The sequence below is a fragment of the Budorcas taxicolor genome, chromosome 16, assembly GCF_023091745.1.
Source record: "Budorcas taxicolor isolate Tak-1 chromosome 16, Takin1.1, whole genome shotgun sequence".
Taxonomy (NCBI): Eukaryota; Metazoa; Chordata; class Mammalia; order Artiodactyla; family Bovidae; genus Budorcas; species Budorcas taxicolor.
This window is the reverse complement of record NC_068925.1, coordinates 72,688,901-72,760,530: the sequence shown is the minus strand read 5'-3', so window position 1 is coordinate 72,760,530 and position 71,630 is coordinate 72,688,901. Positions and strand designations below refer to the sequence as shown.

Genomic DNA, 71,630 nt, shown 5'->3' with positions numbered 1-71,630 from the left:
CCGCCAGCCAGCCCCAGGGGCCACTAGACTGATGTGGGGCCTGCAGTAGGGGCGACTGAGGGGCCAAGGTTGGGGGGCCGCTAGACTGATGTGGGGCCTGCAGTAGGGGCGACTGAGGGGCCAAGGTTGGGGGGCCGCTAGACTGATGTGGGGCCTGCAGTAGGGGTGACTGAGGGGCCAAGGTTGGGGGGGGGCGGCTCCAAGTTGTCTCAGGGTCAAGGCAGCCATAGCCAGGGACTTCCCAGCCTCCCCGTGGTTAAAACTCTGCACTTCTGCAGCAGGGGGCATGGGATTGATCCCTGGCGGGGATACAAAGATCCCACATACCTCTCAGTGCAGCCAAAAGCAAAAAGAAAAGGATATGTGGCCGTAGCCTTCCCCCAACTCCCGACCTGGCTGGTGGTCAGCAGAGTAAAGCAGGCTGCCTAGTCACGCTTTCCTGTTCCTCCTCCTGTGGAATTCCCCTCAGTGGGGGTAAACCAGATGCATCTGTGTGCCTCCGTCTCAGGGTCCATGGGGGCCACGATCCTGCAAGGGAGACAGCTAGCCAGGAGGAGGACCTGGGAGCCAGGGAAAGCCGATGGGCGGGTGCACGGTGACCTCACAGACAGGCAGAGTGCAGCCCTTGCCAGAACTCAGGGCTCCTGTGGCTAAAGCCCCGCACATTGGCATGGGATGTGGCTTGGTGCCAGCCAGAGCGGGAGAAAGGATGTGGCAGTCTTCCGGGATGCCCATCCTGGGAGGGAGGCTCAGCCTCCTCGCTCCCCAAAGGCCCTGGAGCTGGGGCACCAGGAGGTATGAAGCACGCAGAGATCTCAGCATGGGATGCGAAGGGTTCAGAGAGGACCATCCCACCCCCACACTCCCCAGGAAGGGCTCTGTCCTGGGTGCTCAGAGGGAGCCAAGATGAGTAAATGGAGTCTGGAGAATTGGGTAGTTTCAAAATAACACTGGAATGTGAGGAAAGAGGTGAGTGAGCTTTATGGATAGGCTTCTGGTTTCATCTCCCTTCCAATTCCCTTCCAAACTGCCTCCCAAGGGAAATGAAAGCAAATGTCTATGTACCAAAGCCCACAGCCACATCATTCATAAAAACCGAAAGGGGGAAGCAATCCGTGTACATCCATGGATAAACAAAGTATGGTAAACGTACACAGTGGAAATAATGATCCAACCATAAAAAGGAAGAAAGTACTGACATATGTCACAACGTGGATGGGCCTTGAAAACATTATGCTGGGTGAAAGCAGCGGTCACGAAAGCCTACACATTACATGGCTCCATTTTTACAAAATGTCCAGACTAGACATGTGCTTAGAGACTGTGGTTGCCTGGGGAAGAGTGGAGGGGGGACTGACAGCTACAAGTTTCCTTGGGGAGCATGCTGAAAATGTTTTAAAATTGGATTATGGTGATGGTTGCACAGTTCTGTGAATGTATCAGAAGCCCCTGAACTGAGCACTGTAAGTGGGAGCTGAATCTCAATAAAGCTATGTTTCTACAGCAACGTGGATGGACTTAGAGATTATCATATTACGTGAAGGAAGTCAGACAGAGAAAGACAAACACCATGTGATGCCACTTATATGTGGAATCTAAAATATGACACAAATGAGCTTGTTTAGGAGCCAGAAATAGACTCACAGATACAGCAAGCAAACTTAGGGTTATCAGAGGGGAGAGGAGGTGGGGAAGGCGTAGATCAGGAGTCTGGGATTAGCACATGAAAACTATTATATAGAGACAACAAGGTCTTATTGTATAGCACAGGGGACTGTATTCAATATCTTGCAATAACCTATTATGGGAAAGAATCTAAAAACGTATGTGTGTGTGTGTGTGTGTGTGTGTGCGTGCACGCACGCTTGTGTGCTAAGTTGCTTCAGTCATGTCTGACTCTTTGTAATCCTATGGATTGTAGCCCAACAGGTTCTTCTGTCCATGGGATTCTCCAAGGAAGAATACTGGACTGGGTTGCCATCCCTCCCTCCAGGGGATCTTGCTGACCCAGGGATCAAACCCGTGTCTCTTATGTCTCCTGCTTTGGCAGGCAGGTTCTTTACCACTAGTGCCACCTGGAAATCCCCATATATCAATAAAAAAAACTTTTTTTATCAAAGTATAGTTGATATACAATGTTGATTGTTTTCAGGCATATAGCAAAGTGATTCAGATATAGGTATGCTGTTGCTGCTGCTAAGTCGCGTCAGTCGTGTCCGACTCTGTGCGACCCCATAGACAGCAGCCCACCAGGCTCCCCCGTCCCTGGGATGCTCCAGGCAAGAACACTGGAGTGGGTTGCCATTTCCTTCTCCAATGCATCAAAGTGAAAAGGGAAAGTGAAGTCGCTCAGTCATGTCTGACTCTGTATGACCCCATAGATGGCAGCCCACTTGGCTCCTCTGTCCATGGGATTCTCCAGGCAAGAGTATTGGAGTGGGGTGCCATTACCTTCTCCGAGATATATGTATATATTCATGTAAATATAAAAATAAAGCTGTTTTTAAAAAAAAGTCTCTCAGTTGGCTATACTCCCAGTCTCCAGGCCCTCTCCCACTCTCCCCTGACCCCAGTCTAGTCAGGCTTTTGCTCACTGCTGACAGGAGCTACCATCAGGATCATCATAAGCTTCCATGGAGCCCAGGGCAGCGGTCAGGTCTTACCCTTGTCTTCCCCATCAGCAGCATTTGACGAGTTGCTCCCTCCCGCCTCCCGGGAGGGCTTCCCTTCCTTGCTCCTTGGTCTCCTAGGCCTGTGCCTGCCTCTCCTGAGACCCATCCCCACCCCATCCCCCTCCCCACCCCCCCCCCCACCCCCCCGCCGCCTCTCATTTTCCTTGCCCGGTTCCTCCTCATTTTGCCAACCTGTGGCTGTTGGGGCCACACCCAGTCCTTAGTGCCATCTCGCAGTGTCAGAACCTTACCCACCATCCCTACAAGGAAAGATGGCCTTAGAGTCTCCAGCCCAGCCTCTCCCTGAAGTCCACACGGGCTCAACACCACCAACTGGACATCCGATGGGCACCTCACACTGACCTGCCCAAGGATGTGGAGAAATCAGAATCCTCACCCCCTGCTGGTGGGAATGTAAGCCAGTACCGTACGGCCCACCAATGGCACTCCTAGACATACCCAAGACAGGAAAACAGAGGTCCACACAAAAATGTGTGCTTGAGGGTGTTACCAAAAATACAGTATCGACGTTCATGAATTATTTACTTTTAAAAATCAGTCCAAGTAAAATCAAGGTTATGCTTCAAGCAGCACCACCCGTCTGGCATTCCAGTATGCATGGGTGACGAGAGCTTGTCTCACGCTTGGTCTGGAAATTGCTCAGGGTCATGGGTTTGCTATGGGGGCAAGCAGGTGAGACCCACAGATCAAGATAGCAAGAAGGTGTGGTAGGCAAATGGATGGGGGTTGGGGGAGAGGGCTAAGAAAGGACTCCTGAATTTTGTCTGAATTTTGCTTCTCTCTGGACGCACCCTACCTCCCTCATTAGCTCAGAGTTTGCTCTAGGGGTCTTCTTGGAGATGGTGTGCCTCCCCACTCAGGTTAGGAGCCTCTCTGGGGTAAAAACATAAGTCTGTGCATCATGCCGGGAGTCTGCTGAGGACAGAGCTAGAAGTCCTTTTCCTCACTATCCACTGTCACGCCTTCCCCTCTCACCAGCATTCCCTTCACAGGGCTGCCAGCAGCATAGACACCTGCTTCAGGGGTTATGGACAAACAGACAGAAGAGCTAATGGCCATCAGAAGGTGCTGCCAGGGAGGTCTTATGCCAGCCTAGGTACTGGCACCCAAGGTACTCCCAGGCCACACCCTGTGTGGGAGGGAATGTGGGTTTTGCCACCCTGAGCTGAGTCTTCTGTGGTTTCCCCCGAAGAAACCACAGGCTGTGTTACTGGCCTGAGATTTTCCCCTCCTGCTACATAATCTTGGGTCGGGGTGGGGCTCCCTTGAAACCCCCCTATCCCACCCCTGTAGTTAGAACCACACATCCTGTTCCCTGAGGAAGAGAGTGAGGGATGGCAGTCTTCATGGACTGGGATTAAGGGAGCATCTTTCCAGGCGGGAGAGCAGGAAGATCCCTGCTGGCAGCTTACTCAGCCCCAACAGCTCCTCTCTGCCCACACGGGAAAGCAGCCAGGGCCGTGGGCCCGGCCAAGGAGCACTCAGGGCTGGCAGCAAGCTCGTTAAGTTCTGGTTGTTCCCTTCCCTCCATGTTATGACAGTTCCAGGGGAAAATGAATCCAAGGGAGCCGCACCCCAGACTAAGTGGCTATCACACAAAAATGGCTTCTTTACTGATGCTGAAGCTGAAACTCCAATACTTTGGCCACCTGATGCGAAGAACTGACTCACTCACTGGAAAACACCCTGATGATAGGAAAGACTGAAGGCAGGAGGAGAAGGGGACGACACAGGATGAGATGGTTGGATGACATCACGACTCGATGGATCTGAGTTTGAGCAAGCTCTGGGAGTTGGTGATGGATAGGGAAGCCTGGCGTGCTGCAGTCCATGGGGTCACAAAGAGTTGGACACGACTGAGCGACTGAGCTGGACAGAACATGGAGTTCTTGTCCCAGCTCTGCCACGTCCTGTGCGTGACCTCGCACAAGCCAACCTGACTTTGTGGTCTGTGAGTTGAGGCTAAAAGAATGTCTGCTTGTGAGGACTGGGGGCTTTCCAGGTGGCTCCGTGGTAAAAGATCTGCCTGCCAGTACGGGAGATGCAGGTTTGGTCCCTGGGTTGGGAAGATCACCTGGAGGAGGAAACGGCAACCCACTCCAGTATTCTTGCAGGGAGAATCCCATGGACAGAGGAGCCTGGCAGCTACAGTCCATAGTGTCGCAGAGTCAGACAGGACTGAGCGACTGAGCATGGCAGGCTCTCATGAGGATTAACTAAGATGATGCCGATAAAGCAGCTCTGGTTCTGCAGGACTCCACGAGGCACTCCCTACATGTTATTTTAATATTGTTACTGCTTCTACTATCCCCTCCCACTGTCCTTCTGGAAGCTTCTGGTGAGCTGGGTACCACACAAGCATAAAGGATCTGTGCAAACAGGGGTTATGTGTGAGGCCTGCTTTATCAGAAAGGAGAAGAATGGCGTCCCAAGGACATCCTCCTAGGCCCCAAAGGGAAGGAGCTGGCAGCTGGGAGTGTCCTCGCCGTGATCCAGCCACACAGCCTTCCCCGTGGGCAGCACCCTGCTTAGCTCTGTTCGGGTGACGGGGAGTATTAACCGGCACAAGCCCTGAGAATTCCAGAGAGAGCGCTCCCCACTTCTCAGACCCCAGAGGGGCAAGTTTCCCTAAGAACCCAGACTCTTGGCTTGGAAAGATGAAGTGCCGGGTCTGCCTTTATGTTCTTCAAGGCACTCGAGGATTTGAAATGACATATCTTATTTGCTCTAGTGACAGGCTCAGTGGTTTAGAACCTTCAGTTCAGTTCAGTCGCTCAGTCGTGTCCAACTCTTTGCGACCCCATGAATCGCAGCACGCCAGGCCTCCCTGTCCATCACCAACTCCCGGAGTTCACTCAGATTCATGTCCATCAAGTCAGTGATGCCATCCCGCCATCTCATCCTCTGTCGTCCCCTTCTCCTCCTGCCCACAATCCCTCCCAGCATCAAAGTCTTTTCCAATGAGTCAACTCTTCACATGAGGTGGCCAGAGTACTGGAGTTTCAGCTTCAGCATCATTCCCTCCAAAGAAATCCCAGGGCTGATCTCCTTCAGAATGGACTGGTTGGATTTCCTTGCAGTCCAAGGGATTCTCAAGAGTCTTCTCCAACATCACAGTTCAAAAGCATCAATTCTTCTCGCTCAGGCTTCTTCACAGTCCAACTCTCAGTCCAACTCTTCACAGTCCAACTCTTCACAGTCCAACTCTCAGTCTCAACATCCATACATGACCACAGGAAAAATCATAGCCTTGACTAGACAGACCTTAGTCGGCAAAGTAATGTCTCTGCTTTTGAATATGCTATCTAGGTTGGTCATAACTTTTCTTCCAAGGAGTAAGCATCTTTTAATTTCATGGCTGCAATCACTATCTGCAGGGATTTTGGAGCCCCAAAAATAAAGTCTGACACTGTTTCCACTGTTTCCCCATCTATTTCCCATGAAGTGATGGGACCAGATGCCATGATCTTCATTTTCTGAATGTTGAGCTTTAAGCCAACTTTTTCACTCTCCTCTTTCACCTTCATCAAGAGGCTCTTTAGTTCCTCTTCTCTTTCTGCCATAAAGGTTTAGAACCTTAATGCTGTGCAATAGAATTTTCTGTGATAATGAAAATTTCCTATGTGTGCACTGCCCAGCAGGGTAACCGCTGTCCATGTGTGGTTAGTGGGCAGTTGAGATGTCCCAGTGTGGTTAGTGCGCTCAAAGCACTGAACTTTTCTTTTTCCTTAATTGTAATTCCTTTCAATGTCAGTAGCCACGTGGAGCACAGGCGGGGCAGAGGCCCCGGTCTGCACTGAGCAGGTCTGAGGCAGGCTGGGTGAGATGTTCACCTTTCCAGAGCTTTTCTCTCTTCTGTGTCATGGAGATCATGATGGCACCTGGTTCACAGGACTGACTTGAGGATTTTAAAAAGCAGTGGAAATAAAACTCTGACTACAATAAGAATTCAACAAAGACCAGCTATCATCATTACTTTTGACAACGTCTAGGCTTCAGAGGTCTTATTCCTTCAGTCACCAAATAGCTAAACAGGATGCGCCAGACATGATTCTAGGCACTGGGATGCAAAAATGAGCCTTTGAGATCCTGCTGTTTTCAGGAATCTCTAACTGAGGGAAACTAGGGTAATCAAGGGCTGCCATGCAGTGATGGTAGTCACTGTTGTGGGATCCCAGAGGAGACCTGCCAAATAGTCTCAGATGGAAAAGAGGGTCAGGAAAGGCTTCCTGGAGGAAGCCGTGTTACTTTCTCTACGCTTATTGGCTTGGTAACAACTTGATGTTGCAGCTCCAAACTCACGCCACATGACCCTGTCTCTGTAACTTTTTGTATTAGTTTCCTTTGCAGCTGTAACAAATTACCACAAGCTTAGCGGGTTAAAACAACACATTATTAGTGTCTTATAGCTCTGGAGATCAGAAGTCTGAAATGGCTTAATCTGGGCTAAAATCAAGGTGTCCACAGAGCAGCATTCTTTCTGGAGGGTCTAGGGGATAATTTGTTTCCTTGTCTTTTCCAGTTTCTAGAAGTGACCTTCACTCCTGGCTCATGGTCTCTTGCCCCCATCTTCAAAGCCATAGCATCTTCAGATCTCTCCTCCCTGTGTCTCTTTCTGTCTTGCTTCTCTCCTTTAAGGACACTTGTGATTTCATTAAGCCCACTCAGAAAATCCAAGACAATCTCTTCATCTCAAGATCCTTAATTCAATCCCCTCTGCATAAGGTAACATATTCACAAGTTCTGAAGATTATGACATGGACATCGTTTCTGTTAATTCTTTTAACAGCTTGAGTGACATATAAATCACATACCATACAATTTACCCATTTAAAGTGCACAACTCAGTGGTTTTTAGTATATTCACAGATAAGTGCAATCATTACCACAGGCAATTTTAGAACATTTTCATCACCTCAAGAAAAAACCCTATTCACTTCAACTCTCACCCACCTTCTCTTCTCCACCCTAGCCCACAATCTTAAGCAACCGCTAACATACTGTTGGTCCTTATAGATTTCCCTATTCTGGACTTTCATACGGATGGAATCACACAATATATGATATTCAATGTCTAATTTTTACTTAGCATGATGGTTTTTAGATTTATCCATGTTGTAGCATATTAATACTCTGTTGTATGGATATACCACATTTTGTTTATCCATTCATCAGTTAATGGGCATTGGGGCTGTTCTCATCTTTTGGCTATGGCGAATGACACGCTACAAACGTTCATGTACAGGTTTCTATGTGGACACCTGTCTCCATTTCTAGCAGATATATTTCTAGTAGTAAAATTACTGGGTAGGACACAGACATCTTGCAGGGTGGGAGTGGGGTGGTGTTGGTGGATTTGTCTGTCTACCATGTTCAAAGTCTTCAAAGAATCTGACAGCTGAGCCCTGCCTGTAAATTCATTCACTTGGGTCAGGCCTGCAACTCCTGCTGCGTGTGGAGGCAAATTCATAGGCATGCACAGGGCAGTGCGTGGCAGGGAGCAGTGCCAACCAGAGCAGAGATCAGTCACTGTGAGTCTGCACACTCCGCCCTTCTCAGATGTTCGCAAGTTGTTCGGCTGTGCCTCGTTTTTCCCTTGGAGCCGCTGCAATGAATCCTTTCTACAAACCTCTCCTCCTGCTGGAGCTGGTCTGAGTAGGTTCCTGTTCCCTATATGAGACATGAATATCACTGACGAGGTGGCCTTGAGAATTTGGTGAAGGCTCAGTGAGAAAACTCATGAACGTGGTGGAGACAGGTGCTCAGCAAATACAGGTCAATCTAAATCTGTTCTCCTAACTATGTTCTCTTAACATGTTCTCTTAACTACTTCAGAAATAAAGGTTTGAGTTAGGAGGAGACCCAGGTTGAGCTCAAGTTCTGCTGGAGATGAATGCACACGTTGGGTGGTCAGCAAGACCTCTGACAATCGCACGCTCAGCAGAAGCAGATGCTTCCAAGCCCATCAGGAAGTGACAGGAGCTGCTCGGGGGAAAGCCCTGGAGGGTACAGCCGTGCAGATGGGACTTGTCAGGGACACAGACGAGGCACCCCTGGGACCTTCGGGGATAATCATGGGAAGTTCTCAGAAAGCCAGGGGCCCAACCAGGCAGGAGTGCAGGAGGCCAAGTGACAGGAAGAGTTACTTTGCAGGCTCTCATGTTCCATGAAGCTCTTCTGCACACTGCCACTCAGATTTCCCACCAAGGAGAGCAGAGTGCCCGACAGGCTGCCTCCTGGAAACCACCAGAGGGGGGACCTATGGCATCTCCTTCTCTGGATGAGGCTCAGGGTCACTGCATGGACAGTGTCTTTCATTTCTGCTTCCTTGGGACAGCTGACACCCAAAGTCTCTCTCTGGGAGCTACCTTACATTAAGGGCTTGGATTTAAGAGAGTTAATATATTTATTTATTTATTTATGTATGTATGTATGTATTTGCAAGGAGGACAAAGGTTGGGTCAAATCGGTCAGCCTAGTCCAAGTCACAGGGTAGGGGAACTCAGCAGAGGCCAGGAAGGAGATTATCTGGGCACAGGCAGCTAAACAACCCTTATCACTAAACAGGCTACCGGGAGGAAGGGAGGGTGCATGGGGAGGGACGAGGGGAGGGAGGTCAACTCAGACAGGTCAGGAGGGCAGAGGTGGAGATGAGAAGGAGATGTAGCAGGCATCCCGAGGAGCAAGGGACGGCGCAGAGGGACAGGAAGTGAGGCAGGCCTGGGAGATCACTCACCACCCTCGTCACTCATTCATTCATTTAACAAGAGCCTACTGAGGGCCTGCTGTGTGCCAGGCCATCTGGCAGGCTCAGGACAACAAGGAGGAGGAAGGCCTGGACCTGCTGCTACAGCTGAGGCTGTGTACGTCCATGAGGCCCCCAGGAGGCAGGCGGCTCACTCTTCCGACTTCTTTTCCCCACTGACACCTGGTCTTACCTCCAGGGGAGTCTTCTATCTTTGGGACCAGTAAATGGAGAATTATTTCACTGAAAAACTCTGATGGTCCCCAACCTCTTGGGTGTCAATGTTTATTCCTAGAGGCAGCCCCAAAGGCAGGGCAAAAGTGAGAAACGTGAATGCAGGGCCACAGCCTGTGAGCTGACACGTGTCCTGGGAACCCCTTGTCTCTGCGCTGAGAGCCCCCACACTCCTCCAGGATGCCCCCATCAACCAGCAACATGCACAGGATCATAGACTGGCTGGCAGAGGAAGGAAACCCCCAGAGACACGGCAGGAGAAAGTGTCCAGGGCCTGGAACAAGGGCAGCAAGGAATAGCAGGGCAAGCTCCAGAGACTAAGACAGGCTCTGGGTGCAAATCTGGACCCTGCGGCTCACGAGCTGTGTGACAGGGTCCGGGGCTGTGAGCCCTCTGAGCCTCTTTGCTTCCCCTCTCAGAGGAGGCGTGTCCCCCTGGGGCAGACATAGAAGCTTAAACCGGACAGCATGTGTGAACGTGACCAGCCTCAGGGTCAGGACCCACCTGTTCAGGAGGCAACCGGGGCTGGGTGCCCATCTCCTCCTTGGGAAACACGTGATCGGGGGCTGTTGCGGGCATCTGGCAGCTGGGTTTCCACAGTAGTCTAAAGGGCAGGCCTGGCTGTTCTAGAGATTACTGCCCCGCCTTTGGGCAGCTGAACTTCGCACAGAAGATGGGTTCACTGGTTTCCCCCCGGAACCTTAAATCTGCCTAGTGCTTCTCAGTGTCATTACCAACCTTGTTAGGCGAATAGGAAAGATAATAAGAAGCCCATTTTACAGATGAAGAAAGAGAGGCCCGGAGAAGTCCGATTTCTCAGAGTTAAATTCAGCAGAGAAAGATGTCTCAGTGGCTAATGAATTCAGGGCATTTTCCACCAAATAATAGTGCCACTGTCTAGGGAAGACCTCCAAGCCCCAGCCCTTCAGCTTCTTCTGCAGTTGAGGCAGATGGAGACGTGAGAGCCCTGAGCAGGCTCCTAATCCTATTCCCTTGTTCTAAATCTGTAAATATTATTCTGAATAATACGGAGTTTATTTAGCCAGCATGGCTCAGATGGTAAAGAACTGGTCTGCAATGGAGGTGATCCATGTTCGATCCCTGGGTCAGAATGATCCCTTGGAGAAGGGAATGGCAACCCACTCCACTATTCTTGCCTGGAGAATCCCATGGACAGAGGAGCTTGGTGGGCTACACAGTGCATGGGGTTGCAAAGAGTCAGACAAAGCTGAGCAACTAATTCTAGTCTAAGAAAAACCTCAATTTTCTCTCTCAATACAAGTCTTTAGGGACTTTCCTTTTGGTCCTGTGGTTAAGAAGCCACCTTGCAATGCCAGAAATGTAGGTTTGATCCCTGGTCAGGGAACTGAAATCCCACAGCCACAAAGCAAATAAACCCGCCTGCCACACGCAGCTAAAGAGCTCACACGCTGTAATGCAAGATTCCACATGCCGTACCCAAGACCCAGCGCAGCCAAATAAATAAAAAATAATAATTTTTAAAAGATTAATAATTAAAAAAAAAGTATTTCTTTAAATGTCAAAATCTGGGATTTGTGACACGCACTGGATATAACCAAACATTTTAACCTAATCAAATTTGTCTCTTCAGTTTTTCCATCATGCATAGCATTAGTCATTCCCACTCATCAGGCGAGAAGTAACTAGCATAGATACAGTTACAAAATCTTCCTTAAATGTGCTTGAACGCTTTTTCCCGGCATTCTTGTCAACAAAACATTTCCCACTTGTCTGCGGTTCTGCTTCTTTTCTGTTTTGTTTTTTTTTTTTTTTTTTTTTGCAAATCTGAAACGAGGCAACTTCTTGACAGATGCACCAGTTACATGGTTTATAGCTAAAAGAAACCTAAACTTTGGGAATTCCGTGGTGGTCCAGTGGTTGAAACTCCTGGTTTTCACTGCTGAAGGGAGCACAGCTTCAGTCCCCGGTCTGGAAGTTGGATCCGGCAAGTCCTGGGATTCAATCAATTCAATCAGAAGACATTCATTGCTGCACAGAGCTGACCGTCCAGAGACAGGGCAGCCCTTGGGATCAGCCTGGGCCAGTAGTTCAGCCCAATCCCAGGAATTCCTTTATCTGTGCTTTCTTCCAATCCAAGCCTTGGCTTCACGCACAAGCTGGCTCATGTCCTAGCAGCAAAATGGCCGAGTCCATGACCAAAAGGTGGAAACAACTCAGTGTCCACTCACAGATGAATGGACAATGGTCTATATGTACAACAGAATACTAGTCCCCTTATGCAAGAAGGAGGTTCTCACAGCTGCTACGGCAGGTGTGAGACATGAGTGACATAAGCCAGTCACCAAAGGACACGCACAGCACAATTCCAGTTACATGAGGCATCTAGGGGAGTCAAATCCAGACACGGAAAGTAGAAAGATGGCTGCCAGCGGCTGCAGAGAGAGGGGGATTGGGATGTTACTATTCAGGGATGTAGCGACTCCATCTGAAAGACTGAAAAGTTCTGAAGACGGGTGGTGAGGATGCTTGCTGATGTCACTGAGCGGTCACCTCCTCGGCCACCTCCTCCTCCTCCTCCACCCCCTCTTCCTGCATCACCCCCTCCTCCTCCACCTCCTCCTCCTCCTCCTCCTCCTCCACCCCCTCCTCCACCACCACCACCTCCTCCTCGGCCACCTCCTTCTCCTCCTCCACCCCCTCTTCCAGCATCACCTCCTCCTCCACCACCCCCTCCTCCTCCTCCACCTCCTCCTCCACCACCACCTCCTCCATCCCCTCCTCCACCACCACCACCTCCTCCTCCTCCACCCCCTCTTCCTCCACCACCACCTCCTCCATCCCCTCCTCCACCACCACCATCTCCTTCACCTCCTTCTCCTCCTCCACCTCCTCCTCCTGTTCCACCTCCTCCTCCTCCTTCACCACTTCCTCCTCCACCACCATCACTATCACCATCTGCTCCGTCTCCACCACCTCCTTCTCCACCACCTTCTCCTCCTCCTCCACCTCCTCCTTTTCCTCCTCCTTCACCTGCTCCTCCTCCACCACCACCATCACCACCATCTCCTCCACCTCCATCTCCTCCTGCTCCTCCACCACATCCTCCACCACCAGCAACACCTCTCCTCCTCCACCCCCTCCACCCTCTCCTCCTCCTCCTCCACCTCCTCCTCATCCTCCAAAACCTCCTCCTCCTCCACCTCCTCCTCCTCCACCTCCTCCTCCTCCACCACCTCCTCCTCTTCCTCCTCCACCTCCTCCACCACCTCCTCCTCCTCTTCCATCTCCTCCTCCACCTCCTCCTCCACCTCCTCCTCTTCCTCCTCCACCTCCTCCTCCACCTCCTCCTCCTCTTCCTCCTCCACCTCCACCTCCTCTTCCTCCTCCTCTTCCTCCACTACCTCCTCCTCCTCCACCTCCACCTCCACCTCCTCTTCCTCCTCCACCTCCTCCTCCTCTTCCACCTCCTCCTCTTCCTTCACCACTTCCTCCTCCACCACCATCACTATCACCATCTGCTCCATCTCCACCACCTCCTTCTCCACCACCTTCTCCTCCTCCTCCACCTCCTCCTTTTCCTCCTCCTTCACCTGCTCCTCCTCCACCACCACCATCACCACCATCTCCTCCACCTCCATCTCCTCCTGCTCCTCCACCACATCCTCCACCACCAGCAACACCTCTCCTCCTCCACCCCCTCCACCCTCTCCTCCTCCTCCTCCACCTCCTCCTCCTCCACCTCCTCCTCCTCTTCCTCCTCTTCCTCCTCCACTACCTCCTCCTCCTCCTCTTCCTCCTCCTCCACCTCCTCTTCCTCCTCCACCTCCTCCACCTCCACCTCCTCTTCCTCCTCCACCTCCTCCTCCTCCACCTCCTCTTCCTCCTCCACCACCACCACCACCACCGTCTGTTCCACCTGCACCACCTCCTCCTCCTCCACCACCTCCTCTTCCTCCTCTTCCACCTCCTCCACCTCCTCCACCACTACCACTGTCTGTGCCACCTCCTCTTCCTCCTCCTCCTCCACCTCCTCTTCCTCCACCACCTCCTCCTCTGCCTCCTCGTTCTCTTCCTCCATCTCCTCTTCCTCCTCCTCCACCACCACCACCACCACCATCTGTCCCACCTGCACCACCTCCTTCTCCTCCACCACCTCCTCTTCCTCCTCTTCCACCTCCTCCACCTCCTCCACCACCTTCTCCTCCACCACCACCACCACCACCAGCATCTGTATTACCTCCACCACCTCCTTCTCCTCCACCACCTCCTCTTCCTCCTCTTCCACCTCCTCCACCTCCTCCACCACCTTCTCCTCCACCACCACCACCACCACCAGCATCTGTATTACCTCCACCACCTCCTTCTCCTCCACCACCTCCTCTTCCTCCTCCCCCACCTCCACCAACACCACCTCCTCCTCCACCACCCTCACCTCCTCCATCTCCTCCTCCAGCACCTCCTCCTCCAGCACCTCCTCCTCCACCACCACCACCACCACCATCTCCTCCACCTCCTCTTCCTCCTCCTCCTCCTCCTCCGCCTCCACTACCACCACCACCACCACCATCTCCTCCACTACCATCTTCTCTGTCTCTTCCACCACTTCCTCCTCCTCCTCCACCTCTCCCACCTCTGCCTCCACCACCACCACCACCACCATCTCCTCCACCACCAGCTCCTCCTCCACCACCTCCTCCTCCTCCACCACCTCCTCTTCCTCCTCAACCTGTACCACCTCCTCCTCAAGCACGAGCAAACTTTGAAGGAGAAAGCAAGAAGATGGCGACAGTAAACGGGAGGCTGGCTGGGTGTGGCCGAGACTGCTGGCCGTCCTCCAACGTCTCCCTTTTTCCTTGGCACAGAACCGGACTCCATTTCCCAGCCTCCCTTCCTGTTGTGTATGGGTGGGCACACTGTGGACGACTACCAATTTTGATAAATAAAGTTTTATTGGAACACATCCTTACTCATTCATTTACTTATTGTCCGATGGCCATTTTCATGCTACAGTGGCAGATTTGAGTAGCTGCAACAGAGTCTGTATGACTTAAAAATGTTTACTCCCTGGCCCTTTAGAGAAAAAGTTTGCTGATCCAGGATCACTATCTATGTCTTCATGGGGTGTCATTGTTCCAGTCGTCGAACCTGCCCTTTGCTAGTGCAGTACAACCACCACTGCTCAGTATAGGAAATACATTAACATGCTTTACATTCTGAAGATAAATAGCTAACTCTCAGCGAATAACACCTGTCCCTGCCCTATGGTACTAGTCATTTAAGGTGACTGTCAACCTTAGGGTACTGACCCAGCAACACTGCACAGGACAGCCTGTGGGAAGCATTTAATAGAGGGAAATACTGATTTTATTCCTACTTTGTGGCTTATTACTTTGGCCACCTGACGTGAAGGACTGACTCAATGGAACATACTCTGATGCTGGGAAAGACTGAAGGCGGGAGGAGAAGGGGACGACAGAGGATGAGATGGTTGGTTGGCATCGCCGGCTCAATGGACATGAGTTTGAGTAAACTCCAGGAGTTGGTGATGGATGGGGAGGCCTGGTGTGCTGCAGTCCACGGGGTCACAAAGAGTCAGACACGACTGAGCGACTGAACTGAACTGAACTGAGTGGCTTGTTTTCTTTGGCAAGCTGAATCATCTTTCATGTCACAGCTCTGAGCAGAGACAGAAACCAGTCCCGCACTTATTTCAGTGACACTCAGCACCCCAGGAAGCTGCCCGTCCGACCCACCCCTTAATATGCCCATGGACCCTGGTTTGGGTGCTTTTCTCAGGGTAGTTTCTGCTTGCCCCCCGCCAGCAATCACTGGCTAGGGCCCTGGAGCCAGAGCAGACACTCCTGCTGGTCCTGGCTGTTCTCACAAGACAAGTTCCTGTACATTTTCCCTTAGGGACCATTCTGACCCATCAGTAGGTGTGAGACTGTGAGTCTTGAAGACATCTCTGGAGGGAAATGTCCTGGTAGTGCTGAAGATCTGGAGGACCTAGTTGATTTAGGCTCAGACGTGAGGAAGGCAAATTCCTTAGGCTGACTTTAGCCGACAGGTCAAGAATGGAGCCGCATCCCTGGGGAGTCTGACTTGTGGATTTGCATCTCAGCCTGGCTACTGGCTAATGAAGCGATCTTAGACGAGTTACTTAACAGTCGTGGGCTTCCAACCAGGCTGGTAACTGTAGCACCTCTTTCACTGAGCCGTTCAGAACATGACAGGAGATTTTGCTCAGTGAATTGGCCCAGCGCTTGGCTCCAGACTTTTAAACTCCTGATCACCATGGGCTTTAAAGACTAGATGAAGTAGTTTGGATGCGCAAGTGCCAGGAAGGAGGTCTTTGTGAGAAGCAAGGCTGCCAGGAGATAATGCCTGAGGTTTCTGACTGTGTGAGAGTTCTCGATTGTTCCCCAGTATGCAGGGCAGCACGGGGCCAAGGGCAGAGCAGGAAGAGAGGGAGAGGACTGTCCAGCGGCCTCCTTCCTCTAAAAGTGACTGGGCAGAGAATGGACGTTCACCAGGCTTGAAAAAGTCATCTCTGGGCCTGCTCTGACCTCAAACCTTGGACTCTTGAAATGGTTTACCCTTCTAACCAAGAATGACGCTCCAGCCCACCTAAGCTCTTGGAAAATGCCCATGTAAGGCTGCTGAGAAGAACCAGGCCAAACCTTCCTTATCCTTGACACTTGGCTTCAGCATCACCTCCCCAGGGAGGTCTGGGCAGGGGGGGGCCTGCACCTGCCCACATGGCACCTTGCATGCTCCCATCATAAATTCGTTGCCTTTTGCAATTTGTTCAACAAATATTTGCAGAGTGCCTGCCACACACACAGTTCTTTGTCTATTGTCTCTCTTCCCACTGGACTCCCTGAGTGAGGTCTCTCCACCACCCCCTGGTCTTCAGATCTTCTGAACAATAGCTATGAATATTCATGTCTATTGTTCAGTGAATGACTGCGGCTCTCGGCGCTTTGTGACTGTAAAGTATAATCACATCTAACATAAATTCAGTGCGGTCGGTGTTCCAGGAGTGATGGAAACGCTATCTATTTATCCAGAGACTCTGTGAAATAGAGGTTCCCACCCCGCTTGGACAGACCAGGAAGTGGAAGCTCTAGCTCTGGCCCCGCTTGACTCACACAGCTGGTGGTGAGGTCTGTGTGGCTCAGTGTCCCCTCACCTACAGTTTGCACTCGGCTAACCAGCCTTGTGCTACCCATGCTGGCTGGAGACACAGCTAGTATTTCAGATCCTTGGTTAGGCTTAGGAAATGAACACAGCAAACTCTGAGGTTCTGTGTTTTCAAGGTAGGGTTGTGCAGGTGGATCCTGAGTCAGGCCCGACCTCTCAGGTCAAGGAGGGTCAGAGGTTGTTTACACTAACATTTGTTGTTGTTTAGTCAGCTAAGTCATATCTGACTCTTTGCAACCCCATGAACTGCAGCACAACAGGCTTCCTGTCCTTCACTATCTCCCTGAGTTTGCTCAGATTCCTGTCCATTGAGTTGGTGACCCTGTCTAACCATCTTATCCTCTGCTGCCCTCTCCTCCTCTTGCATTCAATCTTTCCAGAGTCTTTTCCAGTGAGGCACCCTTTCGCATCAGGTGGTCAAAGTGAAGAAGCTTCAGCTTCAGCTTCAGCATTAGTCTTTCCCATGAATATTCAGGGTTGATTTTCTTTAGGATGGACTGGTTTGGTTTCCTTGGTGTCCAAGGAACTCTCAAGAGTCTTATCTAACACCACTGTTTGAAAGTATCAATTCTTCAAGGCGCTCAGCCTTCTTTATGGTCCAACTCTCACATCCATGTATGACTACTGGAAAAACCACAGCTTTGACTATATGGACCTTTGTTGACAAAGTGATGCCTCTGCTTTGTAATACATTGACTAGGTTTGTCATAGCTTTCCTTCCAAGGAGCAAGCGTTTTTTAATTTCATGACTGCGGTCACCATCTGCAGTGATTTTGGAGCCCAAGAAAATAAAATCTTTGTCCCCTTCTATTTGCCATGAAGTGATGGGACCAGATGTCATGATCTTAGTTTTTGAATGCTGAGTTTTAAGCCAGTTTTTTCACTCTCCTCTTTCACCTTCATCAAGAGGCTCCTTTATTTCCTCTTTGCTTTCTCCACATTAGAGTAGTATCATTACACTGACTTAACAGACTGTGAAGCAGAAAAGCCCAGGTGTCAGCCCTGCTTTCGGAAGACCAGGTACAAGAAGTCAATCACCATGGGGAGGCCGTGTGCCTAGATGATGGGGACCCCAAGACGGCTCTTTCAGATAACAGCCTGCTGCTATGCGGTGCTACAATTGTGTCTGTGGGTCTTCACTCCCCTCCCTTCTGATGAGACAGAGGTGAGCTTAGGCCTCCAAACATTCACAACATTTGCCGGCCCCCTGCCTGAGTGCCAGCCCCTCCCAGAAGCCCAGGGCCTTTGAATCAGTCCCTGGTAAGGCATCCTGCTGTGACCTAAACTGACCTGCATTTTCTGCAAGTCACAAGTTAGTCTTGGCCCCCGAGTGGGGGTGGGGGAGACAGACTAAAAAATCACAAAGAAGCAAACAGTCCACCCTCCTGCCCTCATCACCTCCGGTGACAGAGGAGACGAGGGGAAGGACGGGGAAAGCACAGATGCAGGCTGGGGCCGGGGCCCTAATAAAGTCAACTCTACCTGAGTTTTCAACTACCTTCTCAGGGGAAGTCAGGGACCACCAACCAGGGTGGGAGTGGGACAAGGGGTATGAGAGCTCAGTTCGGTGCTCGCCCATTTGTAACTGCGTGCTCTGCTCGCTATTTTGATGATGGCTTACCCGATTTCCCAGAGGAAAACCAGCCCAGGGAAAGAGGTAGAAAGAAGAGAAGTCAGCTTTCCACTCCCAGCTCTGTCTTCCTCCAGACAGAGGGGTGGAACCGCCCGGACCAACTTCCTGGAGAGATAGGGGTCCCGGGGACTTGATCACGAGGCGGGGAGGCTGTGGGCCTCAGAAGGGGGCTGGAGCGGTGCAGTGGCGGGTCCACGGCCGGGGCTGGGGCCTAGAGAGCAGGTTCCATGACGACGCAGAGTCGAGGGCAGTGGGAACAGCCTGACTCAGACATCTGGACCTGCAGGTGAATCTTTCCCCAGCTGTGTGCCCTTCCCCCATGGGCACCCCCTCCACCACCCATCATGTCTAAGCCTCAGTTTCCCCAGCAGTAAAATGGACATAATCTCGGAGTCGTGCTGAGAAATGTGAAATGCTACATGCTGTAGCCAATAGAGTCTGACGGAGAGTAAAAGCTCAGTAAATGCTAGTTGTCCTGTGCCCCCCACCCCCAAGCCTCACCTTCCAAGGTCTGCAGCCCACAGTGAGAGCGGAGTTAGCTTTGTGGGATGCTCACCACCCCACATGCCGTTGACTCGCTCTCCTTGGCGTGGGCTGATGCTTGGTGGCCCAGAAAGCATGGGCGATGCTGAGAGTTGGCGTTGTCTGTTGCCTGGCACCTCGAGCAGCCCTGAGCCACCCCTCCCCACCACCGTCATTGCCCTGGGCCTTGGCGCCGGGCGAGCAGACGACGCGAGGCCAAGCTTCCCTCCTGCCCCGAATGTGCCAGCCTCACAGTGCTCCTGCCAGCCTGCCCTGCCCTGGGTCCCAGGAGGGTTTCACCCAGGCAGGCTGGGTTCCCACTCCTGCATCTCATCCTGCCCAGAGGTGACAGCCGCTGAGGGAGGGGGAGATGCTCAGCCCAGAGCTGCCCCGACGAGCGGGTGTGGGGGAAGCCCTCGGTCTTTTCTGGGCCCTCGCCACTCCAAGCTTGGCACCCAGTCTCACGCTGGCTACTAGCCAGCTTCCTACATCTCATTTGCTTATCACTGTTTGTTTTGGAGGCTTCTGGGAAGCCAGTCCCCACCTGAGGGGGATCTTTGACCTGGGGACTTGTGAGGGCTGAGACTTTGAATTCTCAAGAAAGTCCAGCTCACAATCGGCCACCTCAGGCCCAGGGAGTGTGGACTCACTTGACCTCAGGGCCGTGGCCTGGCATCAGGCTCCTGGTACACGTCTCCAGGGCAGATCATGGGTAGAGGATGCTGGGCCCTCCCAACACAGAGCTCATCAACGGGACCTACCTGAGGCAGCTTCATCTGGGGTCCAGGGCGGCATGGGTCTCTTTCTGAAAAGAGAAATGATAAGCATTTTGTATTCTTCCCATTGTTCATTTGGATTTATTTTGTTATAAAAGGAACATCTAGAGGAAAATTACTTGCATAAATTATGGACATGTTCCTGTGATGAGTGATTAGCAGAAACCCCAAACTTACCCCAGTTTGAGATGCAAGGGTGAGGAAGTAATTTTTATAAAATCTCTACTTGATAAATAACTTTTAAAAGCACAAATTTCCTGGCAATGTCCATTAAAAAAAAAAAACTTGTAAAATTGATCTTAACACCCCCTATTAAATGTGGTAGAATCACATACCATCCTGCAATTCCATTCCTGGGCGTGTATGTGGAGAAACACATGGCCCAAAGGACGCCTGTGCCCCAGCGTTCATCACAGTGCTCCTTACAGTAGCCGAGACATGAAAGAAACCGAACTGTCCATTGACAGAGGAGTGGGTAAAGAAGACGCGGTGTATAGACAATGGAATTTTACTCAGCATTTACAAAGAGGGAAATACCGCCATGTGCAGCAACAAGGATGGACCTGGAGATTGTCACACTGAGTGAAGCAGGTCAGACAGAGAAAGACAAATATGGTACCATGTCACTTATATGGGGAATCTAAAAATAACAAATGATACCCCAGAACTGATTTACAAAATAGAAACAGAGTCACAAACTCGAAGAAGGAACTTATGGTTACAAGGAAGGAAGGGTTGGGGAGAGAGAGAGTTAGGGAGCTTGGGATCACATGTACACAGTGTTATGTTTCAAGTGAATAATCAACAAGGACCTTCTGTACAACACAGAGAACTCTGCTTGGTACTATGTAACAACCTAAATGGGAAAAGAATTAGAAAAAGAATATCGATATACAAAGAGATACAACTGAATCACTGTATACCTGAAGCTAGCCCAACACTGTTAATCAGCTGTTCAGTTCAGTTCAGTCCAGTTCAGTCCAGTCCAATTCAGTTCAGTTCAGTCGCTCAGTCGTGTCAGACTCTGCAACCCCATGAATCGCAGCACACTAGGCCTCCTTGTCCATCACCATCTCCCGGAGTTCACTCAGACTCACGTCCAGCGAGTCCGTGATGCCATCCAGCCATCTCATCCTCTGTCGTCCCCTTCTCCTCCTGCCCCCAATCCCTCCCAGCATCAGAGTCTTTTCCAATGAGTCAACTCTTCACATGAGGTGGCCAAAGTACTGGAGTTTCAGCTTCAGCATCATTCCTTCCAAAGAACACCGAGGGTTGATCTCCTTCAGAATAGATTGGTTGGATCTCCTTGCAGTCCAAGGGACTCTCAAGAGTCTTCTCCAACACCACAGTTCAAAAGCATCAGTTCTTCGGCGCTCAGCCTTCTTCACAGTTCAACTCTCACATCCATACATGACCACTGGAAAAACCATAGCCTTGACTAGACGGATCACTCCAATATAAAACAATATTACAAAAAAATGTGGTAGAATCATAAAAGAAACAGGTTTAACATAGTAAATTTGCAAAGACTAAAGAGAAAAACTCAAGTTATTCCCTTAACAGAGATAGCTGTTTCAGTGTCTCGTTCAGTCTGTGACGCTATATATACCACTTTGGGTCATGGTTAGCATTGTAACCTAAACATTTCCCCCAAATCAATCTTTTAATGTTCACTGGGGTAATTTTTAAAATTTTAATGGTTGCATAGTAATCCAGCATGTGGTTGAATTTTTTTTTTAAACCATTCCCTTCTGGATATTAGGTTGTAGATATCTACATTTTGCTCTTAGTTTTGTTGTTGTTCAGTCGCTTAGTCATGTCTGATTGTTTTCAACCCCCTGGACTGCAGCATGCCAGGTTTCCCTGTCCTCAACCATCTTCTGAAATTTGCTCAGACTCATGTCCACTGAGTCGGTGATGCCATCCAGCCATCTCATCCTCTGTCGTCCCCTTCTCCTCCTGCCTTCAATCTTTCCCAGCATCAGGGTCTTTTCCTGTGAGTCAGCTCTTTGCATCAGATGGCCAGAGGATTAGAGCTTCAGCATCAGTCCTTCCAATGAATATTCAATTTCTTTTAGGATTGACTGGTTTGATCTCCTTGCTGTCCAAGGAAATCTCAAGCGTCTTCTCCAAGAGCCTTGCTCTTATTTAGAAAAAATGTTTATTAGCCATCTTTGTATGTTGATTTGAGAACATACTTAGGATTAACATCCTAGCAGTGGAATTGTTGAATCACAGGGTAAGAACTTTCTAAGACTCCAGGCACATCCTGCCTTTGCTGGTTTCTTCTTTTGCGTCTCTGAAAACCACTCCCACCTTGAGATCAGGGAAGTTTTGCCTGAGCTCTCAGTAATGTGATGGTGAATTTGTCATTATATGTTTGGATTATAATCCGTCTGGACTAATAACACTCATAATAATAGGTAATGTTTATCAGATATGTTCTAAACTAAGAACTTCACATGCATTAGCTCACATCCTTCTATAATTACACTACAAGGAAGGAACTATATCCCTTCCTATTATAAAGAAACAGATCTTGATTTTAACTGGATACAAGGGATGAGGTAGAAATCTAGCTTTATTTCCCCATATTATTTGAACATAGTTTACTAAACAACTGATCTTTTCCCCACAGATCTGAACATCACACTCATCATAAACTACTAATTTTCTCTAATTCACAGGGTCTGATCCTGGACTTTCTTTTCTTTTCCATTGAGCTGTCTGCCCATCTTCCATTCTTCCCTGTATTCATCTCTGAGGCTTTCTCATGTGTTTTAATAGCTGGGAATGTAGACCCACATTGTTCTTTTCTTCCCCCAAATTTCATGACTCTGTTTACATGTTTATTTTTCCAGGTGAGTTGTTCCATGTAAGTTCATTACATCAGATTTAAAAAACAAAAACAAAAAACCTGAGATGCTTTATTAGAATAACCTAAAACATAAATTTGAGCAAATGGTATTTTACAGTATTAGGAATTCTCAACATAGCATGTTTTACCACTTATTTAATGTCCCTCTGTGTAGTTCAGCAGGTTTTTTGTGATGAATATTATGCGTTTCCTGAGAGCTTTACTCCCTGGCATTGCTGCTATACATGGGACCTGTTGCATTTCAAGTCTGCTGGCCTGGTGTTTGCTGCCCAGACAGTCCTGATTCAAGGGCAGCTCAGCCCCTGGGAACAACCACGGCACTGGCCTGGCCCTGCTCCTGCCCATGACTGTGCCCAGCAAACCCCAGAACCCAGCAAGAGGGGGCTTCATCCAGTGGGCACCGCTGCAGGCAGGGGCAGAGGGGTTTTAGCTGCTCATTTTTAAAGCAGTGGTGCTCACTGTTGGGGGTCAGAGAGTTTCCTGAGAAGACTGTGGACTTCATCTCAGAAAGATGATCAAATGCTGCCCAGGCTTTCTGAAGATTCATGGACATCCAACCTCGGATACATCCAAGGACCATAATTAACATCTTGCACTAAAAGGCTGGTCCAGTTGTTAGAGGAAGCGCACTGACTGAAGCTGCCAACCCCGGCCAGGCACCGTAGTAACCATTTTCATGAGTTATTTTATGACAGAAGGTCCCAGTCAGGAACATGGAGCTAATAAGCCACCACCGACTGCATGAGGTCCGGAAAGGGCAAAAGGAGACACCACATAAACTTCCACCTCCCAGAGTCCTCCTCGCTGGCATGCATCTTGGCTAAGCAATGCATGCACCACCAGGAAGGACCCTGAGTCAGAAGGATTGGCCAGAGATAACCTGGAAACTAATCCCATCACCATAAAACCCGGGACTGCGAGCCACATGGCAGAGCACTTCTCCTGGGCTCCCTTACCCTCCTGCTCTCCACCTGGGGGGCCCCTTCCCAATAAAGGCTCTTGCTTTGTCAGCACATGTGTCTCCTCAAACAATTCATTTCTGAGTGTTAGACAAGAGCCCCATCTCGGGCCCTGGAAGGACTCCCCCTTCTTGCAACACAGCTATGAGTTCCTCCAGGTAGGTGATGCTGAGGACAGAGTGCTCGATTGAGCCTGTGTGACCTTGGAGAGTCACTTCCCTCTCTGAATCTTAATTTTCTGCCAGAGAACAATTAGCTGCCCATCCAGTAGCAGCAATGTTTGGGGATCACCTGAGCTTGGGTTTGTAAAAGTGCTGAGAATATTGCAGCTAAATTAGAGGAAGGTCGAAGACAATAAATGCCAGGAAAGGGAGCAGGATGAGGCCCAGCTCTGCTGTGCGGTGAAGGCATCTGGGTTTCTTAGCGTTATCAGCTCCCGTGCCACGGCCGGCCCCTGTGAACTTGGCCTTTGCTCCCAGGAATGGCTGATGAAGGCCTTCACGGCTCCCTGCTTCTGAGGTTATGAGGCTGTTACGCTGACCCAGCTAAAAACCGTGATGGAGTAGCTGGACATTGAAGGAGAAGTGTCGGGACTTGCGGTTCACAGGTATCAGTTCCTGGGTTGTTATAAAAATTAATAATTAATCCTTTCCTGTGTGCTGGAGGTGAGCACCCAGGAGACTTCAAGGGCCCTTGCACAGGGTCACTGGGGAGCAGGACCAGATGCCAGGTGCCTGGCAAGCCCTTGGCCTGCCTGGCCACAGGCCAGCCCTCCTCTCTGCCCCGCTAAGGGGCCCCTCTGTGAAATAAGGGGCTGTACTGCATGAAAGTGAATTTGCAGCTGGGAACTTGTGCAAAATGTATTAATACATTTATGATTGTGCCTTGCGAGGGACTTGAAAAGCCTTCCAAGTTGCTTTCCTGCTCCCAGCAGCTGATACCACCTGACTGCATGGCCCAGCTTGACCTTTGGGCTCCAGACACATCAGCCTATGTGTGCATGTTGTGTGTGTGTGTGTGTGTGTGCACGGTGTGTGTGTATGTGTGCCTGGTGGGAGTGGGGTGGGCACGGGTTAAGGGAGGATGGCAAAAAGCAGGTCACTAGGAACCTCTCTCTAAATACAAATGGCTGCTTCCTCCTTCCCAGGATAAATCTCAAGGGGGAAAGGGGTATGCCAAGTGGGTCTTCCATCCACCCACCTCTGCAGCCCCAGCCTCTCCAGGGCAGAAGTCAGAGAGCAGGACATCAAGGGGATTTGCAGGAGTATGTTGAACACCCCACTCTCGAACGTGCCACCTGCAAAGGCTCCCATCTGGGGGGCAGCAGGGAAGCGCTGTCCATCTTCCAGCCTCTCCTTGGTGAGTGAGCCCCACATGGCATGGGATGGCACTCTGAACTTTAAGTTCCTGGCTCAGTGACTGGCATACAACAGGAGCTTAATAAAGGACTTGGAGACAAATGACGGAAGCCTCTCCCATGCTTTCCTGAAATCTCCTATTCTTCCTCTGCTCCCTCTATGCCAATCCGAGTGCCTCTCCTCCTGATCTCTGCTGGAAGTGAACATCCCTGAGCTATCACCCCTCCCCAGGCAGGTGGCCCAGTCCTGTGTCCCTGTCTCTGCTGATCCCACAGAGGAGCTGCCTGTGTGTGTGCTCTCTTCTACAGCGAAAGGGCTCTGTCCATCAGCATTATGGATTATCTTCGTTACGTCGGCTTAAAAAAACAAAAAATGCCTACACTTGGCCCAGACGAGCAAAGTCGTGGCTTCTGTTTTCTGTAATGAATCTAATAACTGTTGTCACAGTCTCCACCTGGTAGGGTAATGAGAGAAGCATTCGGTAGGCTGTTTAATTGACTTCAATGGACTGGGTTGGGGTTTGGGGGGTAAATACACAGGAGTTCAAAATTCGACTCTAATGAGCCACTTGGTGACGAGGACCAGGGTTCTCGTGCTGCTCAGGGTGCTGGTGGGGGTGGACCCCTGGCTGACTGGCCCCCTCGTGGCTCTCTGCTCTGGGTGGCCGTCTGGACTGGTGCATGAGCTGGGAGGGCCAGTCTGTCCCTGCAGCCCCTGCATCTGCTGCTGGCATCCATGGCAGGTGTGACCCTTGGCCTGATCTCTTGGCACGGCCAACCCACTGGCCACCCTCACCCATGTCTCGAAAGTTCTGCTGACCCTAGAAGCATGGTTGTAATTCCCAATCAGCCCAAGACCCTTGTGCAGCCCTGTGGCCCCAGACAGACTCACACGAGCTCTGGGGCAGCCAGCTGGGCCCTTCCGCCCCCCCAGTCCCTTCTCCATCACGTGGTGCCCAGGGCTTTAGGAAGGCCAAACCGGGCACCCTCTCACTCCCGTGTTGCCAGAGTCCCCAGCACAGGGCTTGCTCTACCTCCCAAACCCTCCCACTACTGGAGCTCGAGATGAGGATCCAGGCCCAAAGACTCTTTGCTTTTGCCTTTCCCCGCAGTCTGCTCAGCTTCCCTCCTTACTCTGGGACCTCTGCCTGGAGGAGGCAGAAAAGCACATCCCTGACCTTGGTCCATCTTCTTCCCACAATTCTCTGGGCCGGGAGGAGAGGGCTCTTCTTGCTTCACTTTTCGCCTCGCTCTCCCTCACATCCTTGCCGCCAGCGCGGTTCATAGACGAGCAGCATCGGCATCACCTGGGACCCCGGAAGAAATGCAGATTCTCGGACCCTGCCCCAGACCTTCTGAACTGAGTCTGCATTTTAACAAGGCTAGGTAATTTGTGTGCCTGTGACGGTTTGAGGGGCAGAGCTGCTCACATCACAGCCTGGCTGCTTTCTGTCTTGTCTGATGTCAGATTCCGTCACGTCACCTGGCCCTCCTGGCCTGGTACTTGATGATATTCATGGGAGTTCAGCAAGTTTGGGAAAGCCTTATCCTTCTTGCCAAAACCCAACTTCTGGATGGTGCAGACTCAAAAGTCTTGCCTTGGTGTCTTGGAAGTCACAAGCTGAACAGACACTTTCTTTCCTTCTCTCGACAGCCTCACTATTAGTCTTGATCCTCCCCAAGGCATGTTTCTTGAAAATAGGGGAGGAAAGAGAAGCTAGGACTGTGAGAGAGAAAAACACATTGTTTCAAAAACTGCTCTCTCAGTTACCACAGCTTTTCACTCAAGCGTGGATGATGCCAGCATCCCACTTACGGGCGAAGGGTCCTCTTTTCACAAGAATGCAAAGCGGGGACGTGCTCACCTTAGCACCCAGATGGCTCCACGTTTCTTGAGCAAGCAGACTGCCTTTATTTTGTAGGCCAATAGGGAAAAACCAAGCTTTTTCCCCTTTCGCTTTGGCTGCTAAGCTGTTTAGAGTCAACTTCGTGTCTCAGCAATGGTAAACGTATAATTATGTACAGTCCTCACACTGGACTCATTCTCTGTACCACTCTTCCTCCATAATTGTAATGTATGTGTTTTATTGTCTTATGAGCCACTTTAAAATCCTTCCTGAAGTCGGGAGGATAAATTCATGGGCAGGTACTGTTCTAGATCCCTGAATACAGTTTGTCCTATTTAATCCTTTTTCCAGATTAAGAAACAGAAGCTCAGAGAGATTAAACAAACAAGCCAAAGACAGGGCCCTTGCTGAGTGTCTAAGTGAGGCTCTCAGCTCTCTGCATGCAGAGTTGGCCACCAGTCGGAAGCACCTGGGGGCTTCCCCAACGGCTCAGCAGGCAAAGAATCTGTCTGTAAAGCAGAAGACACAGGGTCAATACCTGGGTCAGGAAGATCCCATGGAAGAGGGCGTGGCTACCCACTCCAGTATTCTTGCCTGAGGAATCCCATGGACAGAGGAGCCTGGAGGGCTACAGCCCATAGGGTTGCAAAGAGTCAGACACGACTGAAGTGACTGAGCTTGCACACACGCACCGGAAGCACTTGGGCGTGGTTCTCTTGGCAGGTGGGCTGACGTGCTGAGAAGGAGCAGAAGGGAGATTTGCATCAGATTTGCTCTGAGCCTTGGGACTCTCCATCAAGCATCATGGGGAAACTTTGCTCAGCATGCTTTGGGGCCGCTAGGCCTGCTCAAGAGACTCCCTTATGCGATGCCCACCATTTGCGCAATTAACTGATGGTAAAGGTTCTCAAGGGCCAAGCTGGGGCCACCGTTTCACCTGTGACTGGAACAGGTGAATTGCTCTGTGGGAGTATTTCAAAGGTGTGTGCCCGCCTCGCCCACAGGGTATTCCAGGCAAGCTGTTTTCCTCAAAGATAAGGTCATCGTCCTAGACATTTGAGATCGATGCAAAAGATGACACAAAGGAGCTATTTAGCAAAGAAGGAAGAGAATTTATATGCACCGAAAGGGAAGGATTATTGTTCATTGAAAAAAGCAAATGAAAGAACAGTACATGTATTAAGATCCTTTATCCGAGTGTGCTGCAAGTACACATACTCAGATACATCTGTGTAGACACACACACTGCAGATCAGAGATCACACAGGAGGTTTAGAAGAAACACCTAACATCAAACCGTTTACAGCTACTTCTGGAAAGAGAGACAGAAGGTGACATCATGGATGAGGAAACGTTGCTTTTTAATTTTTACTGTATGTATTTCCATATTGTTAGAATCTTTTTATTATTATTATTACTGTTTAAGTCTCCACTTTAAAGAAACACAAGTTAACAGTATGCTTTCAAAAAATTTGTTGGAAACCAATGATATAATTAAACTAGGAACTACTCATATAATTAAGAACTGCTTATATGCTCCAAAAACTCTAAGTCTTAAATGCAGTTTATCAAAGGGCTGAAAAGAGGAATAACCAAAAACAAAAAACAAAAAAAAAAAACCCATTTTTTAAAGGATTAGGATATCATGAAAGAACAAAGACCAAATTCACCATTTACAAAAAGAAACCTAAATTAGATGAATTCCTCCATTAAAGGACAGACTTTTAAATGCAATTCCTTGGTTAAAGGACAAAAACTTTTAAACTGAGTTAAGGGAGGAAAAACAAAACACCTAATATACGCTGTTTATAAGATACTTATTTAAAGCAAAACTGCAATAAAATCTATAAGCAAATAAAACAAAAGTATTTTATGCCAGTGCAACTAACAGGAAACAATATTGAAATCAATTGTTGACAGTATGTTGATTGTGGACAATATCGACATCAGACAAAGCTTATTTTTTACACAAACAGAACCTTTCTATTAACGAAGATATAATTCACAAAGCTGAAACTCTCATAAACCCCTAAGTGACAAATTACTATGTCAATGTAATTGAGGGGCTTCCCTGATGGCACAGTGCCTGCAATGCAGGAGACACCAGAGACCCGGGTTGGATCCCTGGGTCAGGAAGATTCCCTGAAGGAAGAAATGGCAGCCCACTCCAGAATTCTTGCCTGGAGAATCCCATAGACAGAGGAGCCTGGCAGGCTACAGTCCACAGGGTCTCAAAGAGTCGGACATGACTAAGTAACTAAGCACAGCACAAGCACAGAGTATTGAAGGGAAAGGTGTTGGAAACGGAAGAAACAGAAAGGCAATAAGTAGCAAAAGATTTTGACACATTTTGAGCTTTTAACAAATTAACAGGTAAGTAATAAGCAAGTACACAGTAAATACGTACCTCAAAATATATACATTATGTATCAAGCAGGGTTCTCCAGAAAAAAAAAACTAATCATCATGCCTTGCAAAAGAACATAGATTTATTTTCTTCTGTAATTCACGGAACATTTCATGGGTCACAAATAAAGCTGTAAAGAAAAACCACGTTCTAAAATCTGGTCCCAATCGCTGAACAAAATGCAATTTTGTTCGGAGTTTTTACATTGATGCTATCACTTCGTAATTTAAGGACTTAAAAAAAAAAGTATTGAATAAAATCAGCTGCTGTGAACACTTCTTGTAAACGTGGGCCTAAGATTACAGGGCATCCAGTTGCATCCAGAGGGCTAGTGTGTTGTCTCCAGAGAAAGTCAGGGCAGGCGAGGAGAAAGGTTTGCTTCCTGGCTGGGTGGCCGCAGGCAGGCAGGCAGTGACGGGCACCCTGAGACATCTAGACTCAGAAGCTCCAGCGGAGCCCCGGAACCCGCGCCGTGGCTGTGGTGTCAGAAACGTTAGGAGAGGAGGCTTGGTCGAGTAAGCAAGACTGCCCCTACCGGCCCTTCGCAATATCGTGTTGAACCCAGCATTGCAGACGTGGGAGCTTCCCAGGCTACTGACCTCTGCCCTTCCAAGGTGGAGTGAGCTGAGGTTACGGGAAGGCAGGCCCTCACACGCCCATGGATTCCATCAGCTTTCATCACCCTCCTCACTGTGAAATCTGTCCATCCACTACGGATCCCTATTTTCCCAGCCACCAAGTCCAGGGAACGATAATCCTTCCTGTTGGAATAAAGACGTTCTCTCTATTCTTTCCTCATCAGCTGCCTTGTACTGTCTTTGGCTTTCATCCTCAGTTCATTCTGGGAGGGCAGCCCCCCGGGGTCTTTGAGGAAAATGGGTTTTATTTTGCAAGGAAGGTCGATTGGAAACAAAATATCTCCAAGGAGTTCAGGCCTGAATAAGGTGGCCCTGGAGAAGATGCTGAGGAAAGAGCAGGGAGGCGTGGGGTCCTCCTGGGCTCACTTGAAAACCCCTCGTGGATCCTCCCCACCCCCACCGCATCAGTAACCGGTCTTTCTCAGCCCACAGTTCCGGAAGGCCCCTGGGCCAGCACCATGCTGGCTCTGGGTCCACCCTTCCTTAATCATTCAAATATTTTGAGTAAGGTTATGGATTATCACCCTTATCTCATCATTAGGGGAAACTAGATGGTCTGGGAGCAAAGCTAACCTCTTGTGGAGGCAAGCAGTAGAGGGTTGTAGTCAAGAGAACCACTTCGGAGTTAAAAACATCATTTCAGAAAGCAGCTGTGCTTCTTCCCAGCTGTGATCTCTGCGCTTCAGTTCCTCCGTGTAACATGTGACACTAATGATGTGAACTCCTCACGGGGCGTTGCGAGGACTGAATGAAATAATGAGAACAAGGCATTTAACCAAGGCCCACGAGTGACTTCTCTGTAACAAACCAGTTGCATGGGGCCGTATGGAAAGGGTGCGCTGCTGGTATAGCAGCTCCATGGCGCCACCTTGTGGTAGGTGTCTCTCAGAGCAGTAGGTTGCTGCTGCTGCTGCTGCTAAGTCACTTCAGTCGTGTCCAACTCTGTGCGACCCCATAGATGGCAGCTACCAGGCTCCCCCGTCCCTGGGATTCTCCAGGCAAGAACACTGGAGTGGGTTGCCATTTCCTTCTCCAATGCATGAAAGTGAAAAGTGAAAGTGAAGTCGCTCAGTCGTGTCCAATTCTTAGCGACCCCATGGACTGCAGCCTACCAGACTCCTCCATCCATGGAATTTTCCAGGCAAAGTACTGGAGTGGGGTGCCATTGCCTTCTCCGGAGCAGTAGGTTGGTCTTTCTCAAAACCAGAGCCTCTTTTTCAAATGACGAGAAGCAGGTTGTGCTTGGTGAAACTCATCATTGTTTAAACATTCAAAGTCTGTAATGGTAAGTACTGTATTGATGTCACCTTAGAAAGATTTTAGAAAGCGATGCTGGAGAAGCACCATTTGGGAGGACTCTGCCCTCTCCGTTATCAAACAAGAAAGTGACAAGTGTTAGTCGCTCAGTTGCATCTGACTCTTTGCCACCCCATGGACTGTAGTCCGCCAGGCTCCTCTGTCCATGGGATTTTCCAGGCAAGAATAATGGAGTGGGTTGCCATGCCCTCCTCTAGAGGATCTTCCCTACCCAGGGGTTGAAGCTGGGTCTCTTACATTGCGGACAGATTCTTTACCTTCTGAGCCATCAGAGAAGCCCCTACATGCTGGAGAAACATCACTGGGGAGGACGCGCCCTCTCCACCACCAAAGAGATCCTCTTCTTAGATTACTACATCATCATTGCCCAAATACCCTAGATGTCCCCAGCTTTAGGGGTGGAGATGCATAAGCAAATAAAGACATCTCAGTTCCCAAGCCTCTGCCTGCTTTCAAGTCCTGCCCGATCTCATCTCCCAGCCGCATTCAACTTCCCCCTCCTCTACGGCATCTCTTCCCCGGCCCCGCACCACACGCAAACCTTTCTGACTCCCCCTCCACCCCACTTCAACCCTAACTTCTGCAGCACTAATTAGCACCTCTTCTGTGATTGCACCCCCATTTCCTCCACCCCTTTCCTGCTTCAGTTCCTCTCCATAGCACTCAGCACTAACTCCCCGACGTGTTTCTTGTCTATTTACTCTCTTGCCCCATTTGAATGGCACCTCCCTGAGAGCAGGGATTTCAGTCTTCCATGCTGTATCTTCAGCACCTTCTGGTACTTCCCTGGTGGTTCCGATGGTAAAGCGACTGCCTGGAATGCGGGAGACCCAGGTTCGATCCCTGGGTCGGGAAGATCCCCTGGAGAAGGAAATGCAACCCACTCCAGTACTCTTACCTGGAAAATTCCATGGATGGAGGAGGAGCTTGGTAGGTGACAGTCCATAGGGTCACAAAGAATCGGACACGACTGAGCGACTTCACCTTCAGCACCTTCAGCAGTGCCTGGCTGTAGAAGGTGCTCAATAACTTGCTGATTGACTAAAGGAAAGAATGAAAACAAAGATAGACTCTAAGATGGGAGAAACTAGAGAAGCTCTCAGCGTGCCACAGGATTAAAAATAGGAAAGAAAACTCCTTGGAAAGGAGTTTTCCTAAAGAAAGGGTAGGTAGGGTAGTATGGGGCCAGTGCAGTCACACAGGCTCCACACTGTGGAAGGGCCTGGCATTTAGAAAGGGCTTCCCTGGTGGCTCAGAGGGCAAAGAATCTGCCTGCAATGTGGGAGACCCAGGTTTGATCCCTGGAGGAGGAAATGGCAACCCACTCCAGTATTCTTGCCTGGAGAATTCCGTGGACAGAGGAGCCTGGCAGGCTATGTATGGTCCATGGGGTCGCAGATTCGAGCACAACTGAGTGACCTACGCTGTGACTACTACCTGGAGTCTAATGCTCCGTGTTTGTAATCTTGAAAGTCGTAGTGCTGTGGAATTTGTGTTTCGTAAGTCCAGTCCAGTAGGACCATGGTGCAGATATTGGCTTAGCGCCTCGGCTCAGGCATGGGTCTGCCACCAAGTCCCCCACCCCTGGTGCACCGGGCCCCATCCGGCGTCCCACTCTCTGCTCCCAGAGGGGTCTTGGGCACGGGCAGGGGAGGATGCCCAGAAGCCTCTCAGGACAGAGGATGCCCATCTCCCTCCCGGGCTGGCAGCCCCATCGCATGGTGGGTGCGCAGCCAGCTAGATGCCTTCTCTTGGCAGGGGTGATCCAAACACCCCACTCGAGGTACACAGAAAGTCCTGGCTTGGGGGTGACCCACCTGTTGCAGCTGGGGCTGTGGGCTCGACTCCTCCAACCTGACAGCGTGTCATGCTTGTTCAGAGTCACGGGACCCCGAACGCCTGTCACAGGCATGCGTGTCTCTTCCGGCCAGCCTGAGGCACCCTCCCAGATGAGTCACTGAATGTGAGTTATATAACTTCAGTGATTCCGCCAATGAGCTAAATGTGCTGCTATCTGCATTTAAAACTGGCATCACACAATATAAAAGATGAATAGCAATTTCATCCTAATAATTTAAAACTTCAATTTTTCTTAAGGAATTAAACAGCAAATAACACCACAATAAGCAGAGAGATTTGGGAAGAAAGGATGAGGCTTTCTATGTACCTTTAATGGTACTTATTTCGTGCTTTTTGAAGAAGGAGCCCCACATTTTTATTTTGCTCTGGGCCCTGCAAATTATAACACTGACATCGAAGTGGTCTTGTTAGGATTAATCTGTGGGTATACCATGAAGGCACTGTAATCAGTTTGATTGTATTGCAATATTATAAATCTTTGCTGGAACTACACTATCAACTGTGTAATAAACCTGTAATAAAATAGCTAACAGCAAAGAGATCAAACCAGTCAACCCTAAAAGGAAATTAACCCTGAATATTCTTTGGAAGGACTGATGCTGATGCTGAAGCTCCAATACTTTGGCCACCTCCTGTGAAGAGTCGATCCCTTAGAAAAGACCCTGATGCTGGGAAAGATTGAAGGCAGGAGGAGAAGGGGATGACAGAGGATGAGATGGTTGGATGGCATCACTGACTCAATGAACATGAATTTGAGCAAACTCTGGGAGACAGTGAAGGACAGGGAAGCCTGGCATGCTGCAGTCCATGGGGTCGCAAAGAGCCGGACATAACTAAGCAACAGAACAATGAAATAGCTAATAAAGGAGTTGTTTTTCCTATTTATTATAACTCTTCATAACTTGGTCTTAGTTCATTAAGCTAAAAGGATTAGCGTTGCCAGCAAAACATCACATGAAAAATGCAATGGGCACAGCAAGGACTGCTAATTCATCTTACAAGTCAGAGCTTTAAAAGTAACAAAAAACCCATCAAGACCAAAATGAGTTTTGGCGGGGGATATGACCAACCCAGATAGCATATTGAAAAGCAGAGACATTACTTTGCCAACAAAGGTCCATCTGGTCAAGGCTATGGTTTTTCCAGTGGTCATGTATGGATGTGAGAGTTGGACTGTGAAGAAGGCTGAGCGCCAAAGAATTGATGCTTTTGAACTGTGGGGTTGGAGAAGACTCTCGAGAGTCCCTTGGACTGCAAGGAGATCCAACCAGTCCATTCTGAAGGAGATCAGCCCTGGGATATCTTCGGAAGGAATGATGCTGAAGCTGGAACTCCAGTACTTTGGCCACCTCATGCAAAGAGTTGAGTCATTGGAAAAGCCCCTGATGCTTGGAGGGATTGTGGGCAGGAGGAGAAGGGGACGACAGAGGATGAGATGGCTGGATGGCATCACTGACTCGATAGATGTGAGTCTGAGTGAACTCCGGGAGTTGGTGATGGACAGGGAGGCCTGGCGTGCTGCGATTCATGGGGTCGCAGAGTCGGACACAACTGAGCGACTGAACCGAAATGATTCCAAGTGTTCGCTGAGGTCAGGTATCTCAGGAGTGGTGCTCTGACATTCAGCTGTCGTGGGGACGCAGGGTGTTTTAGCAACAGCCTCCCTCCAACCACGACACTGCAAACACCTCCAGGCCTCGCACTGCCCTGGTGAGGACCACCCACTTGCATTGACAACCAGTCGCCAAGTGACCACACAGCCCTCGGGACCATATTTCCTGCCCTTGCTTCCCGTGCCTGCAAGCCATATTAGATTCTCTGCAACTACGATCAACCTATACAAGAGACACTGGATATAGGAAAACTAACGAATTCTTTTATTTAGTGAGAAAGAGGTGGACAAATGAAAGCTCACATACTGCTAAAAAGAAGAAAAAAAAAAGACACCACTGTACGGCTCTTGGGAACATCACATTCTCTTCCCTAGCCTCCCACAGAGTAGTGGGTATTTATAAGCGAGATGTCAAGGTTTTAGTGACCAATCTATAATCCAGTTAGGTTTTCTCTAAGCTAAGAACATTTAAAACCTCAGACTTTTATTAAAACTTCTAAAACATTTAAAACTTCTAGACACGACAGCTGTAAGACACCATTCAGTCCCTTAAAACGTCTCAGTACGCACTGCTCCTGAGTCAGTATCTTTTCCTAATAGTATTCCCCATCCCCCTACATTTAGAGTGTAACATTTCATGTTCCAGTAGTAATCACACACAGGATTAAAAGCCCAACCAGCCAAGAAAGTGTTATTCTTTCTATGAAGTGTTCATTACAAACGGAAGAAAAATGAAAGGCGTGGACTTTGGTACAACTGGTGCTGGAGGACTGCAGGATTAATACCCAAATACCCTGCCAACTCTACAAAAAGTGCGGCTCTCGAACCACAGAAACGGGTTACAGCAGTCAATTTTTCATCTAGAAAGCGCCAGCGACGTGAAGCACTCTGCACAGGTCTGTGTCTCTGGCCCGGCTAGCGCATGCCCAGGATCTGCCTGCTTTTCAGCTGGTAAGTCTTCTCAACGTCCGACAGGGCTTGAGCGCGAAGCTGAGCAGCGTGAAGCCTTTTTTTCAGGTCCTTGCACTTGGACTTGGAGGTGAGCTGACTCTCAGAATTCTCACCCCGCATGACGTTCTCTTTACTCTCCCCACTGAAGTGAACCTTCTTCTTCACAATCGACGATGGGAGATCAAACAGTTCTTCAGAAAGAAAAAAGAAAAAGCAGTTTGAGTTACGTGAACAGGCATTCAGCTCCTCCACACTTGACCAAACTTATTGAACATATTGACTCTCTCAGTTCCCATGTGAAACCTGGGTACCTGTCATTCTCTCTGGGACAGGAATGCTAAGCAGCATCCAACTGAGTGTTAAAGACCTTACTGGCTTTATTTAACGACTCATGACTGGGGTGGCATTGCATCCAGCACATAGAAAGGCTCCAAGGAACTGTACAAAATGAAAGCCTTTTATAGGCAGGAGGAGGCAGGATGATGAAGTAATACCAGTGGAGAGGGGCCTGCCTGTGGCAAGATCACTTTCCTTTAGGGGACAGCAGGGATCTATTAGGCAGATGACCTCACTCGTGCTGACCAGGTAATTCCAGGTTGACTAGTTTAAGATTCCATTCCTGGGAGAGGCTGAAACTGTGATGAAATTAAGCACCGAGTCTTGATTTGATGATGGTTGGTAACAAGTGACTCCACTTTGCCGTGCAGGGGAGACAGGAGATGTGGGTTCGATCCCTGGGTCAGAGGAGGAAACAGTAACTCCTCCAGTATTCTTGCCTAGAAAAAAGTTTCATGGACAGAGGAGCTTGGTGGGCTACAGGCCATGGGTTTGCAGAGTTGGACATGAATGAGCAGGTGGCTCTGTTTTGGACCTGTTGTTTCTTGTTTAATAGGTCAGGGGCTGTGGCTGGCAGAAGTCAACTGGCCTTCTAATCTATAGTCAAAAATCAAGGAACGTATGCTTCACTCTCTTATCAACCTTCCTCTTAAGGTTAAATGCACTGAAGATTGTGGGCCACAATATAAAACTTCTGAAATCAATGTTATTTATCTCTGTTCTTCAAAACAAGTGCCATTCTACCTGGAACACATTACTTCCAGGTAAGTATGGAAGCAGAAGATCTTTTTTATAGCAAGCACCTACAGCTTTGGCTAAATACTTAAGAATACATTTTAAAATGTTTAACTCACCAGAAACTTGTTTCAAAAAGAACCTAAGCAAATTCAGCACAATAAAAGTAAATCAAGTGAACAGAAAGTGAAAAATGTGTACTTTTAATGGGAAGAAAAATAATTTACTTAAAGTGGCTACACTATTAGGAACTAACAGGATTATTTGGGGGTTGGGAACTGGCAGGTTTGAATTCCAGAAACTTTTGTTTCTCCTTTGTATTCATTTAAAGGAAATACGTTCAAATATTTACTGAGCTTACCCTATGGGCCATTGTGGACCAAACAAAGGCCCTACTGTGGCAGCAGGAGATAGCATCTACAGATAAACAAGTCCATACGAGTATTTGAGGGTGGTACGTGTGCTGTGGCGGGGGGAAGGGAGGCAGAGGGTCTGGGGGTGTTTGCAGCGAGGAAGCCTCATAATAAGGTGACTTCTGAGCAGGGACACGAGGACAGAGAGGAGGGAAAAAGCCACGTGACTATCTGGAGAACATTCCAGACCACAGGCATGGAGAGGTCCCAAGAGAGGAACAGGCTACACAGAGAAATGCCGCGCTTTGACTGTCCCAACTTCCTATTTCACACACTCTTTCTCCGCAAAGCATTAGGAGATTGTTTTTAGGCCTCAACTCCATGGTTTCAAATAGACCCACCTTTATCAACACAAATAGCTACCCATTTGAGAGCAACAGTGTAAACTGTAAATCCTAATGAAATAGTTTCAGAAGAAAGAAAAGTGTTTAGAAAATGAATTAGTATTTCCTTAAATAGAAGAAGAAAGAGAATTAGCATTCACTAAATAGACTAAGGAGCACTTTCAAAAGATGCTGTTGCTAACTGTGATGACCGCAACTTAGTTTTCTCACAGCTGAATTCCAGAGCCTGAGGATGAGGAGGGGGCACTGCCACTGTCCTGGGCTCACCAGGGCGCCCTCTCCCCACTGCTTTGCTGCTTTTCTTGTTGGTGTTCAGCCGCTCAGTCATGTCCACCTCTTTGTGACCCCAAGGACTGCAGCCCGCCAGGATTCCCTGTCCTTCACCATCTCCTAGAGCTTGCTCACTCATGTCCACTAAGTCAATGCTTTTCTTAGGTTCTGACAAGTTCAGTTCTTCAAAATATCTCCGACCCACACTGGAAACTGCATCCTCACAGCTTACTTTAAGTCTTTGCCATGACTTGCACACAGGTGAATTCTTCTACCTACATACCCTACAAAGTGAAACACAGCGTTCCTCTCCAGGACTGCTCACCCTCCGCTCAAAGACTCTCAGGGAAAGACGGAAATAAACTCTTTAACTGGAAGAGCCGTCCCCAACAGGGCCTTCAATAATTCTCAGCAATGGACCTGATGCATGAAACTCACCCAGATAAAAATTATTCCTCATTCTATCATGACTTATGTCTAGTTTGTCTTTATGGATGGCAGTGCAGAATCTAAGAAAAGTTGAAATAAATATTACAAAAATACTGAAATGGTAGGTAGTCATATTGAGAAAAAAGATACTTCCATCACTAGTTTCATTTATTTCCCTTGCTTATTACAGAGCATATGTAGATATTAAACAATCACATTTTGACATATACATGTAACTGGAACGGGTCTTAGCAAAGAGCCAAAAGTGATGGCCTGTTCTACAGTTGGTTTGTCACACCTTTTAAGCCACGGTTTCTGTGAAGGATCTGGCAAGTGTTAGTTGGTCATGCGGCAATAGTAAAATACTGGGATTTTCACTTGAAAAGGGAGAGAAATGTAGAATTCTGATAATATACCTGGAGAAAAACCTGAAAGGCACAGCAATTTTTTATGACCTAATTTTTAATAATAAATATCAAATACTGCACATGTGGTTTGACAAAGTGAACAAAACTGAAGACAAACTCATCCCCACGCACAGCCTTACGTCTCTGATCCCAGAGAGTCAGCGACGGCAAGAGCAGAGTCCTTACCTCCACTGAGCCATATCCACCCAACCGAGTCCATCTCACAGCTCAGGACTCTGGAAAGCTAACGCGGGCAGCAGCTCCTGCTCAGAGCTGGCTCTCATACCTGAGCCGCCTGCCAGAGACAGGAACTTCTGCTCCTTCAGCAGGCTGTAATTCTTCAGCAGACCTTCCGCTCTGGCCAGCTTGTTCTCCGCCAGCCTCTCACGGACACAAAGCTCGCGCTCTTTCTCTTTAAAAAGGGAACAGAACAAAAACAGACAGAAATGACCAAGCGGCTCTGGATGTAAACGATTCACGTCTGGTTACCTTACTGGCTCATCCTTATCGGCAGGCTGGCACCTGGCCGCCGATGAGACACACCAGTCAACTGGACGGTCCCTGCGTCACAACCCAGTGTGTCAGTGTGTTGTCTCAGGTTCCCTCCTACGGACCAGCTAAAGCACAAGGACAAAGTCAGCTTCGACGTTCAGTCGTGATGTGTGGGAATAACTCACGGCGGGGGCAAAGAGCTCCCGCCATCCTGCTTGCCCCTGGGAAGGGCCGACAGTTCACTCTCCGGGCATTACTCGGCCCAAACCCCCTCCCTCGGAGTGAACAACAGCACCCAAAGAGAACGGAAAAAAACCACAGCACAGTGAGGTGCTACTTCTTTGGATCAGTAACGAAGGCTATTATTTTTTCATGGCCCAGCATTTAGAGTGTAGATTTCAGCTGCTACATGAAATTACAGAATACTGAGGCAAGTTAAAAAAAAAAAAGTTTTCGCTTGTTTTTTGTGGGTTCTTTCAAAAGAATGCCTTTAACAGAAGAGACTAAGATTTTCAGGCAAGCACAAGCTGTTCCTCCTACAGAGAGTGTATCTAACAGTCCCCGATGATTATCATCAGGAAGTAAAACATTAACTAATGCATTTGCATCCTTTAGAAGTACATTTAAAATTAAACATAAGTACATTCATAAGTGAATGTGCATTGGCGTAAAGCTGCAGAAGTGAGAGCGGGTGGGGCACCAGGGTGGAGGAGACTCACGGTCTCTCTCCTCTCCGTGTCAAAAGGCAGAGCCCCACTATTGAGGCCGCCCTGTGGAACTCCTACACCTGGCTAGCAGCTCTCACTTCAGAGGCATCAACAGACTCAACATCAAAAACTCCTGTGTCCGTCAATACCCGTCAGAGGATTTAAACATCTTGTATCCGCAGCCTCTACGAAACGACCTGAACACATATCGTCTTACACACGGTGCAATTTTAGAGCCGGGCCGCGCTGCAGCGTCGTGTCAGAAGGGAGAAGCAATGGCTTTGATTCTGGAAGGTGGTGAATTCTAAGAGATTCTTTACGATGGGAAACCTTAGGGCCCGTATGTTAAGGAATAAAAGAAAACAGTGACTCTAGAGTATGGGGTGATGACCCCTGTGCTGGGCTGTCACGGTTAGAGCCCAACAGCATGGTGACAGCGGCTGATCTCGGAGAAACAGGCTCAGCATGGAGGAGCCACAAGCCTGATACAGGCATTTTGTCTGTGCGAGTATTTATAAAAACGCCCTGCAAGGACAGACGTGAGACCCTCTGTTCAGGCAGACACTCACACACTAGGATCAGCCTCCAGGAGCACTGGGCTTCGCCCCTCACCCCACCCCCCAGACTTACGCTCCAGGCTTTCTTCCCTGGCCTTGAGGGCTGCCTCCCGCTCCTGTAACTGTATTTCCTTCAGTTTCAGCTCACTCAGCACAGGGCTGGAGTCCTGCAGCTTTTCTGGTTCTCCTAATCGCCGCCCTCTCCTCTCAGGATTTCTCCTTTGCTCTTCGGCAACCAAGTCTGCTATCAAAGGATTCTCAAGAATTTCTTCAACAGAAGGTCGATGGTAATCCTAGGGGAAAAAGACTCGGTGTTGCAAGCAGACTTCATAATGGACGGACTACTTATCCTGAAAGAGCAGTGACGTTTAAAACAGCATATATGCCAAAGCAAAAGAAAAGGCTCCTTCACAGGCGGCTCTTTTTTTTTAATCAGGTGTGCAGTGTCACAGTTCAATATCTATGAACACCACAGAGATCCCTGACACAATTCCAGCTACCATCCATCACCATGCAACTGACCCCCTTCACCCATTTTGCCCACTGCCCCTCCCCACATAGATGGGGTCTTAAACACCTGAAAAGTAAGTTCACTGGTGGCTTTAACTCAGGAGGCTCTGGGTCCACAAATCGATGCAGATTTTAACTTACCTTTGCTCCCCTTTAGGCTCAGCCCCTGTGCTGGGCTGGGTAGCACTGCCAGGGTCTGTTTGGGGGCACCCTCTGCCCTTGCGTCTCTAAACCATATTAAGCAGGACACTCTCTCCCTGACCTCCAATCCTGTTACTTCACTTGTATCCTTCTGTTTGAACTCCCACAGCATGTACCTCTGTTCTTACACCAGCCGGATCCCCCCAACCCCACCGCCAGGTTTGTTCTACATAGTCTCTTCGAGTCATTTCCCCTCTGCTCTTTTCACCCTCCCCGCCCCACCATTCCCATCTCTCATGGTCTCTAATCTCTCCGAGTTAGAGCAGAGTAATAAGATCTTATTATTTCTGGCCCCTTCCTGCACCATCTGCTGCGCTGAGGTAGGCAAGGACAAGGTGACTGATGCTCTCAATCCTTACTGCTACAAGCAGGGCAGAGCGTGGGAGGAGACATAAAGAGAGCAGAGACGGGCAGCCAGCAATGCGCCAAGGATATATGTTTTCACTTGTGTTAACAGAGCAGATTTATCAGCTAAGGAAATCTATTTAACGTTTCTTCAGTCTCACTGCTCCACAACAGCACATGCTGCAAAATTTAACTGAGGATGGAAACATGTCATCTTATAAACTTTACCTTTAAATTTAACATCCTCGTAATAATGTCATTTAATTCATCAGAGTAACGATATGGAATTCGCCTGAATTTGCCCTCTCTGATCTTCCCAGCTAGTTCCTTCTGGTTGAAAGCTGTAAATGGAGGCCTGAAGAGAAAAAAATAAATTTTTAATGTAAAAATGAAAATATATAAGAAGAAGCAAATCAAAAGCAGCGTTTAAGGTCCAGTTTGTATTTATGCTTCTGCCTCTGGGGCCTTCTTCTGTAGCTGAGTTTCCCACCCTTGGCACTTCTGACACTTGGAGCTATACAGCTCTGGTACGGGCTCTTGTCCTGTTCATCCTTATTATGCTTGCAGCACGCTGATCCCTGTCCCTTAGATATCAGTAGCTACCCCTAGCCATGACAACTAAAATATCTCCAGACATTGTCAAGTATCCCACGGGAAGCAAAACTGAGGGGGTAAAATTTCCCTTCCCTGCTTGAGAACCCCTGCTCTACAGAAGAGTTTAGAATGGAAAAAAAAGGGACAGAAAAAAGGGAAAGAAGCAGGGTTCCGTCCTGTCAGACCGCTCCTCTAGATCTTCATTTCCTTTCTTCCACAGGCCCGACCTACGTGCTCGCCCTGTGAGCTACACTCAGTCTGACAGGGAGGCACCTAACCAGGTTACAAGCTTGAGAAGTCTAGATTCAGCCTCAGGGGTTATGCTATTAACTTGCAACTCGTTTTTTAATCTGCCCATCTACCTTAATTTTAATCCAAGGTATGACTCTTTCAGACTTGAAAGTGCATGGATGCTCCAAAAGCTGAACCCAGTGACACGTGACAGACCTAAGCCTATACTTCGGACTAGAATCCCGTCTTCACCATACTTACATTAACGCACATAATTCATACAGCAAACAACCCAGTGACCAGATATCCGACTTCTCGTTGTAGGACATGCGATTCATTTGTTCCTTTAGTAGGGAAAGAAAAGAGAAGATTAAAGTTTACTTTGTTTTAAAACAGACTCACAGACACAGAGAACATACTTGTAATTGCCAGAAGGGAAGCAGGGGAAGGGAAGGACTGGGAGTTTGGGATCAGCAGATGCAAACTATTATATATAGGATGGATAAAAAAACAAGGTCCTACTCCATAAAACAGGGATCTACAGTCAAGAACCTGTAACAAACCATAATGGAAAAGAACATAAAGAATGTGTGTGTGTCTGTGTATATGTATAAAACTGAATCATCTTGTTGCATAGCAGAAATTAACACATCAACTATATACTTCAATAAAATAATTTTTTTTTAAGTTTGCTTTAAAACTTCTAAAATTACTCCTGGGACAAAGATGAAACCTTAAAGTTTAATAACAGTCACTCAAAAAAAAAGAAAAAATTTTATATTATAAATATATCATATCTATAACAAAAGTTTCAAATACAAAAGGCTGATTTCTCTTACATTAGGTCTTACATCATAAGATGGTACTCTATCTTTAAATTGATAATGAAAAAAAGGCAATGATCTTATCCTAATACACTTTGTCATATATAATCCTTTCACCTATTTTTCATTCACAAACATTTATTGTGTTACTACAGGCAAGGCACTGGAAACTCAAAGGTGAACATGAGACCTCTCTACCTCAAGGAATTCATAATCTAGAAACTCTATTTCAAAGAACCAGAGAAAAGTCTAAGATAACATCTAGCTCACATTTAAATGGATATAGACATTAAAGGTTAATTGACTCACCCATTTATGTATTTTTCCCTTAGTCCACTGTATATACCACAGTACTAACTAATAATCTCATTGCCTATTTAACTACCTGCCTTTCTTAACAACAGTCCACCATGGCTCTTATTTTCAGCTGAGGACACGGAGGCAAGCACTGTCCAACAGGTGAGTCTGGCACCACCTCCTGGCAATCAATCCCATAGGGAAGGCTCAACTGACCTAATTACAGGGACAGGAGGGAGCAGGAAGAAAAGAACTGCACAGGTTTCAAATTTTCCAACCACCACCCCTGGATAATTTTCCTTGGCTTCTATTTGGAATCTGATCCAGTGAGAAAATGACACTGTTCTGGCCTTATCAGATCTTAGTCAAAAACAAAGTCATTAATTTATAAAATTGTATACTGTAGTCAGATTGCTTAACAAAAAGATTTACAAAATCTGGAAGCATTTGTGAACTGCTAAAAAAATAAATCTCTCTCCATCTTTATTCTGTTCATCGTTTGTATTTAACACATTGATTGGTGCTATCACTTATTGATTCAAGTTTTTTAAAAGTTACCGTGCTATGCTTAGTCACTTAGTTGTGTCCATCTCTTTGTGATCCAATGGACTGTAGCCCACCAGGCTCCTCTGTCCATGGAGATTCTCCAGGCAAGAATACTGGAGTGGGTTGCCATGCCCTCCTCCACCGGGATCTTCCCAAACCAGGGATCAAACCCATGTCTCCTGCATTGGAGGCAGATTCTTTACTGTCTGAGTCACCAGGGAAGCCCAAGAATACTGGAGTGGGTAACCTATCCCTTCTCCATGGGAACTTCCCAACCCAGGAATCGAACCAGGGTCTCCTGCATTGCAGGTGGATTCTTCACCAACTGAGCTACCAGCGAAGTCCCAGAAGTCACTAGAGAGCCACACATAATTCATACCCTTTGACCCAGCAATTTCATTTTGAGAGCTATACACCAAGGAAATAATCAAAGAGGAAGAAAGAATAATTCCTACAAAGATATACATAGCAGTCCTCCTTAGAATGGTGAGACATTTTGGAAACAAAATATCCAGCAATAGAGGAAACCCATTAAGTGGGTGGAAACAGTACCTCCGCAGTAGGAAAAGGCAACAACAACAAAAAAGAACAAATACTAAAGGTTAACACTGCAAAAATATGCCTCCTGGGCCCTGAATCTCCACACACAAGAATCATCTAGGGAGTCTGTTAAAATACAGAGTCCAAAATAAAAAGGTGGGGGACAAAAAGACAAAAAATTGAGTGCAAAGACCACTCCAGAGGTCCTAAGTCCCTGGACTGGAGCCCAGGACTCTGCATTTTAAACTATCACTCCAGCTGAGAACAAGCTGGTGTCCAGGACCTATGGCACTTTGGAAGTACTGTACTTAAGGGCAGAGACAAAACCTATTTCATCTCTATGATCCACAAGCTTAGCACGTGGCAGCCATTCAGTGAAAATCTGACTTTAGTGGTCTGGTGGTGGGACTTCCCTGGGGGTCCAGTGGTTAAGACTTCGCCTTCCAATGCAGGGAGTGCAGGTTTGCTCCCTGGTTGGGAGCTAAGATTCCACATGTTTTGTGGCCAAAAAAACAAAGCATAAACAACAGAAGCAATACTGTAACACATTCAATAAAGACTTTAAAAATGGTCCACATCAAAACAAAAAATAATAATAATCTTTTAATGGTCTGACGGTCCATTTGAAAATTATCAATTTAAAATAAAACAGTATTATTAATTCTTGGCTATTAGATATTACTAAACAAAGAAATAAACAAAAAGCTCAATTTCCTTGCTTGAATGCTTAGCATTAAGATGTTTTAAAAGTATATACATTTTGAAATACTTACAGGAGACATGTAATAAGGTGTGCCAACAAATGTTTTCGCAAAACTTGTATCGTGGTTTAATATTCTAGCTAGCCCAAAGTCTCCAAGCTTAACGTTCTGCTTGCCATCCAGAAAGACATTGGCTGGTTTCAGATCCCGATGCAGCACAGTGTGGCCGCCATCACTTCGTCTGTGACATTCCTTTAGGGCCAGAGTCAACTGAGCCATCACACGAAGAACAAACTCTTCATCCAAGTATTGTCTGAAATGAAAGCAGTTATGTAGCATGTATCTGCTGAATAAAACCATTACAAAGATGACAGGATGTGAATTATCTAGTTTTCTAAGTATACACATAGGGAAATAAATTATTTGGATATGAAATTCAAGTGTTGACTTACCAGGGATTTTCTAAAGTACTGTGGACCCACTGAACAAACACAAGAAGACTCTTCCCCATTACTAAGTACTTTGTCCCTGATCCTAATATAGGATGTTTCTAAAAACAAAACTAGGCCCATTTAAGAGATGAATTTATCTTACCTTTCCTTGGTTCCCTTTGAAATCACACCAGCCAGGTCTCCTCCTTCGCAGCATTCCATGACAATGTACAGGGTCGTGTTGGTCCGGTCAATAATTCTATCATAGTAGCGGACAATGTTTGGATGTTTCAGCTCCCGAAGCAAATTCACTTCAGAAACAAGCATTTGTTTCTCAGTTTCTGTCATGGAGCCATAGTCAAGTTCTTTCCAAACTAATATCTGAAATAAAAATTTCCAAGGTATAAATGAACTCATTATAACTCCAAATTTTTCAAATTTAAAAAAAAAAGTTACTTATCTAGTAAACAGATCATACAGTCACTATTTATCTAATTTAGTTTAATGAACTGAGGACCCCTGAGTTTATTTCCATAACCTTCCCCTAATTTTTAAGCAGTGAATGATGCAACAGGGGGTGATGAGGGAGGTTAGGCCACCCCCAACCACCTGCCCTCAATGCCTAGTGGGAGGTTGGCAGAAGGTACTCTAGTCAAAGCTGGAGCAGAGGCGATTGAAGTCCCCGACCATTCCGACTAGTCAAGATTTCTAGGGTAAGAGAACTTAGCAAAGACCCTTCCATCCGAGCTAACTTCCTTTCCATTATTTTTTTTCTGTGTGGGTCTACCCAGACACCTTGGGAGATATGAATCTAACAATCGGAATAATGAGTTGGTGATGGACAGGGAGGCCTGGCGTGCTGCAATTCATGGGGTCGCAAAGAGTCGGACACGACTGAGCAACTGAACTGAACTAAATGAATTCTGACTACAAGACATAGAAGTTCTAGGTTCTGATGGTTATGACAGAGAATTACATTTCTCTAAAAACAGCTCAGGAGTCAGCTACCAGTCACCAGCAGAAGGCCCATAGCAGGTCAAAGCAGAAAAAAGGAAGAAAATGGAAGAGAATGGAAAAAAGACAGGATAACAAAAAACATACATATATATATATATACATATATTCTACTTGGCACATTTTATTAGTTTTACTTTGGCCACGTGATAAGAGCTGACTCACTGGAAAAGACTCTGATGCTGGGAAAGACTGAGGGCAGGAGGAGAAGGGGACGACAGAGGACGAGATGGTTGGAAGGCATCACCGACTCAATGGACATGAACTTGGGCAAACTCCGGGAGCTGGTGAAAGACAGGGAAGGCTGGCGTGCTGCAGTCCACAAGGTTGTAGAGTCGGACACGACTGAGCGACAGAACAACAACAAAGAATTAAGGGACAGATTCACAAATTTAAAAAAAAAAAAAAAGGATGCGGCTTCCCATCCCTCGAGAGACCCAGGACAGACACAGATCTGGGGGAGAAGGCTGGCTCTTCTGAGCACCCTGCTTTTCAGATGCACACCGCCAGGCTCCCTGCTTCCTCTGGGCGGCCTGGGGGCGGAGGCAGAGACCAGGCCCGCGCTCACCTTGCCGTCGCTCTTCCTGCGGATCTTCTGGCAGCGGCCGTAGGAGCCGGTGCCAATGGTGTACAGCACCTCGTAGTCCTCCACCCGAGTCGGCATGGCGGGGCCCGCGCAGGACGCCTGCGGGCCGTATAGTCTCCTCAGAGCTCCAGCCCCGACGCCCGGCCGCCCTGATCTGCAGCCCCGGTTTAACCGTCGCGGGCCCCGACCTCGCAGCCTATTGGCTCGCGGTAAGGCCGCTTCGCCTCTCTAATTGGTTAAGAAGAACACAACACGCTGGGCATCTTGGGAAAAAGGTATCGCTAGGCAACCGCGTCGGCGTCTGTGTCGACTTCCGCTGCCAACTTCCAGTGAGAAAGGGGCGGAGCTAAAGCCCAAGGTGGGCTGGGGACCGAAAGCTGCAGCGAGTGGGCGGTCCCCGCCACCTTGTGCCTCCTCCGGCTGAGGTTGCCGAGGCAACCTAAGTCCAGAGGTCTTTCTTCAGTTATTAGCGCACAGCCTCAACCGACTGCCTTCTGACCTTTGCACTGTGACCTCTCACTCTCCGGCACGCGCCCTCCGCTCTCAGGTTCCCGCCCCCTGAACCCGGGCGGGGTCATATACTAAATCCTGGGCGAAAGCTGAGTGCAGAGGTGAAAAGTACTGGCCCTCTGTAAAGGGTGCGGGAGTGAGGCCGACAGTGCTGAGGGACTGTGCCAAGCACTTTACATGTATTGTCTGGTTTGTAATACAGGAATTAGTGTTATTTCCCATGAAGAAACGGAAGGGTAGAAAGGTCACAGTATTTGCTTTAGGTCCAAAAGCCAGGACTCAATGCAAAAACAGTGGATATTTATAGTAATGATTTAAAGTTTTCACATGACTTTAGGGTGCAGCCATCCTAGAGAGAGTATATTTTTGAACACCAAACGTGTACAAAATCTCTAGGTGGAAAATGGCATATGGAGGTCCTTGATGTTTTGAAATACCCAGAAGAATATGGTGGTTCTATAAGATAGAGATGGGCTTACCTGGTAGCTCGGTGGTAAAACAATGTGCCTGCCAATGCAGGAGACGCGGGTTTGATCCCTGGGTGGGGAAGATCCCCTGGAGAAGGAACTGGCAGCCCACAATATTCTTGCCTGGGAAATCTCATGGACAGAGGGGCCTGGTGGGCTACAGTCCATGGGGTCACAAAGGAGTTGGACACAACTTAGTGACTAAACAACAATGTAAGGCAGAGAGAGACAGTCAGGTTTACCTTTAAGACTGTTAAAATTTGTTGTTGTTAGACTACCTTTGCACTCTGAATAGATTATCTGAGGTGCCAGGCACATAATTAATTGAAGCACTTTATTGAATGCAGCCTCTTCGGAGTGCGCACAAAAACCAACATTTTCAACTCACCCTGCCAGCTGGAATTGTCCCACTTTTACCTGGAATACTGCACCTGGAGCCCTCTATCTAAGGGGTGGATGGAGGAATTTATACACTACAAGAAGGCTAATACTTTGGCAATGCACTAATAGGTCAATTTTCTTTAAATATCTGTTCAGCATGGGATTAAAAGGAAACTGATTTTCTATTAATAAGAATTACAATCCTCTTTATGTTAAAAATGAGGAATTCATTACATGTACTGAATATTACATAATCGGAATTGCCAGCCAGATTTTTTTAAAGTAATATTCAAGAGCGTTGTATTGCTTCAAGGGAATGGAACCATTCCATTACAAAAATTATGTAAGGCGCCACACGTGGCTGAGTTAATTGGCTTTATATTTTTTAATTTTAGTACCTTTTAAAGGTTTGGTGGGCTTCCTCGGTGGCTCAGCCGTAAAGAATCTGCCTGCAACACAGGAGACACAGGTTTGATCCCTGGGTTGGGTCGGTCACCTGGAGGAGGGCACAGCAACCCCCTTCAGCATTCTTGCCAGGAAAATCCCATGGACAGAGGAGCCCGGCAGGCTTCAGTCCATAGGGTTGCAAAGAGTTGGACACGGCTGAAGTGACTGAGCGTGAGCACTAGCAAAGACTGACATCCATGAATTCTTTTGCTGGCCTGCCTCGCATTCACTCCTGAACCTTCTCTCTGGTCGTTGTTATGCTCTCCTGCTTTGCCCCAGTTCCCCAAACCCAGCGCACTTTCTCAGTTCCCTCCTACCACCTCCTTTTCACCTGTTTCTCCATTTGTCTGGAATACTGTCCATCCCATTCCCTTAGCAACTTGCCTACCCTGATGATGTCTATCTAGGGGCACAAGTTGTCTTTCAAGACTCAATGCCAATTTTCTCTCCTTTCTCTCCTGAACCCTTTACTCTTTTCCTAGCAGCCTGAAACAAGCAATTCCTCCATTTACAGTGTTCTTAGACCACTTTGTACATAAATTTGCTTTAACTTGTTTATCATCATTTGTTTACATGGATCACACAGTAGCTCAACTCCAAGCTCCTTGTAGATAGCATAAGTCCTGTAATAAAAGAAGCATGCAATAAATCTTTATTAAATGAAAATATAAGAAAGCAGTTTATTAATAATCATGTAAGAATTTGTTTCAATAGCCTCCAACCCTGTGGCAGAAACTAAATACTGGGGGAAAAGCTATCCCAAGAATATGGAGAGTGGTTCTGAAGCACTTATGTTCATTCAACAAATGTTTATTGAGTATTTTCTATGTGCCAGATATAATGATAGGCATTTCTATGCTGGGTGTTCATTAAAAAAGAGACAAAAATGATAAAGAGTGATATAGGTATGGCATGACAAACCCTAATAACTGGCTAGGGTTAACCCATACCGTTGGGTGGGAGTAAGGGCAGAACATTTGGTCAGAGACCACTAGATACTGAGTAGAAAGAGACATTGGTGGCTGAAGAGCATGTGAAGGGCAATCAGGAAGACTTTAGAGGAAATGCCTCTTCTTCCATCACTTCTTCCCTTCTTCTTCATATCCTATCCATTCTTTCAGACTCAGCTCAAGCCCAATTTCTTCCCTTAAAACTTCCCTGGCTGCCTTCAACCCACAGAGATCTCCTAAAAGAACAACTAACTGTGTTCTTTACTCATTTAGAACGTGTCATATAATAGTCTGAATTACAGGCTTCTCATGTACATCTGTCTTACCTAATCTGATGATTATCAGACCTAATTATCCTTCAACAAATATAAATCAAGGCCCCTCCAGGTGCTGAAGGCGCCACGGCTGTGGGACTGACATGCAGTCCTGGAGGTGGAGAAAGTAGAAATACCAAAGTAGGCAGAGAAATTCAATCATTCCAAATTCTGCTAAGAATTAAGAAAACAGGGGCTTTCCTGGCAGTCCAGTGGTTAAGATTCCAGGCTCCCAATGCAGGGCGCACAAGTTTGATCCCTGGTTGGGGAACTAATCCCACATTCTACACAACTTGGCCTAAAATAAATAAAACCAAAAAAAAAAAAAACTAACATAGAAACAGAGAAAATTATGTTGAAAGAACTAAGAGATGACCAGCTCCATGAGGGTGGGGTCAAGGCTTGAACTTGTCTATAACCAGACTGCTACGCCCAGGGTCTGTCTGATTCACTGTCTTCACTTTTTTTTTTTTGCTAAATATGCTCATGGTTGTTAGTTTTAATTTAAATTTGGTGAATCTCAAATAAAAATTATGAACACCATGTGTGTTCTGCTCACAAATGTCCTACAGGTGTTTCCAGAGACACCAACTAATTTTTAAAAGAAGCTACTGGGAAGACTAATGTGTCCAGAATCAAACTCTTGAACTTTGCCTCAAATATGTTCTACTTACTGTCTTCTTCGTCTTAAGTAACTAATGTATATGATTGTGTTGTTGTTTGTTTTGTTTACTGCAGTATTTCCAGCACCCAAAATATACCTGGGCATCTTACATTGAAAGAAAATACTAGCGAAAGGAGGCACAAATGAACCATCATACTCCACTGATCTCGGCATCCCTTTGTAAGTTGCATAAGGACCCACTGCTGCTGCTGCTGCTGCTAAGTCGCTTCAGTCGCTGCTGCTACTGCTGCTGCTGCTAAGTCGCTTCAGTTGTGCCCGACTCTATGCGACCCCATAGACAGCAGCCCACCAGGCTCCTCTGTCCCTGGGATTCTCCAGGCAAGAACACTGGAGTGGGTTGCCATTTCCTTCTCCAATGCGTGAAAGTGAAAAGTGGAAGTGAAGTTGCTCGGTCATGTCCGACTCTTAGCGACCCCATGGACTGCAGCCCACCAGGCTCCTCCATCCATGGGATCTTCCAGTTAAGAGTCCTGGAGTGGGGTGCCACTGCCTTCTCCGGCTTCAGTCACTAGAGGGCTGTAAATCACCGCATGACAAACGAGGCATCAGCGCCTCTGGACCAGCCCACCCCCAGGCCTGTCCTGAGGGGAATTTCTGAGATTTGCATATAGAGACTTCCGATCTCAGATAAGATGTTCTGTATGCCGTGTCTCCACAATTACTTGGAGCCGTTTGAAGTCAGGAATTATGGAAATTCTTTAAAGTGCTTAATAAAGATTTCTAGAAATCAAAAAAGAGAGAGGGAGGTTCTTTGTTTGGGAAGAGCAGAAACTAAAAGATGTTAAAGAAAGGTGTGTGGGATAGTATGTGATCAATAAATAACCAGCTGAGCGCCGAAGAATTGATGTTTTTGAACTGTGGTGTTGCAGAAGACTCTAGAGTCCTTTGGACAGTAAGGAAATCCAACCAGTCCATTCTAAAGGAAATCAGTCCTGAATATTCATTGGAAGGACTGATATTGAAGCTGAAACTCTAATGCTTTGGCCACCTGATGCAAAGAACTGACTCACTGGAAAAGACCCTGATACTGAGAAAGATTGAAGGCAGGAGGAGAAGGGGACAACAGAGGATGAGATGCTTGGATGGCATCACTGACTCAATGGACACGAGTTTGAGTAAGCTCTGGAAGTTGGTGATTGACAGGGAAGCCTGGCGTGCTGCAGTCCAGGGGGTTGCAAAGAGTCGAACATGACTGAGTGACTGAATTGAACTGAATAAATAACCATGTTCTAGAAGAAAGAATGAGTGTTATGGAGATTGACCCTAATAGTGACTCGCTTCTTGATATAAACGAAGAACAAATGAACAGAAGAGACAGCTTTGAATTTAATGACAGGCAGCTGATGGAAGAGCGTGATGAGAAGAAATTTATCTCTGAAACCACACTGTGGTTTGTTCTGTGCTCTATCACATTTTAAAGAGGGATATTGTCGGGCTTACACCCAAAGAGGCAAGTTAGGGGAAGGCTAACGTCTGTTCAATACAAGGATAAACTTTCAGACACAGATATTCACAAATTTTACGTGCTTAGTGACATTTGTATATTCACAATATGTATTATCAAGTCTCTAAGAATATTGATAATAGAAACTGGTTAAGAAGAATGTTAAAATGAATCACAGACGGGAAGCCATAATGTATATTTAAGAGACTTTAGGACCTTTTAGAAAACACTCCTAATTTTCCCTTCAGGTGTCAGCACGGTGAAATTACAGGAGCGGTGGGCTTGAAGTCTGGGAACCCAGGTTCCTCTAGGTCTGTTTTGATGAACTGCATGACCAAGGGAGGGCTTCCCTGGTGGCTGAGTGGTAAAGAACCCGCCAGCCAGTGCAGGAGACACGGGTTCAATCCCTGGATCGGGAGGGTCCCCTGGAGAAGGAAATGTCAACCCACTCCAGTATTCTTGCCTGGAAAAATCCTGTGGACAGAGGAGCCTGGTGGGTTACAGTCCATGGAGCCACAGAAGAGTTAAACATGACTTAGTGGCTAAACAACAACAGGACCTCGGGATTGCTCTTCACCTCTCTGTGAAGTATTACAGTAGAGGACCTTTAATGACCCTTCCAGTTTCAGAAGCTATCATTTGTTCTCCTCCTCCTAATAATTCACCAGAACTTCCGTCAGAGCCAGAACACTGCTTAGTTCTTGGTTTGACCCCAGGTGACAGTTCTTATTAAGTAGCTATGTCTGCATTAGCTTTCTCAACATCCTCTCTCTTCATTCTTGATTTTTATTAGCAACACAGTGAGAAGTGCTGGACATAGATAGAAGATCAGTCCTGGAGCTCAGGAGACAGGTGTAAATCAGTTATCCCTATTCGGTGTGGTGATCGCTCTGAAAGAACTTTGCCTAAGGGGAGACAGGCTCTTATAAACAGCAAGAAGTACAGGTCAGGGCAAATGTTCCTAACGGAGGTGACCCCTGAATTGCATCGAAAGGATGGGTTACAATTAGGACAGAGGGGACTGTGGGTAAAAACCTGGAGGCAGGCAGGGGCCTGCAGGCTGGTCAGCCCAAGGGTGCTGGTGATTACTTTGTGAGACGGCCAGTTAGACCGCTGAGCAGGATGACCCAGGAGTTGAAGCGATCTTCTGAAGGTGATGGAGTCCCAGCGGAAGCTTCGAGCAGTTGAGCATCACCAGCTCATGCTCTAGAAAGGTCACCCCAATAACGAGATAGAGGATGAACCTGGGAGGGAAGGAACATGGTGTGGGAGGGTGTGGTCGCAGCCCAGGAGGAAATGATACCAGCTGAACTAAGGCAGTGGAGAAGAAGGAGGGAGTCTAGAACCACTGGAGAGGTCGAGGAGATGAGGTGTGGTGAGCAACCACATGTAGGGGAAGTCCAGCGGACAGCTCCTGGCTTGAATGACCAGAAGCATGCTGGTGTCGTCCGCTGCAGAATGCAGTGCTAGAGGAGGAGCCGGCTGGGGTGGGCACTGAGGGCGTGTTGAGCCCACAGGCCTGGGGGGCACTGACCAGTGGGCAATTGGGTACAGAGTCTCAACAGGGAGGTTTAGGCGGGAGCCAGAGAGCAGGAGTAGTTGGGGAGAGAGCCCAGCTGTGGGGATGAAAAAGCCCCAAGAGTGGCAGAGTGAGAGAGCAATAGAAGGGCAGCCTGGAGGCTACACTGGGCTGAAAAGAAAGAAGGGCTTCCCAGGTGGCGCGAGTGGTAAAGAATCCACCTGCCAGTGCAGGAGACACAGGAGACAAGGGTTTGATCCCTGGGTCGGGCAGATCTGCTGGAGAAGAACATGGCAACCCATTCCAGTATTCTTTCCTGGAGAATCCCATGGACAGAGGAGCCTGGTGGGCTACAGTCCTTAGGGTTGCAAAGAGTCAGACATGGCTAAAGTGACTTAGCACAACACAGCACCGCACGGCACAAAAACAAAGAAAAATCAGCAAAGGAGAGCAAGAAACAAGCGCAAAGAGTAGGAGGCCACATAGAGACAGTATCTAACCCCGGTTCCAATAGAAGAGATGGTTTTAAGAATGTGAGAGTGCAGATGTTGCAGAAAGAGCGTGTAAGGGAAGGGCAGAAATGTAAACACTGGATTTGGTCATTTGGAGAGTACAGTGTGTGCGTGCATGCTCGGTCACTTCAGTCACGTCCAACTCTTTGCCACCCCATGGACTGTAGCCCACCAGACTCCTCTGTCCATGGGATTCTCCAGGCAAGAGAGGGTTGCCATTCCTTCCTCTTGGAGAGTAAGGTGACCTCCCTAAGAGACTGGCAAGTTAGGTGGGGCAGAGACCAGTCTGCAGGGTTTGCAGCTGGACCAGATGGGGAGGGAGGGTACATGAAGCATGTGTGTGGCCAGCCCTGGGTGGCCTTCCAGAGTAGCTGTGGGCCCAGGCTTTCTGCCCCTTCTGCACCTTGGTCCTGTGCCCTGGGAGGATGACCCATCCCAGAGGCGTCTCCACCCTCCTTGTCACTGCTCCTGTGACACCAGCCGTCCAGCCATCTGGTCACTCAAACCAAGAGTTGTCCGCCTGACTTCCCCTGATGTCACAGAGCACACTCAGGACATGTCACCCAGAGAGGCATGTTGTTCTTCACAACAAACACCTGCCCCAGGTTCCCAGCTGGTGCCAGCCACCGCCAAGGTTGGCGTCCACCAAGACCTGAATGCCAACCCACGGAGACCCTGGGAGAGGTTGCATTTGCTTAGTGAGGAGGGTCTGGAAAGAGATCAGGGGAGGATCTTCTATTTCGACTTATTGGAGGCAGAACTCAAAGGCACCAGCTGGGGCCAGTTCCACCACCAGGACACACGCTGAGCTTCGAGGTACCTCGGGTCAGCAGCACACTTGAGTCTGGATTCAGTCCGGAAAAGCCCTGGGCTATTTGGGTTGCTCCTCTGCATTAATCCTTGACCAAAGCCCAGCTGGAGAGTCACCTCTGTGCCGCTGCCTTTCCTCAGTGAGGATGCCCGGGGCAGAGGCAGAAAGGAGAGCCTGCAGCCACAGCCGTGGAGACAAGTGACGTCACGGAGCCTAGACCTGGCATTGGTGAACTGGTCTTGCTCCATCTCCCAAGTGCCCTCGGGGGATTTACAAATGAGGAGCTGGAGGCACAAAAATGTTAAGTAACTGACTCTGGGTGCTGAGTGGCAGCTACAGACTGAAGGCCGGGTAGGCTCCAGCACAGGACTCAGGATCTTGACGGCTCGTTTGTGAGGCTTGCCTGGTCTCGCCTAAGAGGGAGAGGGTTTCAAACAGCAAACACCCAACGTCTGCTTCAGGTTGTGTTTTAACAGCCTTGCCTCAAGGCCCGGCCTCTCCCTGCTGATCAGACTTTTCCACCCTCACTGGACCCGGGGAGCTCACCTACTGCAACCGTGGGAGACAGAGGTGAGCATCCATGTGGGGCTCTGAGCGCCTGCTCCTGAATCACACGGACCCGAGGCAGACCCCCGGCCAGGCACGCAAGCTGGGTGAGACCTCAGCAGCGACCCTGTGGAATCGGGGAGACCCTGCTGATCTCCCGGGGCTTCACTGAGTGGGGGATGAAATAACGTAGGAAGTGTCTGCCCTGCGACAGATGGCCAGGCCATCCCTGATGGCTCTCAGGGTCTTTCGTGCAATCCTCTTGCCGGGTGGAGCCCTGGAGCACTGCATAATACCTAGACTTTCTGCTCACCGCCAAGGCTCCCTGAGCGGCACTTTACACTCCCTCCACCCCGCCCGCCTGGCTGGCCCGGCCCACTCCCTGGCTTCTGTTCTGCCTGGTCACAGATGGCATCCCGCCTTGGGTGGGTTCTCAAGCCTGCGTTCAAGGGCATTCGAGTTCATAGCTCTCAAGACAAGGCCAGGGCAGCAAGGCCGAGACACGGCTGTTTTCTGGGTGGTTTTACATCCACTTCCCCACGGATAAGCAGGTGCGAACGGCCCCCAGGTGCCTGCCAGCCTCCTCTGGCTGCTCTTACCTCATCTCTCTCTCCTCTTCCCTTCTCTTCCCGTCCTCGGCTGCCCTCACATCGCAGAGAGGAGGGGATCTGGGGAGAGGAGAGGCCTCGGCCCTTCAGACTATATTCCCTCCCCCACAAGCCTCCAGTTCCAGAACTAGCCTCACTCAGGTCTGAGACATGACGTGAGACCTCACTCTTCCTCTCTTCGTGTAAAGGAAACATCTGGAAGCTCCCCTGGGGAGATCTGTCACATGGCCTCTGGTGACCTTCAGACTCCTGCATGCTCTCAGAATTGTTCTTCTGTTGGATTTTATGAGAAATTATATGTATATGTGTATGTGTGTATGTACGTATACTTACGTATACATATATATATAGACATGTACCTATGTATGTATATATATATGTATACATATGTATGTATATATATATATGTATACATATGTATGTATATATATTTATGGGCTTCCCAGCGTAGTGCTGGTGGTAAAGTACCCACCTGCCAATGCAGGAAGTGTTAAGAGATGCAGGTTCGACCTCTGGGTCAGGAAGATCTCCTGGAGAAGGCAATGGCAACCCACTCCAGTATTCTTGCCTGGAGAATTTTATGGACAGAGGAGCCTGGCGGGCTACAGTCTAAGGAGTCGCAGAGTCAGACACGACTGAGCGACTAACACTTACTTACTTACTTACTTAATGTCTCAGGCACTATGCCGGTTCTCATCTGAGAAAGAGAAAGCAGAAATGTGCCCACCCTAGAGATGCTTAGCGGTCTGGCTCATGAATCTCTGAGGACGCTCCTCCATCCCAGCCCCTCCACCCTGGACCACCTAGGAAACAGATGACTCCTGCAAGGACTCTGCTTGGAGCTAGCGCCTGCAGGGGAACAAGTCGGGTCGGCACGAGCCTGGCACGGCAGGCGGACTCGTCACCCTGGGTGGCTATATGCCATGAGTAGGCATTTCCCCACACAGAGGCAAGGATGCAGGTGGGGATGAGGATTGCTTCTATAAATGAAAAGGCTGCAGTCTCCTCACAGTCTCACCACAGGAAGAGGGAAGACAGACAAAAACTGAACAGCTGGGCCCCAGCAAGCCCTGCCCAGCAGGGAGGCGGTGCGGGGCTCCCTGGGAGACAAAGAGGGCCCCAGGGGTGCAGGTCAAGGCTGGTCAGCACTGCCTGTTTGCCCAGGGACCTAGCCTGAAGGTGGGTTGCTCTCTCCTCCCCACGTCCCCGTGATGTGAGAGGCCTGGCAGGTGCCTGGAGGGGCCCCGGGCTGAGCTGGGGGCGGACAGGAACAGCAGCCAGGCAGGGAAGGGCGTGGGGACCCAGGAGTCCTGAGGAGTTAAGGGCATCCAGGAAGACCCGCTGACTCGCCGGGGTGGCACGTTAATACAGAGCCTGGACTGTCCCAGTGCCCAGCAGAAACTGACCTCCGTGCTCGCGGTGATGGAAGGGTTTGCTGCGCACCTCACCCGGACAAGAAGACCATGGAGAAGAGAGTTCTATATACAGTCCCTTAAGCAGCTCTGCCATCTCCTGGGCCCATGCTTCCTCCTTTGTAAAAGGCAGCTCCACAGTATGCAGATCTGTCAGGGCATCAAAACCAAGGCGAGTCTAAGAAATCGCCAGCGGAGAACCTCAAGGGGCCATGGCCAGGACAACTCTGTCCCGTGGCAGCCTAGATGCCGTCTTGGAACAGAAAAGGGACATTAGGTTAAAAGAAAAAAAAAAACCCACGGAAATCAGAATCCAGAGTGGGCTTCGGGCTGTGATGGCACAGGGCTGCTGCTTCTTTCTGTGTGTCAGCCATGGCACGCCAAGATGTTAGCAGCGGGGACACGGGGGTGGGGTGTGTGCAAAGTCTCTGTAGCAGCTTTACAACTTTTCTACAAGTTGAGGACTCTTCAGAAACAAACCATTTATTTGAAAAAATAAGCCCGCCTGATCTCTAAGCTCTGTGAACTGAGATTTTGGATCTCCTTGAGCAGACATGGATTTCTAACACATCTTTTCAAGCCACTTGGCAGCATCTTGGAGCTTTCGGTTACTATGTGCCAATGACGAGTGGCTCCTTAAAGGAGGCCCAGCTGGGGTCCTGCTCAGCTCCTTCTCCAGGGCTCTGTGAAACTGGGACAATATCAGCGACCACAACATAGCTTCTCTTCTGGGGCACTGACTGTGTGCCAGCCGAGGCACCAGGCACCACAACCCGAAGACCAGATACTCAAATACTCTGTTTACAGATGAAGAAACCAGGGGTCTGGGGGTTAAGTAATTTGCCAAGGTCAGACTGCTAGAAAACTCCAGAACTGACCTTGCCCTTATTCCTGCCCAACTCCAAAGCTCATATCCTAACCACTGCTGAAGAAATAAAGCTGCATTTATTTTAATATATTTTGTAAGAAGCTTTTCTGTGCCCCAGCCCAGAGTACAGTGTATTCCAAACCCACACACTCTGAATTCTAGGAATCAGAACCCAGAGGCCAGAGAATGGCTGCATTGCTGAAAGCACTGTGTGTAGTCTTGGTGTGAGAGCCTTCCCAGAGCAGCCTCCCAACTTTCCCAGGTCTGTTCAAGTTTTCGTGAGGCCTCGTGTCTCCAGGAGACCCTCAGGGCCCTCACACCCGGGCTACAGCCCTCAGACCTCTGCACTGTGTGACATTCTCTGGAAGCCATCTAGGCGGGGAGGCCAGGGCAATTTCTGGGCATGCGGGGAAGACAGTGGCTATTAAGAATTAGATGGAGGCTTTCAATACAAATACACCGGAGCGTGCTTGGACATGATTTTTAATGGCCTTGTAGCTCCTGACAAACGAGACAGAACGGCATCAGGCAAAATCAACACCCACCAAAGCTGACTCATGTAGGAGTGAAAAGCCTTCCCCTCACCCGGGCTGCGGGTTACTCTCCAACGTCTTCATGTCCCATCACAACTCAGAGCTCAGCCCTCCCTGACCAACCCCCATTTCTCAGGGACCATGAGTTTAATCCACTCCCCCCCACCAAGTGCTTTCCTGTAGAGTTGTCATGTCTTGGGTTTAACTAGGAAACATATTTTAAAAAATTTTAAATTGACTTAACAGCATTTATGGATTTCAGGTTTAGACCCATATAAAACAATGTTTTATTCTCTGACTCAGCACATTCTTTTATAAACAAAATTTTCAGAGAATAAAAATTGGGGTTAACATGATACGAAAAAGAAGTCCCTTTTCTACAGGGAAACAATTTATAATATCTTGTTTGTTACTTCATAAGTGTTCTTGACCACCACCCCTCCATGTCTATTTCAGGTCTTCACCTAAACTAACTGTCCGGGGACATGGGCTTATAGGCAGGTGACTGAGCATCCTGGCTTCCCTGGACAGTGTCAGATTTTAGCGCTGAGAGTCTCACTTCCTGGGGATTCCCTCAGTCCCAGGCAAACCAAGACGGTTGTTTGCCGTGGCCATGGTGTGTCCTCCTTGCAAGCACCCAGACCCATTCATAGCGAGAGCTGTGTTGTTTGTAAGTGGTGTAGACCCGAGTGTGGTCCTTGGACAGCAGCAACGGCCTCCCCTGGGAGCTCACTAGAAATGCAGACTCTCAGGCCGCACCCCAGACCCTCAGAACCAGAGCCTGCTCTGGAACACGGTCCCTAGGGGATCCCCGGGCAGGTTAAAAGCCAAGAGCGGCCGCTTGGGATTGCTGACTTCCAGCCTTTCTCTGCTGAGAAAGTGAAGACGATGTCTGCGTTCAAGACACATTTCCTTTGGTGTCTCAGATTGGCGGTGAGCCCGAGGTTTGGGGAGGAATAAAGTGCAAGATCGAGTGCAGCGCATCCTGGCTGTGAGTGGGTATCAGGGCCAGGCTGTCAGGGAAGGCTCAGGGTGTGGGCAGAGCTGCCCCACCAGCCTTTTCTCCTTGAGAGTGTGAGCCAGGGGAGACTTAGAGGACCAACCTCAAACCTGCTCTAACTCACATATTTCAAAACATCGAATGTTGGCACCTTAATGCTGGTTGGCATATCTGATCTCCACACCCTGCAGCTCTCAACTTGGGTACAGGTCAGAAGCCCTGTGTGGCTTGTTCTTTATTTTTTTTTTTAAGTAAAAAGTTCCAGGGAGTAAAAGTAAAAAATCCCTGGGGAGTCCAAGTGGTTGGGACTCTGTGCTCTCATTGCCTAGGGCTTGGGTTTGATTCCTGGTCAGGGAACTAAGGACTGATGCTGAAGCTGAAGCTCCAATACTTTGGCCACCTGATGTGAAGAGCCAGCTTACTGGAAAAGATGAGTTTCCTAATGCTGGGAAAGGTTGAAGATGGGAGGAGAAGAGGAAGACAGGATGAGATGATTGGATGGCATCACCGAGTCAATGGACATGAGTTTGAGCAAGCTCCAGGAGATAGTGAAGGACAGGGGAGCCTGGCGTGCTGCAGTCCACTGGGTTGCAAAGAATTGGACATGACTTAGTGACTGAATGAAATAATGGGGAACTAAGATCCTACAAGCTGTAGCATGGCTAAAATAAAAGATAACTTGAATTGTGATTGATTGAATTATTTAAAAAGGAAAAACAAAGTGTCAGGGCCACAATTCAGCCATCCTGCATCCAGGTCTCTGGTGAGGACCAGGCTTCGGTGACTTGGAAAAGTCCCCCAGGTAGTTCTGAGGGGAATCCAGGAACCAGGACCTCTAGCAGAGCCTGCGGCCCTCAGAGTGGCCTTCTGTCCACCACCTGCCTGTCACCAGCAGAGGGTGCCCTTCCCTCCAGGCTCTGAAGTGGGAGGAGCCTCAGCCCTCACATGGCTGGGCTGGCACAGGCTTCTGGCGGGAGGGATGGGGAGTGGGTCATGAGAGAAGGGACTCCAGGGAACTCAAAACCCTTGGGAGGCTTAGAGACGGCACAGCATCCAAATATAGAAACATCAACTCCATTCCAGAAACAAGAGCAGCAAACAGCCACCTCTGAGGGGCAGACGTGTTCCAGAAGGTGCTTGACCAGGTCTGGGGGTGGTTTGCTCTGAACTGTCCCATCCCTTCACTTCCAGTTTTCCTCCTACACACTCAGGTTTGACTTGGAGAAGAATCTGTCCCTAGCTGTCAGGCATTTTCCTCCTGTGCCATGAATGTTCCTCAGGAAGCCTTTGCGGACACAGCCTCCCTGTTTGGAGGTGAACGTCACAGGGCTGGGCCTTTAGGCCAGATGCCAAAGCAGGGGGCTGCTTCTGAAGAGCCATTCTCCAGGCATAGGGAGGGGATGCAGACACAGGAGCTGGGGGAGGATGAGAAGGGCCAGGGGCGGGCAGTCGGGGAGCCTGCCTCCCGGTCCTGACTTGCCCAGCTGGTTGCGAGTTGCATGGCCTTGGCCATCTCTTCTCCTCTCTGGGCCTCAGTCCTCTACATGTGATGTTAGAGGCTCCATGACGTGGGTCTCTGAGTTCTGCTCCAGCTTCATGAAGCCATGATTCCACGGCTCTGTATGATTCCATGATTTTCCCATGATTCCATGATTCTCCCATGATTCCATGATTTTCCCATGATTCCATGATTTTCCCATGATTCCATGATTTTCCCATGATTCCATGGAACTTTTATGGACGTGGGTCCCTGTCCACCAGACAGGCCAGAGCGTACATGTGCAGGACACATTCCTGCAGACAGATTCTCATGATGTAAGTTCTGAGGAGCACGTTGGGGAGAGCTGGAGATACAGGCCACATCCTGACCCACCAACAAACTCACCAGTGTCCTTTATGTCCCTGCTTTGCACATTGATCTCTTTCAACCCTCTCCACAGCTCAATGAGGGAGTATTATTATCCTCATTTTGTATTATCTTAGTTTTATAAAAGGCAATTTTTGTGTGAGTTTAAACTGCATCACAGGTACCAGGTTCACTGAACTGTGCAATGTTTGATTTTTTCCCTGTTTAACTTGTTTGGCTTTTAACTTGTTTGGCTTTGGCTCTTAAAGCACCAAGCATTTGTCCATTGAGAAGCAACAGATCTCACTGGGGGACAAAACTCAGACAGGTTCTTAAATCATCATGAAGTATTTATCCCCTCTTTAGTATGTAACCGATTACCCTGAGAGTGAGTTGAACGCTTCTGGAACCCTGAGCACAGGTGTGATTTAGTTTGATTCATTGCATCCCAAAACAATAAAGTCTTAGGGGATTTTGTTGTTGTTATTCTGTAGGTTTTTTTGTTTTGTCAAAAATTCCGAAGTATATTCAGCACAGGGTTTTAACTAAAAGCGCTGGAGCACCATTAACATATATTTAAACCCCACACCCCCTACCCAGCCCTCTCATTTATTCTCATTTTACATGTTAGGCAACTGAAGCTCTGGGCCACAGAATTGTGAAGCCGAGATCTGGACCCAAGCCTGGCTGATCCAAAGCCCATGCTGGCGCCACCACATGAGGCCACCTTGAAGAGTGAGTGTGACCGCCGCTCTTCCCTGTGGATAGAGTGCTGGCTCTCTACCATATAGTCTGGGTAACTGACACCAAAGCCATCTCTTTTGGATGTGCCAGGCCGTGTTCTAGGTGCTGGGGATCCCGTGATGACTAAGACACAGTTCTGTTCTCTAAGACTCAGAGCCTGGTTGGATTGAGAAAAGAAAAGAAAATAATTGATCATGGCCATATAGTGTTTTAAGTGCTTTGATAGAGATAAGTCCATATGCTCAGGGTCTGTGTTAGAGCATCACCTACCTCACCTTGGGGATTACCAAAGGCTCCCCAGGAGGTGACCCTTGAGCTGGGTTTTAAAGTTCACTCAGAGGTTGGCCAGAGAGATAAGAGCTGGGATGGGGGACAGTGTCAGACATGGAGAACAAGGGATAGTCCTGGGTGTGTATCAAGATGCTACTGGGAAGCAAGAGGCTGAATCAGGTGTTAAAAGTTCTTAAATCTTTGCTAAGGCAGTTGTGCTTTAGCCTGACAGTGACAGAAAGCCACTGATAGGCCCTCGGCAGGGGATGGTAGGAGCATAACCATGTGCATTTACAAAAGGTAGGTGTTATGCTTGGAGACAGGGCACAGACAAGAGGGTCTTGTGGGGTTCTGGGCACCTGAAGGTGCCTTAGCCAAGGCACCGGGGCGAAGACGATACCATCTAGTTCCAGTTAGAAAGTAGAATGACTGGGATGTGGTTGGTGACTCAAGGTGGGTGAGACACAGGCGGGAGGAGCTGAGGTGGACACGCAGGCTCCTGGGTGTGCAGCCCGGGACTGATGTTCCTGGGATAAAGAGGAGGAGCTCCAGGAGGTGCGCACGTTGGCCCAGACCTGGAGATCTGAAGTGTCTGTGTCCCTCCCAGTGGAGACTCCGAAACAAGACAGACAGACAATCTGGGAAGGAGAAACATAGAGATACGGGGGTCATCCAAGGTAAACGGTAATGGAAGGCACAGATGTGGGTGTGGATGAGGAGGCCCGGAGGGTCGAGCGGAGGGAAGCACGCAGGGCGGACTGAGGTTAGCCGAGGGTCACAGGCAGGTAGACACACGTGGCGTGTGTGATTTTGCCAAACTCCTGTTCTGACGAATCCAAAACCAGCTAAATTCTACCTGTATGTGTGTGCATGTGTGCATCTGTGCTCAGCCTGTCAGTTATGTCTAACTCTTTGCGACCCCATGGACTGTAGCCCACTAGACTTCTCTGTCCCTGGAATTTTCCAGGCAAGAATACTGGAGCAGGTTGCCATTTCCTCCTCCAGGGGATATTCCCGACCCAGGGATCGAACCCATCTCTCTTGTGTCTCCTGTAATGGCAGGCAGTTTCTTTATCACTACCTACAGTCACTAAATTAGGCATGATACCTTAGATTGAAAGTTGTTTTCCAATAAATTATTTTATGTAGTTATTGGCTACTGCCTTAATTAGGAGCTATGGGTCAAAGCCTGAAAACCTAGTTTATTGAAATAGATGCTAGAGAGGGTGTGGAGAAAAGGGAACTCTCCTACACTACTGGTGGGAATATAAGCTGGTGCAGCCACTCTGGAAAACAGTACGGAAGTTCTTCAGAAAACTAAAAATCAAACTACCATATGATCCAGCAATCCCACTCCTGGACAGATACTTGGACAAAACTATAATTCAAAAGGATACATGCATCCTGATGTTCATTGCAGCACGATTCACAACAGCGAAAACATGGAAACAGCCTAAATGTCCATGAAAAGAGGAATGGATAAAGACAATGTGGTCCATACATACAACGGAATATTACTCAGCCATACAAAAGGACGAAACAATGCCATTTGCAACTACACAGAGGCAACCAGAGATTGTCATACTAAGTGAAGTAAGTTAGAAAGAGAAAGACAGATATATAATATCCCTTATATGTGAAATTGAGAATGCAAGGCTGGAGGAAAGGCCCTGAAACAGTGGCATGTGGCGGCACTGCAGTAGCTCAGCCTGGCTCAGGTGGGTTCACCCCCGAAAGTGACTTTCCTTCCTTCCTTCCTTCCTTCCTGTGCCACACAAAAGAGGTGGCAGAGAGGGGGCAGTGTTGAAATTTGCAACTGGGACCGGAAGCACCAGAAAGGGACGTCTGCAAGGGGAGCAAGAGCATTTTTGTTCCCCTGGTCACTTTTGCTCTTGCCGGGAGGTAGTGGGCTGGGTTCAGGAAGGCCGCCTCCTGGAGGAGAGCCGAGTCCAGTCCCAGCAGCACCTGGGGGATGGGGCTTGCATTCTGGTCCACCCTCAGCCCTTCAGTCTATCCGCCAGCTCCAGGAAGCAGGTGCAGCTGCTTTGCTGGTATGGTCTGAAGTCCACTGTCCTGGGGACAAGCACCTCAGCCCACCCCCTCAGTGGGTCTTCTCATGGTCTTACTTTCTTCTTTTTCTTTTAAAAAAAATTTTGGCCACACTGATGGGCGTCTTGGACCCTAGTTCCCCAACCAGGGATCAAACCCATGCCCCTGTATGGAAGCAAGGAGTTTTAACCATTGGACCACCAGGGAAGTCCCACCTGGTCTTACTTTCACACTGCCTCTAGCGTATTTTCCTCACAGGCTTAAGAGCTGTGTTAACAGATAACCGCTAGCAAATAAAGAAAAGGTCCTACTTTTGGAAATTGTACCTGAAAGCACAACTGCTACATAGACCTCTGTATGGGGTTGAAATACGTCCCCCCAGAAAAGTTATGCTGGAGTCCTAACCACCAGTACGGCAGAATGTGACCTTACTTGGAAATAGAGTCATTGCAGATATAATTAAAGACAAGGTCATTCAGGGATTTCCCTGGTGGTCCAGTGGCTAAGAATACACCTTGCAATGCAGAGGACATGGGTTTGATCCCTGGTCAAGGAATTAAGATCTCATATGCTGCAGAACAATCAAGCTGTGCACCATAACTAGAGAGTCCACGCACCACAGTGGTAGATCCTGAATGCTGCAACTAAGACCTGAAACAGACAGATAAGTGTTTGTAAGAGAGAGATAGCTAAAAGGCAACCCATAGGATGGGAGAACATTTGAAAAAAAAAAAAGACAAGGTCATTTCAGTGGGTCCTCATCTAATATGACTGGTGTTCTTATTAAACAGGGAAATTTGGAGACAGGTACACAGGGAGAATGCCCATGTGATGCTTTAAGCAGAGAAAGGTCGTGCTTCTACAAGCCAAGTCATATCAGAGATGTCTGCAAACCACCAGAAGCCAGGAGAGAGGATGGAACGGGTACTTCTCACAGCCTGTAGAAGGAACTGGCCCCGCCCACACCTGGATCTCAGACTTCCGGCCTCCAGATCTGTGGGGTGTCAATTTCTGTTGCTTCCTCCATCCGGTGAGTGACATTTGTAAGGGCAGCCCTAGCAGACGAATACACCTCTGTTCATATGACTGCGTGGGCAGGACACCAGGCCCCACCTCTCACACCTGTTGAAAATATTTCTAGAAAGAAGATTCAGGGAGCTGAGTGTCTCAGAACAGAGTCTTTCTTCTGGTTTCTCCTCTCAAGTTCTTATTCCAGCTTCTCACCAAGTCATGCTTGGCACTCTCCAGGGCCTGCCTGAGGTCCTCTGCATTTGGTCTTTCGTGTCTTCATCTGTTTGTCCACTGCCCACCTGTCCCGTCTTTCAAGACATCTTTCTTGCCCACATCCTGTGTGCAGCTGCTGTTCTAGCTGTTTGGCAACAGTGGGAACAAGGCCGACAGGAGACTGCCCTCACAGTGCTTTCACACAGTCAGAGGACGGGGTGTTAGTGAAACAGTGCTGATCAGGGTCAGTTTAGACAGTGGCCAGAGCTGCAATGACAGAAGCGGCAATTAGCTGAGAGAGCCTTGAAGTCCCATCACTGTGACCCTGACCCCCACCTGCTTCCACCAACTGAGGACAAAGACAACTCAGTTATAGGTAAGTAGCCTCGTAGAGCTCTGAAGTGTCTTGCCGACTTTGAAAAGTTCTGCATCTTGGGTACAGACAGGGCCGTGAGTTTGTGTCTGCCCCACCCTTGTACCTTGTGTTTTGGGGAGACATGCTGTCTAGCCAAGATGGCAGCGATGCCTTGCTCGTGCAGTGGCTGGGTTTCCTAGGTGAAGACCATGAGCTGACAACACTGGGGGTTGGGAGAGACTCAGGTGGTCTCTGCGGGAGGCCAGGTGTCCTAAGTGTGGTGTGGGGCAGTGCCACTTAAAGGGTTCCTCCTGGGACCACGAGTGCCACCCGCTCGTGCGCCTACGAGAAGTGCAAGTCCAGGCTCCCCGCCAGACTCACCCAATCAAGACCTCTAGGGTGGGAGCCTCAGGAGCTGCTGCTGCTGCTGGAAGGCGAGAAACACTGGTTACGGTACAGTTGTGGTTGTTGGACAAATGGAGTCCATTTTGAGAACCGGCTCTCTGGTTCCTGAGGGTCTGGTCCTCCTATCTTATAAGGACATAAAGTGCAAGTGTTATTTGCTCAGTTGTGTCCGACCCACGGACTGTCGCCCACCAGGCTCCTCTGTCCATGGAATTCTTCAGGCAAGAATATCAGAGTGGGTTGCCATTCTCTTATCCAGGGGATCTTCCCAACCCAGGGATTAAACTTATGTCTCCCTCATTGCTGGTAGATTCGTTACCATCTGAGCCACCAAGGAAGCCCATACTACCACAAGGTAGTACCTAACTCCAGTACTGACTTCTAAAGTTATGCAGAGGATTTTAAATAACGCATGTAAATGCCCCGGGCCTGGCACACGTACAGTAAACACCAGCTAGCTCTTCTCTTATTATGACACTTTTCTCCTGTCTGCTTATGGACAGCAGGGCTACCTACCCAAAGCTTTGGAGGTTGTTGAACACAGCAGCATGAGCCGAGGCGTCCTCTCTTGATCAGGCTCCCTGGCTCGCTCTAGTGCTCTTTGCAGCCCGGCAGAACTGGTGAGGCTGGTCAGCTCACTGCCTTGCGGCCCCAAGGGTTTATAAGCCAAGAGTTGTCAGAAATCTGGCCTCAACTTGCTCTAGGAAATATGGCCTCAGATAAGGTTACACGTGCACACCATCCTCACAAGACTGGATGGTGCAAAACCCGTGCCTTGTGCAGGGTCTAAAGAGAGAAGGCTGTGGGCACTGGGGCAGACACAGGAGGCAGGGGTGACGTCTAGGTGTGGTACCTAGGTGTGTGTGAGGGTGGTGACATCTAGGTGTGTGTGAGAGGGAGGGCGCCCCAGGGACCCGGGAGGGTGGGAGCACAGTCTTGGTGTTTGTGTCGCCTCTTTGACTTCTTGATCAGGTCTCTTTAAGCACCTCTGTTCATGTCCCCAGGGAGTAGGAGGTTGGTTAAAGCTGCAATAAAGCTCAGTGCTTGAACCAGCTCTGCTACTGCTGGGGGCACCCACCCAGAGCAGTTAGGAAAGGCAAGGTAGATGTATGCACACACGGAGCTAATTCCCAGGGTGTGTGTTTCCTGAGCCCTGCCCCCAGCCTTCTGCTGGGCAATCTTAACTGGGTGACCCTGGACGGGCGCCTTCACAGCCTGAAGACTCCCAGGGTTGGCCACAGGCTGCAACCGGGCAGGGACCGGCCAGCCTCCTCTGGCAAGGGACAGATGCAGGACTCACTCACCTCATCAGAGGATGTCCTCAGCTCCAAGAATTCCCTGGGAGGTGATCCTGTCTCCAGACCAATATGTCAAGGTCACCCGGCCCCAGAGGAGCACCCACAGCCCAGTTTGGAGTCCTTGCTTGTTAGGATGAGGCCCCAGAGAAGCCAGGGTGTGGTAGCCTCACCTGCACGCACAGGTAGCACCTTCCTGCTCTGTTCCTGGGTTCCCTCTGCAGGGGGCTCGCCACCGTAATCCCATCCCAACCCTTGCCCAGACAACCAGCAAGCCTCCATCCAGCCCGCTCCTTGGAGTGCTCTCCTGGCCTTCCCCCTGGGGCTCAGGAAATGGGGAGAGAGGGCTAGCATCCCAGCAAAAGACGCGCCAGGTCAGGGACAAATCAGAGAGAAAAAAGGTCATCTATTCCTGTTGCCCTCACGTCCAAGTATGTATTTTCTCCAGTGATCTTTGTCACATTATTTATATGTCTTTTTGTTATCTGAATTCTTGAAAACCACCTAAAACTGTTGATGAAAAGGAAATTTTCTTAGTGGTCGTCCACTCCTTCTCTCGTGGCTTCCCTCGCAGTAAAGAGTCTGCCCTGCTGTGTGGGACACTGGGTCGGGAAGATCCCCTGGAGAAGGCAATGGCAACCCACCCCAGTACTCTTGCCTGGAAAACCCCATGGACAGAGGAGCCTGGTAGGTTACGGTCCATGGGGTTGCAGAGTTAGACACGACTGAGCGACTTCACTTTCTTCCTTTCACTCCTTCTCTTAAAGGAGGTGAGATGTGATTACAGGAAAAAAATGCTCCCCAGGGCAGGGCACGGTCCTGTCTATGACACGTGGAGGGGGCTGGGGTCTGGAGGACCTGGTGAGCTGGCCACTGTGCCCATTTGACCTCTGCCCCTGTCTCCTGCCGCCCTCTTCCCCTAGTCCCTGCCCACAGAAGAGGGTCTGATGGTCCTCTGTTCCTCCAGGAGCCCCCACAGAGGTAAGGGAAGCAGGTCAGCGCCCCCCCGCCCCTCTTTAACCTCGGCTCCTTGGCACAGCCACCCTCACACCACCTCCCGACCAGCTCCGCCATCTGGAGGCTCCCAGACCTTAGGTTGTCGCCCCTCCCCGCACACTGGTGCTTTTCTCTGTCTTCCTAAAGCCAGATCATCCTGTTGGATCTGAGAGCCCCGCGCAGATTGCTCGCCCCTGCTGAGAGTAAGCCCCAGGTCTGAATCTGCAGCCGCGCACATCTGCGTGATGACCTGGAAGGCCTGGGGGCTTCAGGCTTTCTGTGCGGCACTTCTGTTCCTGGACCCTGCACCCGCCCATGGGTATGGGTCTGCTCTGACTGTGTGTCCTTGAGCACAGCTCCTCATCTATTGGCGGTTTTTTTTTTTTTTTTTTTTTTTTTTTTTAATTTATTTCCTTGGCTCCACTGGGTCTTCGTTGTGGCATGTGAACTCTTAGTCGAGGCATGTAGGGTCTAGTTCCCTGACCAGGGATCAAACTGGGTCCCCCTTTACTGGGAGCTCTGAGTCTCTTAGTCCCTGAAGCACCACGGAAGTCTCTCCTCAACTGTTTTGTTGTTGTTATTTTAATTGTAGTAAAATACAAATAACTTAAAATTGACCATTTTCACGTGGCATTAAGTTCATTTGCATTGTTGTACAAATCACCACCACACATCTCCAGAATTCTTTTCATCTTGCAAAACTGACCCTCTGTGAAATTCTGCCACAGGTTACAAAACGGATGAGCCTTGAAGACATTATGCTAGGTGAAGTAAGCCAGTCTCAAAAAGACATATACTGTATGATTCCATCCTTATGGGGCTTCCCTGGTGGCTCAGAGGGAGCGTCTGCCTCCAATGCGGGAGACCCAGGTTCAATCCCTGGGTTGGGAAGATCCCCTGGAGAAGGAAATGGCAATCCACTCCAGTATTCTTGCCTGGAGAATCCCATGGACGGGTATGGGGGCACCTTAGAGTCAGAAAGTGGAATGGTGGGTGCCAGGGACTGCGTGGAGGCGGAGCTGGTGTTTAATGGGTACAGAGCTTCAGTTTTGCAAAAGGCAAAGTGTTTTGCAGATGGATGAACAGCAATGTGAATATATTTAACACTACTGAACTGTACATTTTTTTTAATGGCTAAGATGATAAATTTTATGTTGTGTGTAATTTACGACAAAGAAAAAATTTTAAACTAAAACAACAACAACAAAAACTCCCAAAACAAAGCTGGAAACTCTGTACCCTCTTCTCATCTCTTTTTGGCTCGATTTCCTCATTTGTAAGCTAGAAATAATCATGCTACCCCTCTGATAGCATTGTCATGAGGATTTGCTGGGTAATATATATAATGGGTTCAGGGGCTTCCTGGGTTGCTCAGTGGTAAAGAATCCACCTGCCAATGCAGGAGATGAGGGTTTGATCCCTGGGTTGGGAGGATCCCCTGGAGAAGGAAATGACAACCCACTCCAGCATTTTTGCCTGGAAAATCCTGTAGACAGAGGAGCCTGGCAGGCTACTGTCCGTGGGGTCACAAAGACGTGACCGAGAGACTGAGCAAGCCAGCATATGTAAAGGGTTCACACTGTGCCTGGCCATCTGAGTGCCCTGGTGTCAGTTATTATCATTATTAGTGTTTCCAGTTGAGAAGGGCAGGAAGGGGGCAGATTAGATCTACTTTTCAGACAAAGGGGACAGGGATGACAGGATGCCATAGTGGAGGTGTGGGGGTCGGGAAGACGAGTCTATTCTGGCACTTTGGGAATCTACCCCACAAGACAGACCGAGTCCTCAAGTCTTGTTGTCCTGAACATCTGGGTCCCAGCAGAACTACTGAGGCCGCCTGATTAGGTAGACTCTAAACATGGGCTCTGGGAGTTGGTGATGGACAAAGAGGCCTGGAGTGCTGCAGTCCATGGGGTCGAAAATTGTCAGACACGACTGAGCGGCTGAACTGAACTGAATCATTTTAAACTTAAGTACAGCAGGCTGAAATTTCTGGGTCTTCTTCTGCCTAGCAAAAGGGTGAGCTGAATCTGCTTTGGCACAAACCAGATAGATCGAGTGCAAGAGAATTTCTGAATTGAGGAACAGAATAAACGACCCCCAAGTCCTTCCGCAGGGCTTTCTGGGAATAGGGTGGCAAACTGTCTCAACTTCTAGTGGAGTAGGTAGATCCTCATAGCAATTTTAAAAAATGTATTCACTTTAAAAGCCTTATGAAAACATAAAATGTAATTACATATAATAAACAAGTGTATTAACAGGAAAGAAATCAAATCCTTGGGGACTTGGTCCAGTGGTTCAGAATCTGCCTTGTG

The 71,630-nt window shown here is 48.7% G+C and overlaps 1 protein-coding gene across 1 annotated transcript; it reads right to left on the bottom strand.

The window, feature by feature from the left end:
• Positions 1-35,578: 35,578 nt before the first annotated feature.
• Positions 35,579-47,202, bottom strand: NEK2 (NIMA related kinase 2). Its single transcript, XM_052654107.1, has 8 exons — positions 47,107-47,202; positions 45,688-45,905; positions 45,166-45,406; positions 42,447-42,529; positions 41,589-41,715; positions 40,378-40,597; positions 38,835-38,960; positions 35,579-35,805 (listed from the first exon to the last, which is right to left on the bottom strand). The coding sequence occupies exons 1-8, from the start codon at positions 47,200-47,202 to the stop codon at positions 35,579-35,581; spliced, it is 1,338 nt and encodes a 445-aa protein (XP_052510067.1).
• Positions 47,203-71,630: the final 24,428 nt, after the last annotated feature.

Coding starts and splice junctions, on each gene's coding strand:
- NEK2 (XM_052654107.1), bottom strand. CDS start 47,202: ATGCCGACTCGGGTGGAGGACTACGAGGTGCTGTACACCATTGGCACC. Junction 45,906..47,106: donor GCAGGAAGAGCGACGGCAAG/GTGAGCGCGGGC, acceptor TTTTTATTTCAG/ATATTAGTTTGGAAAGAACT. Junction 35,806..38,834: donor GTCTCTGGCAGGCGGCTCAG/GTATGAGAGCCA, acceptor TTCTTTCTGAAG/AACTGTTTGATCTCCCATCG.